Source organism: Physcomitrium patens, chromosome 22 (assembly GCF_059467195.1).
Source record: "Physcomitrium patens ecotype Gransden chromosome 22, ASM5946719v1, whole genome shotgun sequence".
NCBI classification, from domain to species: domain Eukaryota; kingdom Viridiplantae; phylum Streptophyta; class Bryopsida; order Funariales; family Funariaceae; genus Physcomitrium; species Physcomitrium patens.
Genome location: NC_143431.1, coordinates 1,609,325 through 1,677,120, shown reverse-complemented (window position 1 = coordinate 1,677,120; position 67,796 = coordinate 1,609,325). Strand labels below are relative to the sequence as shown.

The 67,796-nt window shown below is 39.1% G+C and overlaps 9 protein-coding genes across 31 annotated transcripts in view; 5 read left to right on the top strand and 4 right to left on the bottom strand.

Annotated features, from left to right (window-relative positions):
* LOC112275315 (putative aspartyl aminopeptidase) overlaps positions 1-1,576 on the top strand; it is a 6,555-nt gene extending 4,979 nt beyond the window's left edge. For 2 of the 5 annotated variants that reach the window (XM_090246194.1, XM_024505572.3), the window contains exons 8-11: positions 89-224; positions 390-574; positions 767-879; positions 1,207-1,576. In XM_090246194.1, coding sequence (XP_090102320.1) covers positions 89-224; positions 390-574; positions 767-879; positions 1,207-1,315 — 543 coding nt within the window. In that variant the 3' untranslated portion in view covers positions 1,316-1,576. Of the gene's footprint in view, positions 1-88; positions 225-374; positions 575-766; positions 880-967; positions 1,073-1,206 lie in introns of all 5 variants that reach the window. The other 3 variants (XM_024505573.3, XM_024505571.3, XM_090246193.1) reach the window with 2 other exon arrangements.
* A 12,055-nt stretch (positions 1,577-13,631) lies between these two features.
* Positions 13,632-20,167, bottom strand: LOC112275037 (uncharacterized). Of its 2 annotated transcripts, XM_024504968.3 has the most exons (15): positions 20,031-20,167; positions 19,639-19,920; positions 18,321-18,994; positions 17,617-17,726; positions 17,353-17,463; positions 16,958-17,015; positions 16,754-16,843; positions 16,519-16,613; positions 16,134-16,187; positions 15,860-16,003; positions 15,517-15,574; positions 15,066-15,180; positions 14,735-14,804; positions 14,440-14,511; positions 13,632-14,196 (listed from the first exon to the last, which is right to left on the bottom strand). In XM_024504968.3, the coding sequence occupies exons 3-15, from the start codon at positions 18,505-18,507 to the stop codon at positions 14,077-14,079; spliced, it is 1,284 nt and encodes a 427-aa protein (XP_024360736.1). In that variant the 5' UTR covers positions 18,508-18,994; positions 19,639-19,920; positions 20,031-20,167; the 3' UTR covers positions 13,632-14,076. The 2 variants fall into 2 exon arrangements, with proteins under 2 accessions (XP_024360736.1, XP_024360737.1); XM_024504969.3 differs by having other exon boundaries at positions 16,754-16,834; positions 18,321-19,920.
* Positions 20,168-20,281: 114 nt separating this feature from the next.
* LOC112275038 (B3 domain-containing protein Os03g0184500) lies at positions 20,282-23,609 on the top strand. Of its 4 annotated transcripts, XM_024504971.3 has the most exons (4): positions 20,372-20,509; positions 20,723-21,294; positions 21,497-21,650; positions 21,849-23,609. In XM_024504971.3, exons 3-4 carry the CDS (start codon positions 21,643-21,645, stop codon positions 22,876-22,878), a joined length of 1,038 nt encoding a protein of 345 aa, XP_024360739.1. In that variant the 5' UTR covers positions 20,372-20,509; positions 20,723-21,294; positions 21,497-21,642; the 3' UTR covers positions 22,879-23,609. The 4 variants fall into 4 exon arrangements, with proteins under 4 accessions (XP_073386158.1, XP_024360739.1, XP_090102153.1 ...); XM_073530057.2 differs by lacking the exon at positions 21,497-21,650 and having other exon boundaries at positions 20,282-20,423; positions 20,723-21,496; XM_090246027.1 differs by lacking the exon at positions 21,497-21,650 and having other exon boundaries at positions 20,723-21,496.
* Positions 23,610-26,161: 2,552 nt separating this feature from the next.
* Positions 26,162-29,936, top strand: LOC112275283 (T-complex protein 1 subunit delta). Its single transcript, XM_024505525.3, has 12 exons — positions 26,162-26,487; positions 26,620-26,704; positions 26,832-26,944; positions 27,105-27,188; positions 27,314-27,442; positions 27,594-27,761; positions 27,937-28,236; positions 28,542-28,613; positions 28,732-28,813; positions 28,955-29,061; positions 29,269-29,355; positions 29,470-29,936. Exons 1-12 carry the CDS (start codon positions 26,281-26,283, stop codon positions 29,623-29,625), a joined length of 1,590 nt encoding a protein of 529 aa, XP_024361293.2. The 5' UTR covers positions 26,162-26,280; the 3' UTR covers positions 29,626-29,936.
* A 2,407-nt stretch (positions 29,937-32,343) lies between these two features.
* Positions 32,344-37,297, bottom strand: LOC112275206 (acetolactate synthase small subunit 2, chloroplastic). The gene is made up of 12 exons (XM_024505349.3): positions 36,977-37,297; positions 36,063-36,276; positions 35,805-35,888; positions 35,504-35,572; positions 35,229-35,312; positions 34,738-34,902; positions 34,419-34,508; positions 33,976-34,080; positions 33,532-33,654; positions 33,064-33,216; positions 32,846-32,911; positions 32,344-32,520 (listed from the first exon to the last, which is right to left on the bottom strand). The coding sequence occupies exons 1-12, from the start codon at positions 37,204-37,206 to the stop codon at positions 32,425-32,427; spliced, it is 1,479 nt and encodes a 492-aa protein (XP_024361117.1). The 5' UTR covers positions 37,207-37,297; the 3' UTR covers positions 32,344-32,424.
* Positions 37,298-38,418: 1,121 nt separating this feature from the next.
* On the bottom strand, positions 38,419-40,832 carry LOC112275205 (protein CHLORORESPIRATORY REDUCTION 6, chloroplastic). Its single transcript, XM_024505347.3, has 4 exons — positions 40,572-40,832; positions 39,721-39,852; positions 39,127-39,359; positions 38,419-38,930 (listed from the first exon to the last, which is right to left on the bottom strand). Exons 1-4 carry the CDS (start codon positions 40,810-40,812, stop codon positions 38,730-38,732), a joined length of 807 nt encoding a protein of 268 aa, XP_024361115.1. The 5' UTR covers positions 40,813-40,832; the 3' UTR covers positions 38,419-38,729.
* A 518-nt stretch (positions 40,833-41,350) lies between these two features.
* Positions 41,351-48,191, bottom strand: LOC112274823 (phragmoplastin DRP1E). 3 transcript variants are annotated; one of them, XM_024504607.3, is made up of 17 exons: positions 48,059-48,191; positions 46,984-47,184; positions 46,164-46,227; positions 45,899-46,003; positions 45,600-45,701; positions 45,333-45,383; positions 45,043-45,104; positions 44,784-44,874; positions 44,499-44,563; positions 43,928-44,122; positions 43,658-43,777; positions 43,417-43,487; positions 43,035-43,260; positions 42,832-42,882; positions 42,327-42,555; positions 41,997-42,136; positions 41,351-41,784 (listed from the first exon to the last, which is right to left on the bottom strand). In XM_024504607.3, the coding sequence occupies exons 2-17, from the start codon at positions 47,113-47,115 to the stop codon at positions 41,656-41,658; spliced, it is 1,833 nt and encodes a 610-aa protein (XP_024360375.1). In that variant the 5' UTR covers positions 47,116-47,184; positions 48,059-48,191; the 3' UTR covers positions 41,351-41,655. The 3 variants fall into 3 exon arrangements, with proteins under 3 accessions (XP_024360375.1, XP_024360376.1, XP_073386129.1); XM_024504608.3 differs by lacking the exon at positions 48,059-48,191 and adding an exon at positions 46,469-46,589 and having other exon boundaries at positions 46,984-47,113; XM_073530028.2 differs by lacking the exons at positions 46,984-47,184; positions 48,059-48,191 and adding an exon at positions 46,374-46,455.
* A 2,906-nt stretch (positions 48,192-51,097) lies between these two features.
* On the top strand, positions 51,098-57,301 carry LOC112275379 (uncharacterized). Of its 13 annotated transcripts, none has more exons than XR_016500039.1 (14): positions 51,155-51,696; positions 52,225-52,389; positions 52,556-52,651; positions 52,868-52,999; positions 53,279-53,347; positions 53,616-53,712; positions 53,960-54,056; positions 54,366-54,585; positions 54,788-54,901; positions 55,246-55,377; positions 55,579-55,659; positions 55,815-55,931; positions 56,096-56,229; positions 57,168-57,301. XR_016500039.1 is itself a non-coding variant. In XM_090246209.1 (14 exons), exons 3-14 carry the CDS (start codon positions 52,330-52,332, stop codon positions 56,173-56,175), a joined length of 1,305 nt encoding a protein of 434 aa, XP_090102335.1. In that variant the 5' UTR covers positions 51,555-51,696; positions 52,134-52,191; positions 52,301-52,329; the 3' UTR covers positions 56,176-56,802. The 13 variants fall into 13 exon arrangements, 5 of the variants coding, with proteins under 5 accessions (XP_024361479.1, XP_024361487.1, XP_024361483.1 ...); XR_016500038.1 differs by having other exon boundaries at positions 56,086-56,229; XR_012216487.2 differs by lacking the exon at positions 57,168-57,301 and adding an exon at positions 56,513-56,802.
* Positions 57,302-62,264: 4,963 nt separating this feature from the next.
* Positions 62,265-67,796, top strand: part of LOC112275016 (protein phosphatase 2C 70) — a 5,751-nt gene continuing 219 nt past the window's right edge. Inside the window, exons 1-12 of the mRNA XM_024504934.3 lie at positions 62,265-62,774; positions 63,582-63,822; positions 64,044-64,216; positions 64,477-64,644; positions 64,862-65,011; positions 65,338-65,405; positions 65,583-65,718; positions 65,889-65,983; positions 66,351-66,466; positions 66,714-66,843; positions 67,173-67,227; positions 67,338-67,796. The exon at positions 67,338-67,796 is cut by the window's right edge and continues 219 nt beyond it. Of these exons, the coding sequence (XP_024360702.1) occupies positions 62,568-62,774; positions 63,582-63,822; positions 64,044-64,216; positions 64,477-64,644; positions 64,862-65,011; positions 65,338-65,405; positions 65,583-65,718; positions 65,889-65,983; positions 66,351-66,466; positions 66,714-66,843; positions 67,173-67,227; positions 67,338-67,505 (1,707 nt within the window). The 5' untranslated portion in view covers positions 62,265-62,567 and the 3' untranslated portion in view covers positions 67,506-67,796. The remainder of the gene's footprint in view (positions 62,775-63,581; positions 63,823-64,043; positions 64,217-64,476; positions 64,645-64,861; positions 65,012-65,337; positions 65,406-65,582; positions 65,719-65,888; positions 65,984-66,350; positions 66,467-66,713; positions 66,844-67,172; positions 67,228-67,337) is intronic.

Here is a 67,796-nt window from a genome sequence, read left to right as displayed (position 1 = left end):
AAGTCTATGCAGAACTCTCAGAAATTCTGCGTATCTTTTCTTCAAGTGTGTAAATGCCTTATTGCTTACTCCCTGTTTACGGATGCAGGTGGGAGGACCTGATTCAGCACAAGCAGCGGGGCCACAGATAATGTTGCAGGCTATGACACGCATTGCTAGGTGGCTTGCTCGGGGTTCAGATAGTGAAGGAGTCGTTGAGCGAGCCATGCGAAGATCTTTGATTGGTAAGTGAACTGTACATACTTAATTTGTGCTGTTGGCTTTGGCTTTTATTATTCGGATTCCCTGGCTATTACACGTTAGGTACAGTAGTATTTAAGTGGTGTAATTATTCCTTCTCGAAACCTTCTACATTTGCACCTTAGACCATTCAGGTGGGTTTTTTGCAGTGTCAGCTGACATGGTAGAGGGCATGTACCCTATACAAGTGTCGTCACCAGGCCAAGAAGAGTCATTTCATCATCCCAAGCTTCGTGATGGCCTAGTTCTCAGGCAGGATGCTAGCAATGCCAATGACATTGTAACATCGTTTTTATTTCGAGAAGTAGCTAAACGAAGTAGTATTCCGGTTCAGGTTTGTTGCTCTTCTCTGCAGGAGCTCTGGTTTTGTTGTAGTGGATTGGTCTGCGTTCATGAATATAATCCATCTTACGTACTTTTGAAGATGAAAGAACCATTTTATATTTTCTTTTCTTTTCAATGGTCAGTGATGCTGAATATTATGTTAGGATTTTGTCTTTTAAACTCATGTTTTAATTTGCTGCAGAATTTTCCTGTGTCACGGGAGACGGGCTGTTGTTCAACAGTTAGTTCAATATTAGCGGCAGGGTATGGACTCCGATTGATCGACTGTGGGGTGCCCCTGCTTTCCATGCACAGGTAACTCCATTAGATGGCTTTGCTACAATTTTGGGTCTATTCAATTATTCATGCAATCACACAACTAAACGAAAGAGACAAATGTCAGGTTATTTCTTAAACCTTTCAGCGGACCTGTCATGGTTGAACTTGAGTCTGCAGAAATCCTCGTCTGGGTCACATCAGTGCAAAACTATTCGACTCTCGATTGATAGTAGGTGCCAAATGACTCCTTGTTAATCTACTTCGCAATATATATATATATATATATATATATATATACTTAATCTAGTTGGGAACTGCAAAAAGTTTTCCCTAGCTGATTCGACGTGCAATCTGTGTGTGCAGCGTGCGAGAAATGTGCAGTACCGATGACATCGAAACAACCTTTCGACATTTCAGGGAATTTTTCCAGCATTTTACCGCCATAGATGAACAACTGAGGGTTGATGTTTAGTTCTTCACAACACAAAACTGTAACATTATAGAACTGTAGCCCTCATGAGGTGCACAACCTCAATTTCAGGGGTTGTCACAAAAAAGTTGCCGACTGTCCCTGAATCACTGTTGCCCAGCTAATTGCAGATTGTTTTGAAGTGATTCTCGACAGTCGTTGATATTTACACTTTAGCACATTCATTGAGCACGGCAGTGACATGTCTTTACATAGAATCCACTAATGCGGCTCAGAGTAATATTAATTCCTTTTGGCTGCGCATATCTGAAATTATCAATTTTTCTTGTTTGTTTTGGGCCAAATTCTAGTTGACATTAAACTTCCTTTCATTGTTTCTTTCTCATGCTGGTGATGCTTGTAGCATATCACAATTGAAGGTAGTCGTTTGTATGTGGTTGTACCCAGTCTACTTTCAGTGAATTCAATTAAAATTGTATTGACTTGTTCATGTACAGCTAATCTGGGTACCCATTTCTTCTTAGGACTATTCTATTATATAGATCCATGTATAGAAATCTTCATAATACTTAACTCTTCAAATCCTAGATAAAATCTTGAATAAGCATTTCCATCACTCTTTATACTACTATCGACAAATTCTCACAAGTCATCCATAAATTTTTGAAAATTTGAATATATATATATATATATATATATATACGTACACATACATACATATATGTTGGAACTGTTAATAAGTTAGAACTTTTATGAGTTGTTTTTTATGTGAAGTAATCAAATCTATTAAAATAATCACTTATATTAATAAGCTTTAGAAACAAAAAAGTTAAGTGATGCAACTATGTTTTATTAGATGCTTAATGGAAAGATTGATGTTTCACTAGCAATAGCTAAAGTTTTATATTTTAAAGATTTAATTACAATTTGTATTATTTTAAAATTTTCTTAGTTATTAGTTTTTAATTGAATTTTAATATTTTTCCAAATGGTTTCTTTATTAATTTGATACTATATTTGATATTACAATTCAAACATGATTAGTCTATCTTAAGAGTCTAAGATCCTTCTAATCCACAGCAACATAAAACCTTATCACAAAAGTAGCGATGCTCCAAAATGCTATCCACTTCATATTCTTGTTGGTCATCAACTACAATTAGTAGTGGTGGTTGGTGTCGATTCAAAAAGCACTTTGGCTCAGTATGAAATTCCTTCAGTTGGAAAACATGGAAGATTGAATGGATCCAAATATGTGAGGGAAGCTCAAGGCGATATGCAACATCAAAAATCACTGCAAAATGCAGAAAGGTCTAAGCCACCAAGGTGTCAATTTATGGATTTGGATTGATGTAGCAAGTGGTAAGTTGGCATTGGAGAGTAATACTTGATCACCCTTCCGGAAGGTCTTGTGTTGCCGATGGCTATCTGCATACTGCTTCGGTCAATTTTGTATTGTAAAGAAGCGGTGCCGTGCCTCTTATAAGGCTGTTGTAAGCCATTGTATAAACTCCTCCATTGTCAGATCATTGGTGTCGATTAGACGATGGAGAGTTGTTGGTATAATCAAATGCTGATTGATATTAAGGAAAATGGTGAATGACCAGTACTTGCTTAAATACTATCATTATAAGCAAACTCCAAAGACATCAAATATTCATCCCAATCATTATGATGAACTACCACAAATGCTCGCAACATATCTTCTAAGGTTTGATTTGTTCATGTGTTTTGGAATAGAAGGCTTTAAACATGGTAAGTTAAGTGCTTAATAGATTGAACAAGGCTTGCCAAAAACTCCTCGCAAAGCATGAATTTCAATCTAAAATGATAACATGAGGTAATCTATTGTAACAAAAGACATTATCAAAGATGATTTGTGCAAGCGTTGGGGTATCAATATTCAAGCACATTGTGGCCAAGTGAAGTTGTTTTGAGAGTCAGTCCACACAGACAGTAGTCACAATATGATGATGAGGCATCTGTGATAAACACATAATAAGATCCATAGTCACTTGTTGCCAACATGCGATAGGTAGTGGAATTGGCTACAATAGTCTAGGAGATACTAGGTTGCATATTTTAGTACATTGACATGACTCGTAAGAGTGTACAAAAGCTCGAACATCACGATCCAAACCTACCCAAAACCATGTCCTTGAGATCCGTTTTAGAATCTTTTTTTGCCGTAGATATCTAGATATTAGGATGTCACGTCCCTCTTGAAGTATGCATATTTGGAGTATAGCATTTTCAAGTATATAAATCCGCTTCTTGAAATAAAGCAAGCTATCATTAAGACTATAATTTTAATACTATATATTGCCCACTTTCACCCGATTCCTAACCATCTTAAAATAAATATCCTAATGCGTAGCTTCCTTCCATTCTACCTCTTTGGTTAGGTTTGAAATGACACTACTAATGGTATCAATTTTTGCCTTATCTCCCAATTTGACCTTCAAGTTTGGTCTTTGTAATAAGTTGTTTGGCACAATATGTTGTTGCCTTTGCTTGTATTTAAGCTAGATATCAAAAAGCTGCAATTGTTTTTCTCAATGATAATGTCATGATTTTATATTTTCTAGATGCAAATTATGTAGTAAGAATCAATGGTTAATCCAAACAACAACTGGCTTCTCCAACAAATAGTCTCAAAATACCTTCATAGCACATATAATTGCTAATTGCTCTTGATGATGTGTAGACTAATTGTGCTTTGTCCTTCTAAGCTTACATGATTTATACGCCATAAATTAAAGGTCCCTACTAAAGACTTATTGAAAGACCACTCTAATCGAAAAGTTGAAAGCATCAATATTAAGTATACAAAGAAGGTTGAAATCATACACTTGCAATATTCAAGTAGTAATGAGTGCATGCTTCAACTTATCAAAGGCACTTTGTTGCTCCAATTTCTATTCAAATGGGACATCCTTTTCCAATAGATTTATCAATGAGGCAATAATGTATACAAATTGTCAAACAAAATAGTGACAATATCTAGCAAGGCCTAAAAATGAATACACTTCAGAAGCATCTTGGAGTTTGGCCAATCTTCCACTGCTTTTATCTTATCTTGTTCCATGTGCATACCTTCGGAGGACACCACATGCCTCAAAAATGTAACTTCCGACTTCCAAAGTTCACATTTTGATTACTTGCAATAGAAGTGACTATCTTATAGCCAATGCAATACTTCTCATAGGTGTTACTTATACTCTTCATAGATTTTACTATATATGAGGATATCATCAATGAAGACAATTACATACTATTCCAAAAGATCTTCAAATAATCTATTCATATAATCCATGAAAGAAGCTGAAGCATTGGTGAGGCCAAAAGGTAAAATAAGCCATTCAAAATGTCCATAGCACATATAAAATATCATCTTTTTTATATCTTCTCTTATAATAGTTATCTGTTAATAGCTACTTTGAAGATCTAATTTACTAAAAATAGTCACATCTTAAAATTGATCAAAAAGGTCATCCATGCATGGAAGTGGATATGCATTCTTAACAGTTTGCTTATTAAGGCCTCAATAGTTGATGCAAAGTCAAAGTCCACAATCCTTCTTATAAGCAAAGAATACACGTGCTCTCTATAGTAATGTGCTTTTTTAAATAAGGCCCTTCTCTACGAATTTGTCTAATATCTTCCATAGTTCTTCAAGTTCATTTAATGCTAGGCAATAAATTTGTCAATTGGTTGGTTTTATTCCAGACAATAGTTTTATTTGAAAGGGGGTATTTTGATCAAGAGGCTTGCTACTAGGTAGGTCCGTTGGAAAGACATCTTCATATTTTCATATGAGTTGTTTTGCTTATTTTATTCTTTTGTCTATCTTTCTCATCACTGATGCAAGATTTAGAACCATCATATACATTGGTTGTTTATGTTGTATTTGCTTCTTTATAATAGTCATTCCTATGAGTAAGTCTTTAGTTGTAGATTATTTTTTTTTCTTCACTCAATATAGAGGTACAAAGAGTCAACTTGCATCCACCAACTTTCAAGGATATTGTCCTTACTATCTAATCAACTTGCTTATTTTTCACTTCTAGCCATAGAATACCAAGAATAATATCATATCTTAGCTTTATTACCTTGAACCTTTCTCTTAAGACATAAGTATCAATCAACCTTAAGGTTTCTTCTTCACATGTCTCACTCAATATGTTCTCTTAGTCATTTGCAAGATATATACTTCTTTCCTTGATTATCGTAATTTTAATCCCAAATTAGTCTGTTATTTCAATTAAGAGTCAATTTTTTATAGAGCCACAATCCACAAGTACTCGACATGGCTATCCTCTTAATAGTCCCATTAGATATACTAGTTGATTCTTTTTATAGTTGTCTAAGGCCATGCCATTTGTCTTTGAGAAACAATAGCTATCCCTAGTATTGGGCTTTGGCACTTTTATTAGGGATCCTCATTTCCATGCTCCATTTCATTATCAACTTCATGAATCTTGAGATTATGAACCTGCCTTGTTTTGTTGGTGCTTGAATTTTGACGTTTTGGAGAACCTCCGATCTAATGGCCTGCCTCCCAAAAATAAAAACATAATTTATTTTGCACCAATATTTATTGTCTTTGTGGTATCAATGATCTTTGTAGGGCATCAATCTCCATTAGTATTGGTTGTTGTGCCATAATATTAAATAACGGCATATGATTATGTACTATAGGTTGTGCCCCACAATTTTTGAAATCTATAACATTGACCTTTTTCGCAATCCTAATTACCTCTTCAAACATTTATAGATTCTTTAATTCCACCTCTTACTAGATCCCAAGTTTCAAACCTTGTTAAAATTGATCTATTATATTTGCCTCTGAAACATTGTTAATTTAAAGACATAGGGACTTGAATCAAAAGACATAATCTTGCACTCAACTTGATTATACAAGATTTGCTAACTGATTGCATGCTATCTTCTTTGCATTGATGGGCCAAAATTAATTCCTAAACTCGGTCTCAAACTCCTCACAATTACAAAATCTACCTTGAGCTTTATAGCTTTGAACCTGATATTGCAACCAAATGGATGCTACATCTCTCAAATAGCTAGCTGCATACATAATTCTTTCAGTGGTATTAGCCTCAGATAGTTGGAGGTATTATTGCATGTTGAAGAGCCATTGACATATATATTCTTGCCTTGAAGTCCTAGAGTATGTACTAGGTTTACTCAATTTCAGCCTAGTAGATGTCGACTTCGTTATCCCAAAGGCTTCTATTTGCCTTTGTAAAGTAGCTATTTGGCCTAAGAGGTGTTGTATTTGAGCTTCTATCTAGAATTACTCTACTATATCTCCCATGTTGTAATTCCCTGCTGGACTTTACTATTATAATGCCTTCTTTCCTTCCGGTTGTCTTTTTAAGAATAGTTTGTGATAGCCTTAAGAAAATACCCAGTGTGACTATAACAAGTGACCTTGAACTAGATGATAAATATTGATTCTCTATTCTAAAACAGTCTAATACTTACTTTGATACCAATGAAATAGGATTGATTTATCTCAAGAATCTAAAATTCTTTTAATCCACAATAATATAAAACCTCATCACAAAGTAGGATAAAATAGACTAGAAAAAAATTGAAAAAAATTAAATAAAATAAGATACAAAAGATAAAATTGAACAAATAGAAATATAATAGAACAGAACTGAATAGGAAGATGTAAAACCAAATTTTACTAAGAGAAGAGGTTTAAAGCCATATATGACCAGATTCCCAAAAGGCCTTGGCCAAACTTATTTATACTTTGTCCAACCATCTTAGAACTTTCTAGAATGTTCTTAATGATGGATCCTATTTAGATAACTACCCTAAATTCTTTTTAGAAGGTTCTATGATAGGCATCACCTAAATAACCACTCTAAGTCTTTTTTAGAATGTTCTATAGTGGGCTCTAACTAAATAACTGCTTTAAGCTCTTTCTAAAATATTCCATGGTGGATCTTATATAGTCCACTAATCTAGCTCTAATTCTAAAAACTTCTACAACTTCTTAAACATGGTTCCAACTATTTATCCCTATGTATCAATAATGCAAATATCTTATCTATATCTTGTTACTATAATGTTTTATATTATCTTAAAATCTTTAGTTAAAGACAAGCAATCTTAATAATCTTTAATATATATATTATACGATATAAAAATACCAAAAAGCACCAAAACCACCATAGACATGTTTTGTACCATAATTATTAAAAAATTGTTACAACTTATTTATAAGTTTGTTAGCAAGGTGAAGATTAGTCCAATTCATGAGTTTACACAACTTAAGAAAACTAACAAAGTATGATTAGCTAAAAATATGTGATAATTTTATTTGAATAATTTTGAATTTTAAATACTTAAAATTTTATAAATATTATAATTTTGATAAAATATGATTATGAATAAAAATAACTTATATAAAATAACTGAATGTAATTTATATATAATTAAATAATTTTATTAATTTTATATTAATCTTATAAATTTAATATAAATTTAATATAAATTAGATTATTATAGAATATGTATTTATTATTTATAGACAGTTATAAAAAAATACACAAAATATTTATTTATAGATAGTTATAAAAAAATACACAAAATATTAAAATCCTATAGGCATTAACAAAATAACCAAATGCAAAACTCTGTATTTGTTAGAATTTATTTTTGTTCCCTATAATTATATTAAAATTTAATTTATATTTTTATTAATTTTAAATATTTAATTATTCTAAAATTGAGGTCTAAATTAATTTAGCTCTTATTTAAACTAATTTATCCAAAAAAATTATGTACTCAGTCATGGTCAAATTAGTATTCTTTCCACTATTGTAGTGATCTGAATTGATGCTTGAACAAGATACTAGAATGAGATATTAAATGACAATTTGAGTGCAATCTTATATTAATTTAAAGTAATGTAATTTACAAAAAACATAAAAATTAAGTTTCTAAATTTTTTATTAATGTAGTAATGAAATTGGTGCTTTCATCACATTCTAAAATAAACACTTGAAATCAACACAAATTCATTTTCAATCTCCTATTTCTCAAATCCATTTATGCATTTTATCCATTTTTTTAACTTCATTTGATAAAATTTGATAATCAGTTTTCGGGAAATCTTTAAAAAAAAAACTTTATAAAATGTCTGAATCATCAAAAAAATCCATTCAAATTTACCAGCCAGCAAAGAACCATTCAACACATTTCCCTGGCATTGTGCAGTTTGAGAAATCACCTGATGCGACTGCCAATCTCTCATCGCTAATTGATCAAAATTTTGCAAAAAATGCCCAAAGATAAAGAAAATAATGTAGGAAAGATGTGTTTAGGTTTGAATTGACGCAATCAAATCAATGTTAACAAGAAAGCAACATTGCAAGAACAGCACAAGACTTTGATATGCCGGTGCACAAGATTCACCTTCAACTCAGATCATGGAGCCCAACTGAAGAAGAAATCTTTGTGAGTAAGCAAGAAGTGGTAAAACTGAGCGGTAGAAGAATTCAGCATTACAATGCAATCTGTTGCAGTGATGTTGATTTATCAAGATCGGCAACAAGGACCCAGCAGTTACTCATAGATCCCATCGCTGCTGTGAATGTTTGCTAGACATCTGATTCAAGCTTCCTAAATGCTCATTTGGTATGTGTCGATGTTGTGTCTCGACGATTTAGCTTGATCTCCGAGCATTGAAGTATTCACATGGAGCCTGCAGACCTACTTTCGGATCCATATTTTGATGTCGTTGTGCCTCATTCGCATCCCCTGATGTGGTGCCTTCGACTCACTTGTTGAAGGATTCTGTGTTTGAAGTCGAGGTTTAAGCAGATACGGTGTCGCCTGTTCTAAACCCATCTCGGCAGTGTTGATAACAAAACCTCTGCTCCATTCAATAGGTCGAGAGACCGGACTGCCCACTGTATTGTCAGATAATCTAGAGATAGGCCTGGTTGTGCAAGGTCATCTCACAGTCTACTAGAAAGCCCACATGATCAGGTCCACTTCGATTAGTTCTGGTCCCTTGAGTGGTACATCATCCAAAGTCGACAAATGTGTAGTTGATGCGGCGGCTGTATCGAGAGTCCAAGTAGAAGTAACCATAGTAGAAGCAGGTATCTGTGGCCAGATCACCAGCAAACCACAGAAGGACTGATGCGACGAGCAAGACAGATACAGTGTATGCCTTGATCATCAGCACCGTCACTGCTCTACAAGAATCGAGCTGGTTCCACACGTTTTCCTGTTGGGGTTTCATTGACTTGGAGGGGGAGTGATCATCACCGCAAGCTAATGCGAACGATCTCCGGCGAGCCAGACAGTGACTGAAAACTGAGCTGGCATGAGTAATTGAAGCTGTAAAGAGAGGTTCAATCCAAAAAGCATCGTTATCAAGGCTGGAGGACTTAAACTGGGCAGAATACATCGGATCTAAACACCCAATGAAACAGACAACTTCAACTCAGAAGCGGCGCTAGCTACATCAGGAATTCCGGAACTCCTAACCCAATACGAAGTCGCCGTCGACTTACATACACACACACACACACACAACAGCAGCTGCTTGTGGGTTGAAGTGTGTTTCAGGCTGGCAAGGCGTCTTCGGAGGTGATCAATCACACGAAGCTACGAGACAAGGTCTTGACGTGGTTTGTTGTAGTTGTAGTTTTAGCGTCAGCTCCTTCCACGGCCACAACAACAGCCGAACGTGTTTTTTTTGTCCTATTGTGAAGCCGGTGTATCAACAACATCGCAAGTTGTCTATCACAATTCGTTCGCAAAACGAGTTCAAATGAAGAGGATATCACTAGAAGATCTTGAGGTTTGCAGCATGAGCTTATCTGCGGCTCCACAAGTTGGTCGACTGCACAAGTTGGGTGGGGAGGGGAATTTCCATCTTCCAAGTGGGGGCTTCGCGTTCAGATCGCATGATGTCATGAGTTGTAGTCCAAGTGACCTGCATCTTGATTCGATGCACCACCTTCAAGTGCATCGTTTCAAACTTAGGGTTCCAACGAGTTCACGCCACCAAGGCGTTGGTGGGCCACCCCAGCAAGCCCCTCGCCAGGTCTTATTCTGTGCTTGTAGAATATTTCAATGTTCTATTCATGGATACTGTACACTGTATCATGCGATTGCATTGTAAAGGTCCAGAGAGGTCTTGAGCCATCGAAGACCCATGATTCTTCTACCTGTTATCGTTATAATAAGATGAATATCCATCAAGTTTGCGAACACCTCTTCTCGCTGAAAGGTATGAGAAACTGGTTTAAAGTTTTCACTTGGGGTTACATTACAATGTGGACTGTGCCTTAAAAACAAACTTGATTGCAATCAACATGAGGGATTGGATTCTAAACCTTGCAGTCAACACGAAGATATGATCTTGAAATGATCTCAGAGGTGACTCCAACTTGAAAGATGGTTCGGAAAAATGGATGGTTGTATTTTTTGCATACTTATCTTGATTATGTTGTGGCCATGTCAACCATGATTTCGGTGGATAAGAAATTAAAAGAATGGTATTTAAAATTTTAAAATACAACTCTTAAACCTTGTCCCATATGCTTTAGTTTAAAGCCCATGGATATTCTTTTGACTTCTCTACCAGTGAATAGAAACGACGCGGATTTGGCACTTAGTTGTCCTGGACTCAGTTTAAAGCGGCCTAAGTTATTATATTTCGTGAGTATTACGGCAGCGGTGAGACAGATTTCGAAGTGGTCTTGAAATATCCAGCTAATTTTTCGGGTTTAAATCAGAATATTTAAACGCATCAAACGCATGGGAGGCATCACTGCCCCAGATCTGCTCCGAACTAGTTGCAGCTCATCTGATTCTTCTTTGAAAGCAATGCCTGCTGGTGTCCAACTTGTAGTGGCTGTCGGCATTCACCAAATCCAACATTTGCACGAATCATGAGCAGAATCGTGGTCCTGACAGGCTACAATGCCATGCACCATTCAACAGTGCTCCATTTGTAGAAGGCCCACTTGAGAGACCCGGCAGGTCTGGATCCTGAAGTCAGTTGCTATGATCCTGAAGTCAAGTCCACTGTTGTTGATGACGTGTGCAGTTTAACGTGCGTCAGCAGTGTAGCAAGTTGCAAGCCCACTGCACAATAACATTTTTTTGCACTGCAGCTCGAAAATAGTGGTACCAAATTTTCCCCGATAGATTGGCCGGGTTTTGTAGGCTTGGCTGCGTACAACTCATCACCAGAACATTTCATGATTGAGCTGTGCATCATTTTCGCTAAGTGCTCCTTTCCATCGCTATTGACCACCAGGAGGTCCCACATCCTCTCTTCCCATACTATAAGTAGGATGGTATAACCCCATAAGGTGTCTGTGTTCGTTGCTGACTGTCTTCGGCACCAGTGGCCCAATGCCTATTAAATTCTTCTTGATGCTTGAACCCTGAAGCGATCCATCTGCATCTTCTCAATACTTACTGATCCTTTTCGGAGACAGAAATGATGCAATAGCTTTAGAGCAATCTTTTGACTTGTCATGGACTGCAATAATTGATATGGATTTTGAGCCGAGGAAAAGGAGACGGTGGAGTTATAGCTTTTAGCACCTTTGAAAGTTAATGTGCCGCAACATCTTTCACCATTTCTGAAGAATAACCAGACATGACTCATCATCCCAGACACAACCCAAATCGAGAAAAGACATGTGAACCACGTCCACAGATATATTGTTCTTGGGTTTCATTATTATTATTATTATTATTATTTATTTTCATTATTAGTTTTTTGTGATTCTTATTCCTACTTATAATGTGCTAACCTTCCCAATCTGATCCAAACCATATGCAGGGAGGTCCGCTCTGTTCACTAGATTTATGAACTCCAGCATGTGGTGTTTCTGTGTGCAGCTTCTCATTACTTAGGGATGGGCTAACCACCCCCATTCAACCATTCTAGCCTGGAGGGTTGTGGAGTTCCAAAACCAGAATACACCACACCTCGGTCTTCCAAACGGAATGTATTTTTGAGGCTGAAAAGCTGAAAATTGTCAGATACAAGAGTATTCCAAAGACTGATGGTGCATCTTGAGCGTCTGCATTCTGTTGCGACAGATTTGTACAGTGCGTCGGTTTTGCAGAACTCGATGTATGAAGAGAAGGGCACATTCAATGAACTCTGCAATAATTGCGCAAAAGATATACAACAGTAGGATGTACAGATTCGAAGTGTTGCCATGGGAGAAAACGACCTCTCAAACAATTGTGGCCTAGACTCTGTTCAATTCACATTCTCGGGGACTTAAGAAATCCGCTCACGGAATGATACAGCTGTGATTCGAGCGCAATGTCCGGTTGCATTTGCTACTAGGAGTTTTCTAAAAATCCAGTGTGACGAAAGCTCTCTCTCCATCTCCATCGTTCTCTGCAGGACGTTGGGTAGTCATGGAAGCTCTACAGAATGTCGGGGCCAAACACAACACTTTCATGATAAGATCATCCCACTAGAGTCACACAACAACACACCCGTGAGTTCGCATTTAAGAACATATCTGATCGGAGACTCGTAACAACCCCGTCAACAGACATCTCCCAGTACCGAAACGTAGACCTGACACAGCTTCGACGTAGAGCTAGATCATGCCGACTACTACAAGGCATCTGCACCGTATCATTCACAGTGTGGGGCATATTGACAGATCCTGGTTACAGTATCGAGCACAGTATCTATTACACGTAGTTTGTAGTAATAGAACATCGCAAGAGCATGTAAAAAAAATGCTTCAAGATCGATGCAGCCTTCTGGTTCAGCTTGGAAGATCCACCGCTGCTGTCGGGATTCATGCACCTCGATGTCGATCTTCGAAGATTTTCCAGCTGACAAAGCTCAGATAACGTCGATGTCGCCGAACGTTGGCAATTGCCAACGATAAGCTCATCGTCGTCGACCGCCGACGATATGCACAGCGCCGTTCTGATGCCTCCGTAAGATTTGAACTCACTGTGACAGGGTTCTACGATATTATGGACAGATAAAATGAGGATGGGTGCAAATATGATGGGGCGACTGTGGATGCAACATGTGATGGAAAGAGTATATGATTAAGACAATTGTGAAGGTTCTATATATTCGCCATTGTTATGGAAATTTCATGTGCAGCATTCAACTTCAGTACAAGTGGTTTCGAGGTAGGCACCAAGTAATTTTGACTAAGACTCCGAAGGCATAGCAGCCTTAACTTGATATTACCCAACGCTCTTTATCCTGTTTTGAACATTATCAATCCCAAATGCACAAAGAATGCAAATTTTTTGTCACCTACCTTCACCGAAACCATTCGTGGGTGAGCAAGGAACCTTGGAACTCAAGCAACTTCAAGTGATGAGGCACACACCAAGGCGGCAAGCATCCCATGAATCTAAAATATGTGAACGGTTTTTGTAGTGATACATGTGGTTACTGATTGTCACCAAGCACTTGGTTTTTTATGAAAAAGTGTCTATTAGATTCATGTGCTACAGTGAGGAGTGAAAGGCTGCTCTTTGGTATTGTTACATGACCCACTTTCTTACTCACTGGATGGACTCTTTCAAACACTCAAACTGCCGAACTACGTCCTGATTAATAACTGCTTTTCAGGTTCAATTTCTGTGTCGATAGCTCTTCCAAAGCTTAAGCACCACTGACTTGTCCGTAAGGCACAACTGTGACTAGAAGCAGGAACGTTGAACTTGCCAAAACTTGGGAAGAATGTACATGAGCAAAGGGGTCACAGTGTAGGACAGAACGGGGACGCGGCATATCAAGGAGGAATATTCTCTGCTTGGAGTGTGGAGCACACAGCATCCTGTACTAGAGGTGGTTGACCATTCAACAGCAGTTGTTGGGGAAGATCTACCCGAATTACATTATATCGGTACACCTGATAAAACCAAACACCCCATACCAACTTTTTCAGCATTCTCAATCGCTGAAAATGAACGAACATCAAAACAGTATAAGTCATACATTTACCAGTTAACAACAGATGCACGCTTGCACACAATCAAGGGACTTCAATTTTTCGGTCAGCAAAACCAAAGAGTACTCTTATCATTAGCCTCTAGTCTTTGAACTTATTTTTGAGCAAACCAAGGGAGGGATTTCAGTGCAGAAGAGGACCCACTTTGTCTTTCCATGTGACGTTGACTTCATGAAAAAATGGCTCCAGCAGGGTAATTGTAATACCCTCTTTGATCTGAGCAGGAAGAAGAGGAAACACGAGGCAAACATCACTTATGTTCAGCAACAGATTGGAAAGCTTCGTGAATTTGTCACTATCGACAGTGCCATATTTTACACTCCGAATCCTTTAAACGTGAAGCCATTAAACCGAATAACTCTTGGTAAACATGCAGGTACATGGGACGATAGTACAAGGTATGGGAGAATGTAAGAACAAGACAATAGAAGACATTTACCGCTCCATCACGCAATGCATACACCGAGAGGGCGAAACAGTTTGTCTCTCTATCAGCCAACAAATAAAACCTGCACGAGAATGAGCACCATTAATAGTGATGCCTCGGGCGATTTAAGAGAGCTTGAGAAGCATCAAAGCTTTGAACATCAAGAGGACTAAAAATAATTCCACGTCAATTTAGGCAAAATACAAACACATACAAGCTTAAACAGATGAAATCAAAACTAAGCCAAGTGAGCCATGTCGAAAAGTTGATTCAAGAGCACTGCAAAAGGTCATGAGCACTCCACTTTTCGTACTACACAAAAACATCACTGTAACCAACTTACAGCGGCACTGAGTTGTCGTGCGAGATTGCTTGGAGCATTTTAGCTTGCAGGGCCATGCCTTTGTTAAAACCTTCTTTTAACTGCTCTAATGAGACTTGTCTGTAAGCCCCAAGTGCTGGCAAGTCAAACAGATAAGAAATTCACAGTATCAAGTACTGTGCTTGAGAAAAGAGAGCAAGGACCTACCAACAACTTTCGAAATAAAACCTGCGCTGCCTACCGGAAAATCTTATCTATGCGTATGCATGGAAACAGTAAGAATAGAGAGAAGAAGAAGAGGAAGAAGAAAAAATATCTTCGGATGAGCGCCAACTGAAAATTGAAATAATATTGAACACGCTCTATTTCAAAATATTATGTGCTTTCTATGATGTGTAGCCTGAACAGAGGAAAAGAAATGACTCATCTGGAGATAGACAGATACAAAAGTGTACAGGGAGAACAATCTCACAAGCATTAGCAGAAAGCGACGACAAGATGATAGATAACCGCTTCGCTTTCAATCGGCCCTGGTCATAAGCACAAGGAACCTGAAGTTAGCTAGTATGCCAAAAGCTCTTCTGAGAAGTGCAATCATAAGATGTTAGCAAGATTCCGGTTTCCTACTGAAATTTTAAGCACGACAATCCAGCACAAATTACCAACGTCGATTTATCTATAAAGAAAGCTGACGGGTCAGATAGAACCAATCAGACAGGCTCCAAATAGTTCGGAATACAATTAGATTGCACACAGTAGTATCCTCAGGTACGCATCCAAAAACAACTGAAAATTAAGCTGTGGACCACAAATACCTTGTTTATTATCAGGTCCTCAAGTTTACTTAGCAGGTTGACTAACTTATTAAGTTCACGATCGGCATGAAGGCCCGGATCTCTAATACTAGCTGCCTCAAAGCCCCGCAATGCTCTTTCATAATCCTCCAGATATTGATGAACCTATCTCATGTGGCATTGCAACTCCAACAATATCAAATAATTTAACTAGAGAAAATCATAAGAGTAAGTAGACTAACTTTAGGACCTTAAACATGCCACCCGGAAAATTCAAAACAAGCAACAAGCTTACAGTTGCGCTGTTGAAGTGGAGATCGGGATTTGCACTAGCCATTTCGTCCTTTTCCTGCATAGAAATAATCACAGAAACGAAAATTGGTCCCAGTTGTTGTCAATTCAAGAAACTGGGCAGACTGCAAGTTAACCATGTATCGTTTACGTAGCTAATCACAGAGAAAACTATGTGCTTGCACGTTGAATACCATGAGGTGATCTTAAGCACGACGGAGAATATTTCTTGAAGTAAACTGTCTAAAGTTCCGAAATTTTAGAAAAGCAATTTGAAGAAAGAATAACAGGGTTCGAAACTAAATGAAAAAACAAGAATCACCCCACAGTCCCTCAACTCACATGATAAATATTGCATTGAAACTCAAAAACATTCTGTAAACACTTACAGCATTTTGATAGGCTTTTAGTGATTGATGCAGCTTGTTCCGGTCCCAAGCGCCCGATACAAAGAAGCTTGTCAAATACGCGTTTCCTAAGGTATCTGCAAAACTGCGCATGTCAGTCCAATACTGTATATTTTGTAACGATGTGAAACTTTATGCCTCGACATGAGTGAGATCTGCACAAGTCGCGTGCAAACGTAATCCAAATAATCAGAAAGTGGCTTGGAAGAAATCGTACACCAAGACTGGCCATCTTTGATATCAAGACTGACGGCCTGCTTCGCATGAAGAATGCTCTCTTCGACTGTCTCAGCTTCGTCTGCACTCCCTGCATCATTGGCGCCTTGGTCAATGGCTGACATTCCCATGCTTCTGATTCCAGGATATTCAAACATCTCCTAATCATCACAAGGCAACAAGAAGAAGATGGCAAACAGTCTACCTTTTCCAATTCGTCTCTCCAGCATTGAAAGCTGTTGGAGCGCCTTTTTATTTGGTCCCTACACCAATTGGAGGGGGGAAAGAGTTTCTTTAAACCGTTCTACTTATCTCCCTTGCAATCAACAACCTTGATAACAAAAATGCGAGACCTCAACTCGTTTCGAATCAGGACCTCGTCCAAGATAAAGAAAAACACCAGATTAAGTTCGGTCAGATACAAAAACTGCAAATCAAATGAAGTAAAGTGTGAGTAAAAGTGTTGTAAATAGTCAGCAGCGGTCCGTACAACCTCTGCCGACAATGTCCAAGTGCCATGGATTACGGCACTAGCATACGCAAGCATCGCAAGCATCTGTGACAAACTTATGCATTGAGAAGAATTTCTGTGAAAGACACCTTGCTGAGAGCTATATTGAAGCAGTTTTTGGCCTGTGTGAGGTCACCCTTCTTCCAGAAACAATTTCCCAAGCAACACCAAGCATCCACCATAGACGGGTCCAGCTTGACCTGATAACACCAATCTCAGATTTCAATGCACAGCTTTGTCCAGTCTTAACTAGGGGCCTCGTTATTGTATGAAATGTTTAAAAAAAAAAACTTCACGATTGCGTATTCCGAAGTATTAAATTTTCTTGAAAAGGAATGAGCAGAATAAGATACCGATTTCGAAAGATGTTCTTCAGCCTCTTTACAGTAGTCTGGTCCCACATCAAGGACTTTCCCTCTCAAATACTCCCACTGGGCGCGCCGTTGGGGATGCTTCCTGCAATCTACACGCACAAGTTTCCCGATTTTACACACCTCCTGACAGTTCCTACTCTTCAGAAACAGGTTGAAAATCCCACGGAAACACCAGTAGGCTCGTGTGCTTCACACTTTCTAAGAAAAATGGCAAGGCATGCGGTTTCAAAAGTTCCGGTGGTGCAAAGCTGATGCAAATAGAAGTAATCGCAGAGCCACGCTATACTTTAACTAGTTCAACCCTGCATTGTCAATCCAAAGAGACGGCCTATCCTTATTTCTGTAAAAGTCTGAGCTACGACAACACAAGTCTGCTGTAGCGACAATACAATCGATGGGATAGTATTCATGAACCCTAAAAACATCAGTACCCTAATGCCACCAAGAATGAGAGCAGCATTTGACCAGCGATCCGTATCAGGATTAGGGCTGCAAATATTGTGCCTCAAAAAACAAAACACGAAGAAAATTTAGCAAAACAGGTGTCATATCGAAAAAGAAACGCCCTCACAGTGAAGAACAGACAACTCATATTTCCGATGAAAGCGTGCACAAGAGTTACCCCAGAGCTAAGAGAGATACACCACATGGAAACAACACAAGCACAGATACACAATACAAACCTGATGAGATATCGTGGAGAACAACCAGCAAGTCTCGCATGAGATTATCCAGACGACCCTTTTTAATAGTGGGATCGAGTGGGAAGAACGTGTCGCGCACCAAGTACAAGCTGTCAATGCTCTGCAGCACCGTGTCCATGGGATCCTTGCATTCCACAGCCTCGGCAATCTTGTTGTCAACTCCCATTGGAACACCCGCACCACACCCTCCCTCCCCCCCCCCCCTCCCCCTCTTGTTCCTCCTCCTCTCACTCCCCCTTCCCCTCCCCCATAACCACCTAAACCAAAACCAAAACAAAAACAAAAAAACCGCAACCGAACCACGCAAAACGACGAAAAACGTAAGCAAACGAACACACTCCAACAATCGCAATACCAAAGGACAGAAAAAGCCTTGAAGACGAGCCACGAAGTCGAGAAAAAAGGGGCTCAAAACCCCGGCTCAGTTGGAGTCTCACTTCACTGCAAGGGCAGAGCAGCGAGAGACTGTTCTCATATCCTTCTCCTCCACAGCACACTTCTCTGTCGCACTTGGGACTTAAGTTCCCTGCTTGGTTGGCCGTGAGCTTCCCCGCAGTAGTATTCTACATCCCTTCCTTTTCCAGCTCGACGCTATTCCTACGGATTCGGGCCCGCGACCTCTCTCCGATGACTGTACCACTATTACTGTTCCCCTATTCAAGCAGATGTTGAGAGTGTTCAGATTAGCTTTGTGTTTGAGCATTTGAGTATAATTAAGCGAGTTGGAAAAGCGTAGAGAACGTAAAAAAAATTTAGTAGATGATCATTTTGAACAACTTGAGGTAGGAGTTTTGGGGCATGTGAAATTGAACAGTGAGGTCAAGGTTGTATGTGAGGAGAAACGAATTATTCGGAATCAGCCCAAGAATGAAATGGTATTCAACAACGTTCTGGTCAAACAAGGGAAAATAACAACTTAGAAGTGTAATACTCATAATAATCATAATCATAAAATGATAGATGTAAAAGATTTTTTTTTGTATACACAAGAAGAAGTTTCATGTCAATATGCAAGCTTCAAACAGCCAGCAACTTTAAATGAGACGCACAAGACTTAACCATGTTGTAACAAAATGTTTTCGAAGTAATGTAAGTTTTAATTGAGAACGACTGCCGAGCAATTAATGTAGGATAATGTGTTGGTATCTAAACAAAGATTACCAAATATTGATTACTGTATCTATATACATATATGTGTGTGTGTCTTACGTCTAATGTGTAAAGATAAAAGGTAGCATACAAAGAAGCACACTACAAATTTTGAATAGTAGATACTGTATTATCGAAAAGGAAACACCTTTGTTTCAATCAGTTTGTGTTGCTGTTGCATTCGAAAAAGCCAGATCAGGCACAAGATTGTGCTTCATCGTTGTCGAAGGCATTCCTACGCAGCCTTGTTCCAACGGTGCTGTATTCCTTTGCCTTGGAAGGAAGGTAAAGCTCAGTAAGGTGATGAGTTGTTCTCAGATTTCGCTGAAATGCACACAAGTGTTGGAATCGACGTCCTCTTTGATTGATCACTCTGCTACAGCAGCTGTAAACCATCTACAAGCCACTGAGTGTTTGGAGTTGATTGGGTCTGTTCAGAACAAACCAAGTAAGTTAGCTGTTTGAGTTGCATCTACAAGTGGTGGAGAAAATTTTGAGGGAAACAGAGTCTGTGTTGGATACGGCAACTCAGCATTGGACCTTCATATCTCGGTGATGAATGCCGGACTTCCATGTTGGAAAGTATCCTTCAAGAAGCAGAAGCTTTCGAATCAAAACACAAAAAATTGGATGCAGCGGCTGAGTTGTAGACAAGATTTATGTCGAGCCCGTCTCCAGTTCTCAGATCCGAAGCGATACAGAAGATAGTTATGTTCACTCTAATCCTGAGAAAGCTGCCGATTACGAGAAACAGTTGCCACCCTTGACAGGTGTGCCTGGTTTGGATGTGAAATCCTTGGAGAATGTGCAGAAATTGGTCACCTAATGTGATGAGAGGGCGTGCAGTTGAGGAGGCTGGGGAGAAGAAACTGGACAGCGTTGCGAGAATCAAACATAAGAAGAAGCGCAAGAGGAATCCTTTGCATACAAAAGGTTTAGGTTATGCAAACCCAGGACCTCCGCTGTGTCCTGAAAGATGACACCAAAGCTGAAGTTTAGCATTCTTCTTTCTTGAATTTGTAACTATCTTTCTTCATCATCATCTTCTTCTTACGTTTGTTCTTGTTTTGTTTTTGTTTGTGGGTGTGTTTTTTTTTGGTATCTCACAGCTATATTTGGTGACTTTTCCTTATCTGCGTTCTTCGAGGCTTATCTATCTTTTCTGTCTTCGTTTTGGAACCTCGCGTCCACCAGAGTTTGAATTGACCTTGTGTTTAATAACTTGCTTGCAGTGGGCATGGGTTGTAAATGTAAAGTTTAGACAGCGTAATCGAGATCAGTGGTGATTCTTCAAGTATCAGTCAATTGAGAAAATTGCGATGGACGCTACGAGGCGTCAGAACCTCTCAGTGTTATGGATGCAAAAGAGTAAAGAATTCTGGAAATCACTCAGCACAGTGAATTCTCAAGCCAAGTGCATGCCGGAGAACGGAGAACGACACACGGGCTTCAGTTTGTTAAACATATGCTTTTCATTGAACTTTGAGAATGCCTAGCATGAAGCGTTGGAGTGAACCAAGAACATGTAGACAAGATCTTCCATCAAATGCTTCACCATAACAGTTTACTTGAATGACGATGTATGTCCTATTCAAAATCGGCTGCAATCAAACAGTGCACCAAAATTCGGTCTAGAAACAGGAGATCACGCATCCAGCAGTTATTCGATTTCAATTCCACCAGCGGAGTAAAAGCGATGGCAACGGGGAGCTGTAAAACGGCATCATCGCCCGTGGCCTCTCAGGTTTTGAGACTGTCGTACTGCAGAGAACATGCGCTAGCACAACCTGCACTGCCGGAACAGGTCGGCATCGCGCACCTCAAAAAGTACCGAGTCTAAGCAAAATGACAGCTCCTCCCTCCCTGCAGGGCTAACCCTGGAGATCTTTGTCGTGAGACACCATCTCGTGAATGTGGACCATCTTTGACTCGATCTCTTCGACGGGGGGGCGAAGTATTGTTGTGTGTACGAGCAATGAAGTGATGTGTGTTTTATTTTTCAACAGGTGGGTTCATCGCCGTTTTATCATCCATATGCCTCCTCATCCTTGTCTCTTTCATCCGTCGAGTGGAATCAGAGCAAGCTGTACTGCAAGTCGAGGACGACGATGCTCAAGAGAAGCGAGAGTGATTCTCTTGAACCTTGGCGCCAATGTACAGGTCACCTTTGCCCGCCCTTAGTTAGTGCTGCTTCTGCTGTTGGAGCTGATAGATTGTTGAGTTGTGGTAGAACTCTTCGCAGAGAGAGTGAGGGAGTGAGAGTGAGAGAGAGAGGTTCGTTGTTTGGTAACATTAGGTTGAGTGTTCGGGGAGGGGAAGAGGAGTATATTTAATTTTATTAATTTTATTTTGGTGTAGGTTTATTTGCCGTGGAGGGGGGTGGAGCGTGTGTTTGGTAGGCGGAGACGAAATGGCGGCGATGTCGTACGAGGAGGCTCGGAAGCAACGGATGGATGAGAACAAGAGGAGGATGGAGGAGCTTGGCTTAGTGGATTTATCGAAGAACTTGAAGCAGTTGAAACCGAAGATTCCTGCAAAGAAGCCAGAGAAGCGGAAGATTGATTCGCAGGAAGCGCGACGATCGTCGCGAGTCGCGTCGAAGCCTGTGGTGAGTTATAAAGAGCAATTGGACAGGGTGCGTGGGATCCGTGAGACGAGAGTGAAGAAGAGCTCGTCGCGGCGAAAGCTGACAGAGTCTGCTCGCATGGCTACCATCGAGGCTGCGAACGAGGTTATCAAGGGCATCGAGTATCCTGCATTTGTAAAGCCCATGCAGCATTCTAATACTTCCAATAGCTTCTGGTTAGGAATCCCAGCCGACTTTTGCAAGGAGCGTATGCCACTGGCTGATGAGAAGTTCATTCTAGAGGACGAGAACGGAAAGGAGTGGGAGTGTTTGTATCTTGCTCACAAAGAAGGCATAACTGGTGGATGGCGTAAATTCCTGCTTGACAACGAATTGGAGGACGGGGATTGCTGCATTTTCGAGCTTAAGAGCCCGCTTCGATTTAAGGTCCATGTTTTAAAGTGGGATGAGGAAGATAATGATTTGGAAGAATTAGTTGGGAAGAAGTCAAGCAAGGCAGTGACCAAGAAGAAATCAGGAAAGCGCAAAGCTCGGAGGTTTGAAATTGAGGACGGAGAAGAAGATGAGGACGAAGAAGACGAAGAGGACGACGACGATGACGAAGAATTTGATAGTGATATTTGTGATGATGATAGTGATAGTCATGAGGATGATGAGGATAGTGAAGATGATTACTCCCCAAGGCTAACTGAGAAAGAGGTTGACACACTTGTAGCAGCTCCATCGCGAGTGTCCCGAGTGCCGAAGCGCAAGACTGCTGAAGAGGATGACGACGACAGCGAGGGTCATACAACGACTTGATATGAAATCCAATAAGCAGAGAATGAAGAAACTTGATGACATGAGTGATCTTGAAAGTGGAGAAGACGGAGAGAAAGAACACACGGATACATGAAATACCTGCTGTCGGTTCAAGAGGGATTTAGCAGGTTCACAAGGTCTATCTTCCGGTAAAGTGATGAGAAACTTCTTATCACGGTCTTTGCTACCTTCGCCAGCAATATGACGTATGAAGTGTTGGATAGGGTAGTCCAGGCAATACTGGAAGCTGAAAGAGCCATGAAGATAGAACGGCTATGGTATCCTCGAAGTCTTTCTCTGACGTATACCCTCGTATCCATCAGCTAGAAATCTTTCAAGAACACTCCCCTGAGACCTAGTCTTTACAATTTCTGGAGAACCAAGGGTTGGGAATGTGATAAGTTACGGTTCTGACCCATGTACAAAGGAACCCAACGGAGCGGACCATGTGGGAGGACATGGCTGTATATCTCTTAATAGTTTAGACCTTCTATCGTTTAACTTAAAATGAGAGCAGACGTTCTTGTGGACGAGTGGGACAGCTATCCTGGCTGTGATAATATGTTTCGGTGGTATAGGGCTTTGCCTTCATTGAATTTGAGAAGTTCATATAGACTTAATGGCACCACCAAGTGGTGCTAGGTGTATTTTCAGTTTTGTTTTCTCGTAATTATAAAGTTCGTACAACCTTTGAACTCGTTTAAGGGTTTTTGGTAGTATTGAACCCAGAATGTTTGCAGGCTCTTCAGTGCGACTTTGATGAAAACCATCTGTTAGGAGATTTGGTCGAGTGTTCAATTAGGTAGAATGCAACCCGCCACGTCTCTCCTACAATGTAAGCTTTTATCTTCGGTTTTGGGAGTGTTTTGGTAAGGGATCTTGTTTTAGGTATGAAGGAAAATATTTCGTTCTCTTTGTTCAGCGTTTTTATGGTTCCTGTTGTAAGCTCCTTGAGTTCGTTCGCAACTCACTCAAATGATACAGATGCAGTGTTCAACGAAAGATTTGGCTGCCTTACGATCAGTGGAGCTTTCGGCGCAGAAAAGCACAGATGATGAAGTACTGCTGGTCGTTCATTGAAGACTCTGGGAGATGCCATGATGCTGCAGTAATCTACAGATTGGATCGATATGATAATATGCCTCTTTGGGTGTCAATTGGTGATGAAAATGAGGTATGGTTGAATTTGTGGTGCGCTGTCAATAGCAAAGCATTACAAACGTTTTCCATGATCTCAATGGCTAAAACCCCTGCCGCATTATTTGTACTCATGATCTTTAGCACTTACCAAATTCAGTTGATTTAGCCTTTGTTTCAACAGCAAAATATTCTGGATACACATGCAAAACATGTCTCTTTGACGCAGGAACGATTGCTCGGTAACCTGGTTTAACGGAACTTCAATAACTTCTAATTCCGCACATAACTCCTGAAAAGGAACCAACCTCAAGTCATTTTGAGAAGTCTTTATCTACTCGGTATTCCTATTACGAATTTGTGTTTTTACACTATGATATTAAAGTCGTCACATTATTACTATCTATTGAAACATGCAAACTTAAAAAATATTTGAACAATTGCCATAGCACCTCTCACATTGGGTGTCTCCTGATCAGGTATGAAATTGTACACACTTCCGTTTATGAGTTTTTCTTTATTTTCTATCTATTCAAAACTCTGTGAGTAACTTACAATGAAAGATTTCAACTCTCGATAGGACACAAGTCATTTTAATACGGAGATGATGTACAAAAACCAAATGATGTAAAATAATTGTCAATGCAGCATTTTACATGAATGTACATTTAAGAGACAACAGATAAATGTTTAAGCCTTAATTATTATTTTTTTCAACGTAGGAAATATTTTAGATTGTTATGAACTATGAATTTTTGGGGAAAACATTATTGAAAATTTTATTTTTAATTATAAAGATTTAAAGTAACTCACTTGTATTAAAACTTGGAATATGTCTTATATTTTGAAACAATCATTTGTGCAACTTCATTGATTCTTTAACCCATTTTGATTTTCGCTCTCACTATCAAACATTTTATGTTATGTTTAGTTTTTTTTTACTTGTAACGTTTGTGATGTGTACATACGAAAATCTTATTTATTTGTTGAACATTATTACAGTATAAACAGCTGATGTTGTTCTATTGATTTAATGTACTCCTAGGTACTTATGGCTTTTATGCATTTTAGTGTCTTTTTTAGTGTCTTTTTTAATTAAATTTAGTTCAATTCCTTCATCATTAATAATACTGATTTTTTAAAATTTTAATGATTTGAATTCATATATTCTTGTTCTTTACAATTTATTAACAATTAACATTTCAGATTCAACATAAACTACTAATTATTAATTATTAATTAATTTAAAATCACTATCAAAAACCACTATAATAGTTTGTAAATATACAATGTAAACATACATGTAACAAGTTCTAACAAAAATAAACTCTTGTGGTGATAAAAAGCCTCTTTTATTGGTTAATAAATTATATGTGCTAAGAGAGAAGTATTAATGGAATTGAATTTGGTTATTGATGCATATAATTTGCCTGCACAGAAAGGAAGCTTTATTCAAGGTTTTTCCAAAGCAAGAAAATATATATATATATATATATATATATATTTATAATTTATAAGAGTTTCAAATGTGTAGCATATTGTTAATGTGGTTATTTAAATTCCACTTTTATATTTTAAATACTTCCGGATGTCACAAGCAATCACACATTTTTGCAAAATCGTTTTATTACGAAATTTACTTATTTATCCAAATTTTCAATTTTGATTAGATGGGTGGATGATTGACTATGTAGTTTCTTTACACAAGAAAATCAGATTGGCTCACAAATTATATTTTAATGATAAAATTATGTGCTTAAACAAATGAAATCATGTGGAGAAAATTACGTTCAAATAAAATTCCTCTGTTACTTGGGAATAATTAATACTTTCCTATATTTATTAAATCTCCCCCCAAAAAAACCCATCTATAAAACTATTATTAGTACGAATACAGGGGATCAAGTGGGGAGTCAATAAATGAACGAACGAATGAAAGTGAGCGACGACGAATGAGGATGTACGAGAAACAGACGAATGTACACAAAAGATGAGAGACGGACGAATGAAACTCAGAAAAACGAGCGATTAAAGAACTGTGGATGAATGAAAGTGCGGGCTTCGAGCGCATGGCATCGCGTGGGTTAGGGTTTTGAAGCTCGTCAAGTTTCTTCTTTTTCGTCTTCTTCGTCTTCTTCACAAACATAGTGCTTTGCGAACACTCGGGTCAGTACTTTTCCGGAGCTCAACCACTGTGTTGAGGGTTAAACCGATTCCAGAGTTGGTTGTTGTTGTGAAGGGGAGCGCGCAAGGCCGTCCGTCACAATGCCGGGCCCTAAAGCGAGGAGCAACACGGAGATGTACGTGGATACGAAGCGGAAAGACGACATCCGCCAGGCCAACATCGTGGCAGCCAAGGCCGTCGCCGATGCGGTGCGCACCAGTTTAGGGCCCCGAGGGATGGACAAAATGTTGTCTACCTCCTCCGGGGACGTGATCATCACCAACGATGGCGCCACCATTCTTGACAAGGTGCGTGGCGGTTGGGATGCTGCTGCGTGGGGTTTAGGTCAGGGGTTTTAATGTTTGTTGAGTAATCAAGACAATTTCGGAGAACATCGCTTGTATTTTTATTTTTTCTGTCTGGCTCGGGGTGTTGTGTAGATGGAAGTTATTCAGCCTGCGGCCAAGATGCTGGTGGAGCTATCGAAATCGCAGGATATTGTTGCTGGGGACGGGACAACCACAGGTACTCGTGCATCGTTCTACTTGCCGATCAATCGTCTACGCCAGACGGAGGCTGTTCGATTGAATTGACTTTGTGTTCTGAGTGGTCTTCATTTTGGCTGATTCGTTGTTTTGTTTCTACTCCGCAGTTGTTGTGTTAGCTGGAGCGTTGTTGAAGGAGTGTTTAGGCCTTTTGGGTAAAGGCGTTCATCCTACCACGATCTCTGAGGCTCTTCACAAGGCGTCGGAGAAAGCCGTCGAGGTGATATGGATTACTTTGCTTCTCTCTCGAGCGATTTTGTTGTTTCCTTGTCTCACTCAGCTGTGGCATTCTTTATCAATCAAGATTGCATAACTTTGTCAAGATTGCAGAGTTGAGTGGTTTGGCAACAAACAAACTTAAACACCGTCTCGTACTTCAGGTCGTCAAATCTATGGCCATACCAGTGGAGCTCACTGATCAGGATCAACTTGTTAAAATCGCTAGCACTTCCCTAAACAGCAAGGTAATACGTCTGAATTGCCTACTACATTTTTGTATCATATATTTGAAGAAGCGTCTGTGGTATTGACTCGGGGATTGTAGTGGGATGAGTCGTTTTTCCGTGGACTTACAAGGTTTTTTACGCAGGTTGTGAGCCAATATTCTTCCCTGCTCGCCCCTTTGGCAGTCGATGCAGTGCTTAATGTCCGCGATCTTGATCGACCGGATAGCGTCGACCTTCGAGACATCAAAGTTTTGAGGAAGCTCGGTGGAACGGTGAGTTCAATTAGAAAATATGGGAATGTTAATCACTTGGTTAATACTAAAGTTTGCAGTTGGTTGGTTTTTAAAACCCTTTTCTTGTCAAGGTGTACGTGTGGTACGTACTTTTTGGTAGTTGATTTTCTCACGTTGAGATGTTGAATAGGTTGACGACACGGAATTGGTGAAAGGTCTCGTATTTGACCACAAAGCAAGTCATACAGCCGGTGGGCCAACACGCGTGGAGAACGCGAAGATTGGTTTGATCCAGTTTCAGATTTCGCCCCCTAAGACTGATATCGAACAGAGTGTTATCGTTTCTGATTACACCCAAGTTAGTCTCCTTGTTGCTGCTCGTCCATGTTGTCAGTAGGCATCTTGCTTTCAGCTAAATATTTGTTCAATGTAATATGATCAAAACACCCGGAACAGATTTGCGACGTTGATTTGACCATTGTAATCCCGAAGTATAATTTCAACTCTGACGTCTGGTTTGCCCATTTGCTCAGATGGACAGGATTTTAAAGGAGGAAAGGAATTACATCTTAGGAATGATTAAGAAAATTCGGGCAACAGGGTGCAATGTTTTATTGGTACAGAAGAGTATATTGCGGGACGCAGTCACAGATTTGTCATTACATTATCTTGCCAAGGCAAAGATTCTTGTGATCAAAGATGTGGAACGAGAGGACATTGAGTTTATTAGCAAGACACTGAACTGTCTCCCAATCGCAAATATTGAACATTTCCGTGCTGAAAAGCTTGGACACGCTAACTTGGTCGAGGAGGTGACTGTGGGAAACGGCCGGGTAACATCAAAAATTCTTCCCTAGTCTTGGTTTGTGTCGTATCGCACGCGTTTGATTGTCATGAAAATTGTCATTTTAGCAACGCGTGAACTTTTGCTGTGGACTTGTTCAGCTTGTATTATCGTGCGGGTGCTCACTCTTCTCCTTGGTCCCTTTCTTTGGCTTCTTCGTGTTGCCTCTGCATGGAAATGATCTACCACTTCGCAGAGTCGTACTCATTTGAGATTAATCTGTGAAGAGTGGCGTTATTGATGCAAGTAGTATTTGTGAGTGTAGATGCTGACCAACGTGATTGTATTTTACAGGTTGTAAAAGTGACTGGTATTAAAAACATGGGACGTACGGTCTCAATTATTGTTCGTGGTTCGAATGCTTTGGTACGTGAATCTTATTGTGAGCTCTTTCATGCTTAGAAATTACATTCCTGCACTTTTGAAAAATCTAGGACGTCTGGGGAGTGGTATGAGTGTTTAATGTAAAATGTGTTCACATCAGGTGCTTGATGAGGCAGCTCGGAGCTTGCACGATGCACTCTGTGTTATCAGGTGCCTCGTAAATCAGCGGTATCTTATTGCAGGTCGGTATATTTTTTTCATCATTAACATTGTGCTTCTTATTCTACTGCTTGTGATCGATTGTAAGCAAACGAATTGCACTTTGGTCACACACTACAGTGGCTTGCACTTCAAGTTCTCGTAGTCAATGCTGTCGTGTGCAGGTGGTGGTGCACCTGAGATCGAAGTTTCTAGGCAGTTGGGTATATGGTCTAGATCATTGCATGGCATGGAAAGTTACTGCGTGCGAGCGTTTGCCAACGCTATGGAGGTAATTCTCTTTTCGTGGATTCGCCTGTCTATTTTCTCTTTTTACAGGATTTGGGTTTACGATGTTCTCTGCGGTTTGACGGTAAAATCTCATGTTTTCTCCTTTTAGTTACTTCTGAATGTCTTCAGAAATCTTTACTGAGGTCGTTTTTCTGATAATTTGTTTTCATGACCCTCATTTATATGTGTTCACTTTATGGAGTTGTAGGTGATTCCCTTCACACTTGCGGAAAATGCTGGCCTGAACCCAATAACTATTGTCACAGAGCTACGTAACCGACATGCAAATGGCGAGGTATATTTGCTTAAAAAGCATACACCTTCCCTACAGTATCAGATGCTTTTCCTAGTGTGCTGATTTTTTTATTTCTTGAGGACAAATGCTGAACTGTTTTCATGATGACTGCAGGCTAATACAGGCATTAACGTGCGCAAGGGTCAAATTACTAATATCTTGGAAGAGAATGTGGTACAGCCACTACTTGTGAGCACCAGTGCACTGTCGTTAGCGACGGAATGTGTACGCATGATTCTGAAGATTGACGATATTGTGTCCACTCGGTAATTGTGTAAAGTCATCCTCGTCCATGGAGTGTTGTTGGTACTGTCTACCCAGAGAAGGAATGAATCCGGTGATAACCTCAGTCTGTACTACTCATGGTTGGGTTCCATGATCAATTTTGAATGTCCTTTTAAGGTTGAGTATGTGCTACAAGAGGATGTCTAGGGCTCAGGCAGCGAGAGCTAATCTCGGCCCATCATGTTATAGCCGGATATTTTTCTTCATAAATTGCAGCGTTATGAATCTGCTGAAGGTGTAGGCACAATTGTTGGATTGTCAAGACAGCCTATTAAGTGGTTTTTCTCAATCGATAAGATTTTCTCTGTGAAATATAACTGAATGTATTCCGAGGGCGTGTTGTGAGCATTTGTCTAGATGTAATGGATTTTAGTATCTAAATGGTGTGGAGAAAGTAAGAAATATTATGATTAGTAGCTTAAACATCTGGTTTGAATGATGTTTTGAAGAAGCAGATAGTAACTAAATTACAAACATTAAACAATAAAGTTTGTTATTGTAGATAAATGTGTTGTCATTCTTCAATAACTTTAAAAACATATATATTAATATATATATTTATAAAAACTAAACTAAGATTAAAAGAAATGTTTCTTATACATCCATTAACAGCAGAGGGAAGATTACAATTACCTCTAATTTAGTCAATAATCTACATAAGCGTTTTTGGTGTTGTGACCTTAAGTCTTTATACAATATGAAGGTATTCTTTCTGTTCATATCTTTTTGAACATTAGCAAATGATGTGATTCTTATACATATAGTTCATTAAGTGTTGATATTTCATTTGGTTAATAGTTTTGTGTCTACATATCAAATTTATTTTCTTAAATATTCTATCTATAACCTAAATTTATCCATTCATGTCAAGTCATGTCTTTAACAATAAATTGTGATGATTTGTTTTTCGACAATTTAGAAATTCACAATTTTTTTTTTTTTTTTTTTTTTTTTTGGCTTTTCTTTTAAAGATTAAATCTTAGTCAATAAAATCTTTTAGTTATGAAACACTCTAATAATAAAATAGCTAAATATATTACTAGGTCTTAAATGATTAATTGACTTATTAAAAGTTCATGTTTATTGGTGATGCTAAAATAATTTAAGACATTTGGTGCATTGCATAAACAAAGAAAAGAAAAGGAAAGATATATAAAAACCAATTTAAGGTTTTGCAAATGCACTTAATTTTTTTAGAATTTTATGATTAATATTTGTCAAAGACACAAATTTTGACATGACTTTGACAAAACAATACATGCTTCTATCACTAAAAGAAAGAAACAAAATAAAGAAGAAATAGTTTGTAAGACAAACAAGAGTGACTATAGCCAATTGCAAAGAAATTTGAGAATCTTGAACTAAGAGTGGAATACAAGAAAGATATTAAGACTAAAGATGACCTTAGTCTTGCCTTTCTCTACTACTGCTACTAAGGTCTTATAAAATCTTCCTAAGGAAAAAGAAACTTGGGCTCCAAGCATGTATTTTTAGATTGCTTCAATGTCACTTTATAAAAGTAGGATACTTATAGGACAAGTTTCAAGAACCACAACATATATATATATATATATATATATACGAGTCTAAATATTTGATCCATGTCAAGAAAGAAAGTGTCTGCAAAGTTTCTTCAAGAAGATATTATTTGTCTAATATGTTTCTACTTACTTCTACTAACTTCTATTTATTTCTATTTACTTGAATAATATAGTCATTTGTCTAAAAAATATTCCACATAAGAAAAAATAATCAATATTAAAAATCTTATTTATAATTTTTATTACAAAGTATATAAAAATAAAAAATCTAGGTCTTTATTACATACTCTCTCATTGTACTACTTTTGCAAAAAACTTTTAGATGAATTTTAATCACCCAATCAATTATTATTTACAAAAGAAAATCTAAAGCAATTTTTTTTGCCTTTTTTAAGCAATAGGCAAGTAGGCAAGAAATATAGAATTATATTATTTTTTTTATTAACAAATGTAGGCTTCAAGTATTGTACATATTTTTTATTGTGTAGAATGCTTAGGATAGTACCTACCATCTCAAAGTTTATAAATTTAATTCCAAATGGGGTCTAGTGACTTTTTAGCCATATATTTCTATTACATCATCTTCATTGTTTTAAAAAGGCATTCCATCAATATTTTCATTCTTAAAGTATGGACTACAAAATAAGATGAACATACTTAAAAATTTCAAACTAACCCTAACTCATTGTTTGAATAAAACATTATTCTTAATAATCCATTTGCTTTTATTTCCTATACCTTGCAATAAAATACTTAGGTACTAAATCTCAAATACTATCTAATTTGTTTCATAGATTGAAAAAACATAAAACTTTCCATTCCATCCTGAAAACTATGTGCGAATGATAAACAAATGACACAAAATAACACTTTCCAAAAGGTTTGATACTTGTTGATTTCGTTAAGATTATAATCACACTTTATAACATCCTACAAACTGCATCCTCATGAACTTATTGAAGAAGAAATGTTCGACACAAATCACAGTGCCTAGCATTCATTCACTGATTTTCCCAATTGCAATCATCTCTCCTTTGAGAGAAAAGGTTTAAATGAGACTCACACGGGTTTGAGATCATACTTACCATGTAAAACATATAAAACATACTTACCCTTTGAGAGAAAAGGTTTAAATGAGACTCATGTTGATCTGCACATCATAAAAGTTTAAAATTGTGTTTTTAATGCATGAGGAGCTCTTACACTGACCACGGTTATTACAAACTGAAGTCTATTCATCACCTCAGAAAGAAGTGGAGGCTGCAGGCTGGAACTGCCTCAAGTATTTTGTATCTACCCCTCCTCCACGTACGAGGGCTACTCGCCCTGTCCTTGCCACCTAGAACCATGAATAAAATGTCAGTTATTGCAGCAAACCCCTCCCTCAAACTGTAAACAACACATACGAGAGCTTCATGGTAGATTTGTTAAATATTGCCCGAAAAGCTGGAGTTTTGCTACTATGTTGAAAACACTCCAGCTTTTCGGGCAATATTTAAGAATCGTCTGAAACAAGACTAATGAATTTCGACTTAAACATCTGACAGAACATCACACGACAGGAAAGAAAAGAAAAAGCCATTTGCTAATATAGTAAATTAGTAGGCAGCAGGACTTGGAAATTAAAAGGACATTACAATACGGTGTTAGTTGTGCTTTCTCACCTCAAGGATGCCGAAAGGCTCCAATAACCGCTGTAACGCTGCCATCTTCTCAAGATCTCCTGTTAACTGAAATTTACAGCACCAAAGACGAGTGACACTATTAATGGTTGAACAACGCACGGTTGAAGAAAATAATTCATACGAAAAAAACGTTCAGTTTTTATTGGGTAAAATTAGGATAAGCAACGTTTTTGAGATGATGTTCCCAAGAAAACAACCTCAAGGGTTATGGTGCGGTTGGAGAGGTCGACAGGCTTGGCGCGAAAAATAGCAGCGACATCCAGGACCTCACGACGGACATCAGATGTAGCAGCAACCTTGATAAGCATTAGCTCTCTTTCTGAAAATGGCTGGTGCGTAATATCTTGTACCTGTTTGCACAAAGTAATAGTAGTCATGAAATAAAAAGATATAGCGGCTTACATAGTAGATACTGATCTTTGAACAGTTTATGTATGTACTTGTGAAATATCAGGATGTGTAATATGACGGGCACGAAGAGATCATCGGGTGGACATGATCACTCAGGATATATTTCAAATGTCGGGCTCACATCATTATAAATTATCTTACTATGAGCAATACTAAAAAGCCAAGCTACGATATCTAGTTCACAAAACAAACGAAAGTATTATCAGCTTGCATTCACTATATAATTAAGAATAACAAGATCAGGGTTTACTGACCGCAAGAACATCGATAAGTTTAGACAGTTGGCTGAGCAGTTTTTTTATAGATTCGTCGGTACCCGGGACCACCGTCAAAATCCGTGAGGTTCCAGGAGTCTCAGCTGGTCCAACTGCTAGGCTCTGTACAGAGAAAGGAAATTTCCAGGTGACAAGCCATCCTGGTGCAAATTACAAGCTTATCTCAAGGGGACTCATACTCCTAACTCTTTGCAACGGTTCCGCAAGCATGACTCACTACGCATTGTGAGTTCGCAATATTCCATATCTGGTTTTTATTTCTAAATTCATAGATTTGTATCCAGAAGTAAAACAAAATGATTGTGAGATGTATGGGAGGGGCCTGTGACCAGAAACTAAGGAACTAATACCCGTTAAGCCACAAGTACTCGAAGCTACAATTGCCTCTGACTGTAGAAAGAGAGGTAGTATCCACAAGCCTACCTGAATATTGTATCCTCGCCGCGCAAAAACTCCTGTTACTCTGTTCAGTACCCCCGGTGCATCGTTCACCAATATTCCAAGCGTGTGGGAGATAAAGCCGCTAGGCTGCCAATTACACGCACAAAACAGTCTGTCAATCCATCCCAATGAATATTGATTTCAGTGCAACATGCAAATTCATAAAATGTTCAACGAAGTCAATATATCTGACATGCATGAGTTGATCTCGAATCCACCACAGAGGGATTTGACGAAAATCAGAGTCGAATGCCATGTTCAATAAGCCAATATAGAAAATTTCATTCGTTCACTTCCTGAGCCGTGCGCGTTGTAGCCAAGTAGCCAGAACGTATACATTGTAATCTAACCACTTTGACATTTCCACAACCCAGTTGATACCAAGCATCATTTAAAAAATGGACTTGAGATGCACGTGGACTTACATCATCCTCTTCTACACCTCCCCAATGGGCATCCAATATTTGATGGTACCATACTCCATCATTATCTGGCTCCACTGCGTAAACATCACCCTAAAACAGCATTCGACTTTCGTGAGTTAGTGACCAGCATTACAGGACGTTCTGATACAGGATTAACACTAGACGAAATAGTACTAGTAGAAGTATGAAGAACCATGAAAGTAGATGGCACCTAACAGACAAAGATTAAATGTACGAATGTAAATTGGGGAAAATTCGGACTTCGTAATTGGTGCTAACAACTCAGTTAATATTGTGCAAAGTACTGCAAAATCCTCACGTCTGGAGCTGGATCATAGTTCTTAGGAGTAGGGAACAGGTCACTAATCGCGGCAGCCTGAGACGGTGAAACTTCATCTTCGTCATCTGATGAGTCCATCTTCGACACATCTTGGAGAGGACTGGTGTGAGTTCTTCCATAAGGCTTCTCTCGTCGCAATGCTATCTGCAAATGAACCGAGTTAGACACAAGCCTCTGATTAAGAATACGAATCTAAGAGAAAGTATAACATGAGTCAACAAAATCCATTGCAAAAGTTGACACTACGACATTGGCAAATAGAATCCAGTTTTCAGAAGTGAGTCCATTGAAACTTTTTTCTAAGTTGTGTGTTTTTGCTTTTGATAATGAAAGATATTTTATTAAAAATAAAAATCCTACAGTTGGTTACTAATCACAACCCGACGAAGTTCTAGCCTGTTTGATGAGATTTAAAACCTTCCTATTGGCAATTTAGCGCGTAACAAGTTAAGTGGTACAGAAAATATCACCTTGCCCGTGCGCGCCAACTCTTTGATTCCGAATTTTCCCATGGTGGCTTGCATAGCAGCTATCTTACCCGGATCACCTGTCACCTGCAAACCAACAAATGAAAAGATTTTAGTGTAGCAAAACAGGTAAGCGATATTAACTTGACCCAAGCTAGAACAATATTCAACCACTGTACAACCACCAGTTCTTAGGTCGACATAAACGCTGGGACATTCAGCAAGACTCTTCCAAGTGAAAAGTAGAGCTTGAGACAATGCACTGAAAGAACAGCTACCTCAATGGTAAGAGATTCCTCCGCCACATCCACAATTCGAGCTCGGAAAATCTCAACTAATCCAAGAACCTGTGGAGTGTACATAGTCAAACATGTTAAAAAGGAGAAGCGGACCACTGCAACTAATCACGCCGTCCGCTTACCTACCTCACTTCGAGATTCATGCTACAAAGCATGCAAGGCAGAGAGGAAGAGTGAGTTCCACATAAACTTGAATACCACCACATTAGTTGGATAAATCCTCAAACTATGAATGTTCTCCTAATGGAATGTAAAGGCTACAGAGGAAGGTCATACATACCTCAGCTCGTTGTGTAGGACCAACATTCACTTTCAAAAGCATTAACTCTCGCTCCACTCGTGGCTCCTTCGACAAATCAGCTACCTGCAAACGCAAAACCATATATCAATGAATAATCGAGGATCCCAGAAATATCAATACAGGATGGAAATGGCAATCGGTATAGTACATGAGAGGGATATGCGTGAGTAGCATCAGAGATTGATTGATATACTGATAGTTTCTGCTAAGTTCTACAGGGGAGGAGACAGTTCATACCTGTTTGACACTGACAAGCTTGGAAAGCTGTTTCATCACTTGTTGCAAGACACGATCAGTTCCAGAAACAACAATTGTAAACAGAGCTTTGTCTTTATTCAGGCCCACAGCCAAAGATTCAATGTTGTAACCACGTCGTGCAATAACTCCAGCAATTCTGTTGATCATTCCGCTCTCGTCCCCGACGAACACGGATATAGTGTATCTGCGTACCCTGTTGCAGCAAAACTATGAGAATCTTGGAGGATGTCTCGCCTAAAAAAGATTAAGCATCCCACAAACCCCGCATTGTGAGCCGTGGTTCCGTTGCACAACTACACTCAATAATTTATTTTTTTCAAAAATCAGTAGTAATTGGAGTGGACTAGGACCGAACTCGATGGACTTTTCCAGCACTCACATAGTAATTAACTACTAAGAATTCATATGTACGCCAAAATTCTAGCAAAACCTTCTGGAGTAGGTCCAATACTCTCTGCTAAAAGAGTGTACTGTGAGAGTTGCTATAAAAATCCTACAACAATTTCTCAAGAAATTAGTCGTCTCATTCCGCCAGACTAACTTATGAAAGTGCATTTTGGACTAAACTACGAATTAGACACTCTCGGTACCCGAAACTACGATCCTGCTTTCACTTGAATAATCAAACCCATACTAATCCTCTCAGAACCGCATAATGCTAGCCATCTACAAACCCCGCGAAAAAAATAAAATATCTCATCATTTAAAGTGTTCGTTCAATTTCCTTTTAGAGTCCGAAAACCCTAGGCGCTGCATTCTCTACTTACTCTAACAGCGAACTCACCTTGGGCCTCGCTCTTAAGGCAGAGGAGAAAAACAAAAAAATAAACAAAATCGAGCACACTACTAAGAAAGCTAAAACGCAGCAGAAGCGGCAGGGACAAGCACCCCACCATGGCGAGGAACTGATAGGTGCAGTGTCAGGAACTTTAGCAGGCGCCGCGGCCTCCTCAATCGCACACCTAACTTGATGAACTCCGCATCGTCTCCCCAACTCGGCATTCCTCGGAATTCGTTGCACTCTATGGCTGGCAGCCTTGGGTGCGCAGAATGTGCACGCCTCGGGTTTAAACGAGGACGTCCTCGTAGGCACGACCACCGCTGAGGAGAAAGCGACAGCCATAGCTACTACAAAACACCTTCAAATATGAGCAAAAACGCAACAACTCTAGGGCGAGGGAAGTGTTAAGAGTCCGCCTTCTTCTTCTTCCTCCTCTCCTTCCCCTCGGTGCCGTCACCCGCTCCTATCCCCTTTAAACCCTTAGCCCTGCTACAGCCTACGCTTAGTGAAGAACTGCGTTGCCTATCCCCTTTAAACCCTTAGCCCTGCTACAGCCTACGCTTAGTGAAGAACTGCGTTGCCTATCCCCTTTAAACCCTTAGCCCTGCTACAGCCTACGCTTAGTGAAGAACTGCGTTGCCTATCCCCTTTAAACCCTCAGCCCTGCTACAGCCTACGCTTAGTGAAGAACTGCGTTGCCTATCCCCTTTAAACCCTCAGCCCTGCTACAGCCTACGCTTAGTGAAGAACTGCGTTGCCTATCCCCTTTAAACCCTCAGCCCTGCTACAGCCTACGCTTAGTGAAGAACTGCGTTGCCTATCCCCTTTAAACCCTCAGCCCTGCTACAGCCTACGCTTAGTGAAGAACTGCGTTGCCTATCCCCTTTAAACCCTCAGCCCTGCTACAGCCTACGCTTAGTGAAGAACTGCGTTGCCTATCCCCTTTAAACCCTTAGTCCTGCTGCAGCCTACGCTCAGTGAAGATCTGCGTTGCCGTTGTAGATTCTGGACATAAACCCTCATTCACCGCACAGTGAACTACATCTACGACTCGACAAAAGAGCATGGAGTGCGGGTGGAGGGTTCTGAGTGCCATATACCCGGAAAAATCGACTTTCACCTGAATTTATATACCTTTGAGGCTAAATCTAGCGGAACATGGAGTTTTTTTAGTGTGGGTACTTAAGAGTAATTTAATCAAGTTGATCGCCTCACCCACAGTAGAGTTACGTCCATGGTAAATTATCAATCTCGTAATATGGTTTCTAGAATCCATGAGCCCTTTGATTTCTCATGCATGGTCGCTTTTCTTAAACCCCCCATTGCGACATCACGAGGGGCGTGCCACTTTGTTCTGTGTGTATTTGATGCCTAAGCCCGTGCTTCCATGTGCACTCTTCAGTCTGGTAATAGATACCCACATTTCGTCTGGTAAGAGTTATAGTCCGATGGGTAAAATCCGAGAGATATTACGTGCAGCGCGGCAAGTTCACAAAAAGAAATCTCACTTGCACCAGGCCACAGTACCCAGAAATATACCTACTGAGCACTTCATTTTCACCAAATGCAGTAATAGTCAATTGACTTCCGCGCACAATTCTAGAGTTGAACACATTTCAATAATTGAAGAGGATATGCATCGACCATTTCAGGAGAATACCCTCTCCATGCTACATGAAGAGTCCTAAGCCACACTAGAAAAAGCCTTAGGTGCCGTGAATGTACAAGAGGATCACAGTTGCCGTAGAGGTTTTCTTACGCTTTGAAAAAATCCACCTACAGGAGAGTATTGCCAAGGAAGAGCAATAATAAATGTAGCACTTTCAATTACATTTTTCTATCGATCAACCCCCTCAGGTGGCCACTTATGGATGCGGATACTTCTCAATGAGGTCGTAGAGCTGGTTGCTGATACTAAAGCCAAGCATGCGCAACATGTTATTTAGCTTCACATCAGGTTTTGTTACATTACGAGCCTTTAGGAACTCATGAATCAAAAACAGTTTGTTCATGGCCCATAATTCTAGTGCCTCGGGGTTGTACACGAGCCCAAGTCGTTTGCTCATCTGCAAGACGACACAAAAATTTATCTTATCAGCTGAGACGATGCAAAAAAATGACTGCAATTGAAGCCTCTGCAACTGTACAAGAAATCAGAGGCCCTTCACGCACTGCCATCTACGCCAACATAGCTTGTTTGAGATAACCTTCCCAGCAAGAAAAGAACATAGATGTGTGGCGCTTTGAGACAGGTGAACAGACCTGATGAGGGACAAGCATTGCCGCGTAGCGAGACAGCTCCCCTGCCCGCCAATCCACCACAATTGGGAGCCAGGGGTACGCAGCATCCAAACGCACAAACCACAGCCTGATATCAGGCAGCTCAGAAAGCTCTCGGGGATCCAGGGGGTCATCAACCTCGTATTGCAGCACAAAACCCACTGTTCGCTCAAAGACCTCTTGTAGATCCACTCCCGGGTCAGTTGCGTTGTCACCTGCCAACCAAAACGTTTCCTGCAATGAGAGATCACACCACATACGTTCATCACTTCGTATGTACTACGTGTCCTCTAAGCTTTTGCAATAGAAGTGATAAAAGCGGACCATAGCTACAAAAAATAATAATAATAAGATTCTGCAGACCTGCTGAGCACAATCTGCTATACTCAATACTCGTCTCTATGAAGGATTCAGACCTAGTATCCATGATGAGACTTAAATTACAAATACCTTCTGAAAGATATTGCACAGCACTACTACCCCATAGAGCCCGAAAGAAACCATTCCATCAGCGCTTCTGTATCTTTCAGAATCAGAAAATTGAAGCTAATCGTTAGAAGATGAGCTGATAATGACCTATTTGGTGCACGTATTTCCTGAAGACCGCATGGGCAGGGGAGAGATCAAGCTCTCGGATCTGCTCCTTTGTCACCACGATGTCTATCCTTCCAGGCGTCGGAGGCGGTGCAGGAACAACGCCCTCACCAACTGTGGATTGCAAAGTACACAAAAAAAGAACTCAAGGATTAAAATATGATAAAGTATTGTGTGAGATTCTTTGCGTTCATGTATGCACCTCTGATCGGGACAAATGATTGGACATAGCAGTAATTACAAAGCTTACAGCACAATGATCTTCCAGAAGCATAGCAATCTGAATCACATGAACTTATCCGACCAAGACGAATCTAGAACATTGACGCGAATGAATCCTGAACGTTAATTAACTCTATTGATTCACTAGCTGTTACATACGATTGCATATATATCAAAATGCTCATTCAACCAAAAAGTACTAAGTAATTGCGTCACGAGAGTGAATTCACTGTATTACTTCATGTTTATATGTCTGAAAAAATTGATATCTAGAGCTGCATAATTTGCAGTTAAATTGAATATCAGAAGAAATAATAAATTCCGACTCACATTTGGCCAAGTTGCCAAGCTGAAGATAAAAAATAAATTTATAAAATAATAATTATTATTATTATTAATTAAAAACCAAGAAATGCCAGACCACTGAAATTAATTGCAGCACTCCAACTTGAACTTCTATAACATCAAAATCGTACACACAATATCTGACAACTCAAACACGCAAACCGGGGAAACAATGGATACACAGAAGACAGCAACACTCGCAGAAACTTCAAATGGAAAAATTCAAAACCCCGTAAGGACAACGTCAATCACAACCAAAGAAATACCTTCTTCATCTTCGTATTCTTCCACTGAGAAGTCCGCAGAGCCCTGCGCTGAACTTGCCGGGCGCCATTCCCGTCGTCCAGTGGCGCATTTGCAAGGGTGAGAAATCAATCCCAAGAGAAGCGGATTGCTAGAGAATGGGCGCGTCCGGTGATTGTGGAGAGAGGAAGAGAGTGACGGCGGAGAGGGCAGAAAGCGGGAGGGCAGAGTGAAAGGAGGAGAGAGCAGGGACGTCGTCGCCATAGCTGCGGGTCTCGGCTGCAATGACTTACCATGCCTTCAAACTTCCAGACTCGGTGATCCAAATGAACTGGAGAGATAGAGCTCGACGAAGAATGAAGAAAAAGTGGACGTAGTTCTTCTTCGTTCGTTCAACGAGATATCATCCATATATAATTCATCCAAATTTCGGATGTATTTTGATGGATGAAGAAATCTCGAAATGGTTTTCCTTCATTACGTATTTCTGTCTTTTGCGATTATATGATTATACGGATATCTGAGTAAGGATGGTTGTAGAGGCTGGATTATTGGATTGTAAAAACGTAATCATACAGCATCTAGAAAAAAAAACAGTCTGCTAATCATTTTCTGTTACAAAGCATGAGCTTTTATTCATGTAAACGATAAAGAGTAAAAACGGTTACATTTGCTTAACGTAGTACTGACGAAGTAAAATCTGACGTATCTCATGCTGCAAGTTTACATTTCATTCTTGACAAAACACTGAAGCCTAGCTCTTGCACCCAGGGAAACAAAGACATGAATTTGCAAGGATCCGTTAGTTTTCTTTGGGACTTGCACAACTTCGTGCAATTTGATATGATAATTCAGCCTTCAAAGGCTGCCAATGGAACAAAGGCTGCTTAAAGAATAGTACCAAGAGCCGAATGAGTTCTAAGTATTGTACTCTCAGGAAAAATAACACTACCCACCTACCAGTTTTCAAAATGTTTGGCCCAATAAGCAGGACAGAACTACTTCTAAATGCCGACTAAGGAGGCTATATACCTAGTAAGAACGATGCGACACAGTTTGGGCATAATTAACGGCATTAAAACTCGGCTGTCTAAGTTTGGTTTGTTTTTACTTCGCCCATGCCACAGCACCAATCTCATCCCGGGCATGCTTGTAGAGCTCAAGCCTCTTTGATAGCTGGACTCTGCGTTCCATCAAAGTAGGGTCCTCATCCAACATTTTTGAAAGTTGTTTGCCCTGCTCAGGAACCCCACAACCCAAAATGAGATTTTTGTTTTGATTGAATCCAAGGATCCAAATATTTGCAGAATACAAAACATATACCGAGTAAAGTTGTTTCCAAAGTCCGAGAATACATTATAAACAATTTACTGTTACTACAAAAGGTCACGCAACGCAAGTCTTCTTCAAAACACGTGGTGAGAAAAATCAAAGGCAAACATGTTCACCTCTCGCTTGCCAATTTGAGTGTAAAAATGGTCTAGCAAAGAGCGCTTTGCCTCTCGAACTTGGCAATGCACGGCTACTTTAGGTAGGGAGTTTCTCAAAGTATCACCGACCATGCCAATGTATGATGACACGTTTGAACCTACAGAATATGTGCACAGCATCCACATAATATCAGTTAACAGTGGAACAAAGGACCCCGAAACTTGAAGGTGGATTCAATCATGAACTCTTCTTTTGCATGAATTCATCGGTTTGACAGAGTTCAACATATCAGCTCTACACAATAAAGGACTGAGATTCTAGCATGTATCCTGAGCCAAGGGTCTCACCAATTCGTCGAAAATGACCATCATTATAACGGTCTGCTGTTGACGCAGATGGGTTTCCACCTTTCTCTATCTCTTGAGGAAGTTTCCTAAAAAATTCAACCGTCAAATAGCTAGCCTCCATATCGACTAACCTCAAAGCAGTCTTTTTGCCATCATCTCTCATCCTCTCTAGAGCCTCAATAGCTGCTTGAGCAAGCTCTGCTTGAAGACTTGGGAACCGTTTTAACTCCTGCCAAAGAAGAACGCGATACAAAAACAAGTCGGATATTGAGAAAATATGTATAATCAATATCAATGACCCAACAGTAAAACATCATCAATACATGTCATGATACACATCTTTTCATGGAATAATCGAGAATAGAACACCAATCCACTATGTATGCAATCAAGAGTGTGCGTGACCAGTTGGGACAGAACAGAAAGATAAACACATATAGCATATAACTCTGGCACATCCAATTGGAAAGACAAGTAACGAAAGCGAAATTTGGTTGCATCTTACCGTGCATTCGCCAACCGACCTTCGTACAAGTTCCCTCAAAATAAAATGCGTCTGCACGTTCAGAAGAACATTAGAGGATGATAGCAATAAAATTACAAACCATACAGTACATTGGGACCGAATTCAAAATAACGTACAAAGGTGGTAACAGTTGATAAACATGTTCAGTCGATGATACATTAGAAACAGACGCAATCACGCACCGCATCAACGACTGCTTCAGCAGGACCTCGAAAGTAAGTGAGGGAACTCTCGATCAAGCGTCTATAACCTTGCTCAGGTGCAATAAGATGTGGCTGATATCCATCGGCTTCAGACACAAGCCTTCGTACATTCTGCATAGACAGATGCTTGTCGAAAGGAAGTTTTCTCATGGCCGCTGGCAACTGATTATCAAAGATCAAGTAAATCTTCTCTCCACCGGGACGTCTGAAATGGAGCAGAGGTGTATCAGCTTCAATTAGATAAATAATTGAAACGTAGACCATATTAAGAGGGTAACTAGACGGGAGGGGGGGGGGGGGGGAGAAGCATCCGCAGCCTTGCAATAAATCAGGAAGATTACTTGATGATCAAAATACTTACGATCCATCCAGGTGCTCCTTGAAGATGCGATCAAAGGCTCTGCAAAGCTCCAGAATGGTATAGAGTTGGGCCTGAAAAGCGAAAACACTTACTTGAGACCAGCCATGGGAAATGAAAGTGCGAGCTCATTAATTAATTCTTGGATGATTTTCGAACGTTTGCAAAACTTCACAGAACCTCCCCAAACTTCTGCAATAACAATAAAAAATAAAAGAAAAATAGAACTCCAAAGAACACTTACCCCGGCATCATTCGACAGAGGCCTACCAATCTGATTCAACTCAGTCTCGATTTCATCAATCATCTTATTGATCATGGCGAGTATACTAGGAATACGTGACTTGATTACAGCTTCCAAATGCTGCACCCAAAAACATCGTCAACAGTAACTACATGGATCATGCTCAAGAGTAAGGCATAAAGCTGGGACATTTGAAATCTACTAACGAACGTTCAACACCGAGTTTTGAAGATAATCATTATCATTTGGTCAAGAAAAGAGGACGCATACCTTGGAAAGTACCCTGCCTAAGTATTCTGAACCCATTTTGCTCTGGAGATGGCTATAGTCAGGATTTGTTTGGAAATACTCCCGTTCTCTGCGCCTTGCAGCAATCATATCCACATTCTTGTTGATGTCCTGCTGAGAACGGTTAACGACTCCAACCCATGGATGCACCAATCTGTAAGACCGTCCTTCTAAAACCTGCACACCACAGCTGGAGAGTGAGCTCAAGCCCAATACTCTGATACATAAGCTACTGTAGTATCATCTAAGCATGCACTTCACTCTCATTTCATCTCTCACAAACACTCGAGGTTCAGGAACAAGTTGGCAAGCCCCAAGAGTTCAATACCCAAATTGTTACTCCCGACCCATTCTTACTTCTATTTTAAATCAGACCTAAATGGTAGTCTAAATGAGTTGATTCTAATGTTGACGACTTCACGCATACAGTAGAATAGAGTAACAAAGTTCAAAAATGGTAATTTTGAACAAGAAAAGCTCTCCATGCACGATGATCTTCACGTGCACACTACAAAACAATGACGTAAGAAAATTCCCCAAAAGGTACACTTACATCAAGAGCATTTGTACCCTTGTCCATAAGGTCCAACTTGGTGAGAACACCAAAAGTTCTTTCACCTGCAAGACAGAACAGACTGCAGTTAGAACCTTCATCTTCAACATCGTACGAGAAAACATTGGTGAGCATTGCACACTGGTATACAACAGTGTACGAGGTACCAAAAACTGTTGTTCTTCTAGCATTACCCAAAACAACTGTGGAGCGCTAAAACCATAAATTAGAAAAAAAATTAACACCTTGTGTTTTCAGCCATGCAAACATCGAACAGCTTAATACCTTGTGGATCCACCTCTCTCGCTATTTTAATAGCATCCGAAGTTGCGATATCCTGATTAGCTGGTGATACAGCGAGAATGATACAGTTCGGCTGCGCAAAGAGAATAAGCATAAAAATTTAACGGACGACCAAAATTGAAGAAGAGGAAATATTTAGAGACTTGAAAGAACACTCCATATGTCATACAAAAGAGTAAATATCAGACATGAATGGTCACGTTCAGCTAATCAGAAACGTCATTATCTACAGCGCCGTTACCTTCTCAATGTAAGATCGAACCATGTTCTCAATATCGCCAACGATGCTGTCAGATTGACCATCTGGACATCCACAAATTCATTAGAAGATGATTACAGGTCCAGATAAATGTACGCCCAGGTAAAAATGAACTGTCAGGATTGAGCTTGTTCGAGAGGAGCCACAATGGCAAAAATAAAATGTACATGACTCCAACGTGCATTACATAATCTCCAGAAGAAAGCAGGTAAATAAGATATCGGATGATCAAGGAATAAATGAACAAATTGAAGATTGAAAGAATGGTTTACCAATGGCGATTTTGGTCAGACCAGGAAGATCAATAAGAGTAAGATTCACCACTGCAAGAAAACTGAAGTGAGCACTTTTTCAAACAGAAATATGTCAAACTTAGGATATAACATAAGATGCAACAATATCAAGTTGCAAAATAATTACGTCTTTAGTGTTGGAAGAAAGCCGTGCCACAGAAATTCCACAGCTGCTGAAGACAGAAGAAAAAGTGCTAGAGGAATATTACATTTGAAACGTCTTTACACAAGAACACGCACACTCACCATTGGGAGAATAAACACTCAAATGAATTGGTACAGGAGAGATCTGCTTCGAGCGCCCTGTGATCCGGTCAGTTTCGTCTGAAATCTCTTTCCTGACAGCAGCTGCAAAGTACAGAAAATTGTTGGTATTTGAACTCCCACAGAAAGAATGAGAATGTGCACAATCCGTCGCATCAATGCAACAATTACAGAATAAATTTTGTAAATATCATTCAGATGTGTGACAACGAGTGAGATCTTCAGAGGGTCAGGGAAAGAACTCAACAACAAAAAAAGGTTATAAGAGGTACTACTCGTACCCAAATCAGTAAACCGTCTCTTGGGCATATGAAGAAACTCTGCATACTCGAATCTGTCATCCGTTTTATGCAACTGCAGTACAAGCGGCCGCCGAGTCACAATACCTGGATAATAGCCATTCAGTTTGATGAACACATATCTCCCCATAGATTAAAGCCTCACGAACAAGTTTCACTACACCAATTAGAAGAGACGCATCCGATCAAATTTCATTGCTGTAGGAAAAGAAGGTACATAAAAGAAAAGGTTAGAAGTATGCGTCACCGGAACCACGGGGAAGAAAATCACGGCCAACAATACTCTCAAGAACTGAAGACTTCCCAGAACTCTGTAAAACACATTGCTCGAGTTAGTGTGTAAAATGATTATGATTGAAAGCCTGCACCTTGTTGGATTCAACATGCTTTTCAGTGGAGATTTGATACATGCAAAGACACATCGGCATACTCAAGGTATAAAACCCTAGAGTCTCACATTTCAAGCCAAATGCATCGAGAATTGGAAAACATATATGGCGTGGCGCCAAAAAGTAGCCCCTTTCTGTACGTGAGCAGCAGAAAAGGATATACATGGAGAATGTTAACTTGGCTGAAAGCTTCTTGACAAGACTTGAAGGAGCCATGCATTTCTTCATGCGTATTAGACTAGGGAGTGAGCCATAAATCGAATAACAAATGCTGGTGTCACGCTCTGCAGCAACTTGAAATCACAGCCATATGAATAACCTGAATTTAATGCTAAGATAACGCCGAGTCGCTTTATCTACGATACAGCTCGTTTATATGAAAGAGAACCACACTCCACAGACACATTGTGCGCAGATGCCATTCCTTGAACTTGTAACAAGCTTTTGATTGGGAACAGAACCGAACACTGTAGATAATGATCGGATACAGAATTTTTAAGAACATATATTTGCATCAAGTAATCCGTCAAGACCCTTGAGAAAGTTTACGAGAGAACTCTAAACACATTAGATAAAAAGTTTATAAAAGTCGAACAATGCGCCTGAGATCCCCGGTAGTGTAATCATGCTGGAAGAGGGTACAATGCGCATGCTGTAGGGAAGTAGAGCTGCACATACCTGGCCTCCAACAACTGCGACTGAGGGCAAAGACTCCCAAAGACTTGCGACAGCACCCTCGCCACCGTAGTCACCAAGAGCCGTGCAAGCTCGTTGAATCCGATTGACTAAGCCTATCAAATTGTTATCCATCTTGAGGATATTTTATAGTGTGCCAAGTAAGGCGTTCGGTTCGAAGCCTAAAGTTTAACCCCTGTACAACTGAAACCAAGAGTACAGTATGCTATTCAGCATCACACACAACTTCTGGCTATAAAAAGCAGTGACTGAAAGTAGTTGGACACAGTGCGATAGAGATGGGGAAAATACCGATCAACGTAAGGAACAACAACAACAACAAGAGCATGCAGATTAAGTCGGCTGCTTTGTAGGACCCACATCTGGCCACCAGCCAATGAGTCACAAACCTTGTGAATAGTCTCAAGTAGGTACCAAAATTAAACACTACATTCCCTTAAAACATGCAGCGGAGCAACTCCTTCGATGACCCGATCGTCTACCATAATTCGCTGCGCATATTTCTCAAATAAAAGAGTCGTCTCGACGTAACTAATAGCAGCAGAGACAGCCTCTTCGAAAGGAGATATTTTCATCGCAACACAAATTAACGCACAAAAATAAAAATAAAAATGAAAAAACGTGAATCTAGAATACAGCGCCATTCGAAGCTACTCACAACGAGTCACGATATCTCTATTCAAATGCGACTCAGGCGATAACGAGCGCATCGCAGAACGAAGCTTCTGTATTCCTATACACCAGCTTCCGTAATAGTCCACATTCTAGAACCACAACCTTATGACTTGCCACCGTCCACGGCAACGAGACCAAGTCATCCCAAGCGATTTTCCACGCAAACTCGCACCCCGCTTCACGAGTTCCAAATTTCCGATTGTCTCTCCATCCTCCAAATCACAACACAAGCAATTCCACTTGTCTTTTGGCAGCACTAACAACACAAACAACGCAGCAATCGAGACTCCAACCTCTGTATTCGTAGACCTCATGAACACGTCTACTACACGTTTTTCCGGACCAAATGCGATGAAGTATAGCTTCACGAGTTGAGAAAAACCTGAGGTACAGCTCCAGGGCAGCTCCGCTACACATACAACATCCACGATGACTGCAAAGGCCAGAATCAGACGCCCTCGCAACACAGCAAGCAACGCAACGCAGCAGAGAGCCAGTGCGGAAGGAAGATGTTCTGGGAGCTTGAAGAAGAAACAGCAACAAAGCAACGAACGAACGAGCGAAAGTGGATGAATGAATAAATCACGCAGTCAGAATTGCTCTCTCTCTCGTTCATCCTTAAAAGGCTGTTGCTATCCCGTTAAAGATGAACAACGTTCGTCTTGTGTGTGGAGATGAATGTGTTGGATGGATTTTCTTGGATGAAAATGGTGCTTCGTTGGTTGAAGCGCCAGATTCAATGTTGAATGATTGCGCCACGATGAATAGATGAAAACTTTGGCTCGAAGAGCTGGCTGCTGCAGTGTGGACGAAGTCATGACTGGACGTGAAATGGGCTTTTACCAGTTAGTCGTATATCAGAATCATTATAATTATTATTAGCATTAGTATTATTCTGATAGTTATCAGGACCATTGCTGGCTGGGTCTAGCTTCAATGTCATGTCTCTAAGTCTTTTTCTATTCTGTATTTTGAATTGGGACCTCGAAACTTGTGGTACTCCAGCCTTCAATTCCCATTTGGGTCTGGGTGGTTCTATTCTGTAGAATCCCCTCTACAACAAGCAAACTAGCAAGTGAACAAAGTGGTAAGCTGTAGATTATATATTAGATTAAAATTTAACTAACTCACAAATGCACTTCAATACCAAAAGCCTTTTTTTTGTTATATATATATATATTTTTTACAACTAAATATGTTGATTGTGTTATTGGATTGGATTTGTGAATGCATTATTGAGTAAAAATAATAATTAGCTTTATGATTGAGCCCTTTGTGGTATCAATGTAATAAAATATATATCCAGTAATACCTTGTATTTGAAAAAGAAAAAAAGAAAAAAAGAAAAAAAGAAAAAAAGTAAAGGTCAAAGTAAAAATGAAAATAAATAACATCATTAGTAAAATGAGCAATTAATTTATTGCAATGAAATATATAAATTTTGTGTTTAATAATTTTATTTGAAAAAAACAGTAGTAATAAGTTTTTTTAATAAAAATCTTACTTTATAATCTAGATTTTAGGGTTTTAGGATTCATGTAGAGAATGTTATGCAAGACTTCCATAAAAGTATGTAAGCCAAGAAAAGCATATAAAATAATAATAATAATAATAAATCAAAATTGTTAATTTAATTTTTTAATACAATTATTTTTATGGATTCCTATGTTTGATATAATAGTTATAATATTTTGTGCATCAAGGGATATATATATATATATATATATATATAAAGAGAATGAGAGAATTGCTACATTCCCAATTGATATTGCTACACCTCACATGACCTCCATCCAACTTAAATTGACTAAAAAGTGTGCATCTATTCCTATGGTGCATTTGGCAGTCCAATGTTTAATCCCAATATTGATCCAAAAATAGAATAAATTGACAAATAAGTTTTTTTATGCTTTTGGCAACTATTTTTTAATTAATTAATTAATTTGAATTAAACAAATTTTGAGGCAAATATCTTATTTTTTAAAAAACATCTTGCAATCTCTTTTTTATAAAATATTTATTATCTCTCTCTCAACTACCAACCTTTCTTAAAGCAAAGAAAGGGATAAATATACAAATGAAAGAGACATATTATTAGCTAGTTGTTTATAGGGAGGTCATGTGGGGTGTAGCAATATCAATTAGGAATATAGCATTAATAGTTCTCTCTACATGTATGCATTTATATATACACACACATATACATACATGCACATACACATATACCAATGTAGGTACAATTGAATTGTATGGTTAGTTTTCAGGAATGACAAATATGTAAAAATCAAATGTTGAGTTTAACATGTTTGGAAACAAATAAAAACTAAATGTAAAAATAAAATTAAAATGGAGATTTCATAAATTATATTTGAATTAACATGAATTAGAAACAGTTGGTTTTTATCTTTCAGTATTCTTGTTAGTTTTTTAAAAAAACCAGTTCTCAACATGTATAATATAAAAGAACATGATCTTTAACAAAGCAAGTTAAGTAATTGTTAATTTTTGTTTCATATCCCATCTCTTGAATACTACATTGTGCCAAAATAATTATTGATGAACTTTGTGAAGTTTGTTATTAATATCTATTTTAGATTGATCTAAAAATATATTAAAATATTAGATAAACAAAAATACACAAGTTTATTCAAGACAAGAATTTCAAAAACAAAAAATAAAATTGCAACATTCTTTTATGATTATATTTTATTGTATATATATATATATATATATATATAGGAGAATGATAAAGCAACCCAAATTTTTGTTAAAGTGACCCATTCCATCTTAACCATCTTTGCAACCCCCATCCTTGTTTTCAATTGTTTCTCGTTCTCAACTATTGCTAAAGACGGGGGTGGAGAATAAGGAATGTTAGGAATAGAAGTAACAATTGGAAACAAAGGAATTGCTCTGAACATGGATGGGGTTAAAAGGGTATAATGATGGTATAAACATGTGGATTGATTTAGTAAAAACTTTGGGTCACTTTATCATTTTTGAATGTATATATATATATATATATATATATATATAGTTTTAGAAGTTTATTAGTAAAATATTGTATAATAATGCATAAATATATTATAGCCATGTAAGAAGATTTGCCTCATAGAAAACTACATTGAAACTTCAAATTTTTTGATGTCATATGAAACTAACTTCAAAACACACCACATTAGTTATAGCATGAAGTTTGGTTAGAACGAACGACACCAAATTTGGCTCCATTTTTAGCGGGCCCTCTAAATTTGGCGCCCCTCTAATGACCCCCATCGACGACATCGTCATGAGAAGGTACAATACTTTTAATACATAATTACGATAGGAATATACGAATACACGATACGAGATACGTACAAAACGACGCGACGTCTGATCGAGAAGGACGCTGGCTATGGCGGTTGGAGACATTCATCATTCCGCCGACGGATCATTCAAACCACGAAGTTCGCACGCGAAGGAAGAGGATTCTTCAACCAACTCGGTGGAATTCACTTTACTTACTCCACTTGTGCCGAAAGTGGTTTGTCAGAGAGAGTCCTTGCGGGGAGAAGCAGTTCCAGTTCAAGTGAATTCTGGACATGGCCATATCCCCACGACGGACGATGAAGCTTTGTGGGTACACGAAGGATTTCAAGCGTTTTCTCGGGTGATTTTAAGCACATATTGCAGATTTCGTTTTACGTTGTGGGGCTGTTGAGGGAATTCGAAAGGCAGGTGGAGTTGGGAATATGGGGAGAGAAACCTAAACATGGAGCAGTTTTATGGAGAGAAGCCATCACCGGGAGTGGAGCTCGTTGTGTTTGCTTGTCACGATCGCTGGAGATTGTTCCTGAGAAGAGTTGTAGACAGTTTGGTGGGAGCGTAGGAGGTTGGTCTGTGTAAAGGTTAGAGCTCTTGTTGTGAAGTTGGAAAAGGATGGTGCGCCCCTTTTTGGAATTTCTCGTGTCTCGATTTGTGCACGTGCACCAGCATGAAGTCCCTGCTTTGCTCCATGCTTTCTCGGCATTCTTCTTTGTAAGTGCAGTACTTCAATTTCTCTTCGTAGTGGACTCATGTCTGCGATGATGTCAAGGCTCCGGATTCAATGTGTGAGCTGGATGGAGTTGAGGGTTTATCGTAAATTTTTATGGCATTTGGTGGTCACGGTGTCTTTTTTAGGGGATTCTGCCATGCTCATGAATGCGGGCATCAGTGCAAATGCTGCCCTTGTGTCTCTTCGGATTTGGTTTCACGTTGGTTTTTCATGTCTTGGATTTTAGCCTTGAACTTTGAACCGCTCATACTAATCCACTTCGTTTTTACGCCCTCAAATTTTAGTCGCTCGTCTAGCTTGATGGATCTCTCCCATTGAGGCTGTGATCTTTAAATATTCCTGTAATGATGTAATAGTAGACTTAAGCGACTAGAACCTGTTTTATAACCCTCATTTATGCACGTATTTGTGGAGCTAGTTTCAATGGGCAGGCAGAATGAGCTTCGTGCGTGTGGGATGACTGAAATTCAATTGCGGTAACTTTCTAATAGCCTAAGTTGATGAACCAGTTGCTGGGTGCATACTTTGTGGTCCTACCGCTACGAGATGAGGCAGCTTTGTCACTGGGTACTGGTGTTTTGCCAGCCCTCTTTCTGGGATCTTTGGTGCTCACCATGCTAGCGGCTCCAGCCTCGTCCTATTTACTCTCACTCCCAGGTCTGCCCAAGAGCAAGGTGAACCCCTTTCCTGATGCAACCTTCTCGCATTCATCCAAATGCAAGGATTCCCTAGGTTTTGATAGTTGGAGGCAAGTAAGTTGAGTTGCCTGGCATGGGATTCTCGCAGAGAACATCGCTCTTGATTCCATTGAAGATTAATCGAGACTTGTCTTGGTTGCAGGCTCTTGTTATTTTGTACAGGTTTTTTGGCGGTTCACTCCTCGTGTTCTTTCTTCTTTATGTTCCCGTTCCTGCCTCGCAACTATCAACAATTACGGTCTTCCTCTTCTCTTTTGTGCATTCCTTCTTTTTGTGTTTGTTTGTTTGTTTGTTCTTGGAGACTGTCATGAGGAAACCACCATTGTATTTGGAAGAGTGTAATGTAATTTTAATAAGCTACATTTGATTGAAATGCAGCGAAGCCAAGTCATAGTGGAAAGTTTATAATATCTTCCACAATTTGCTTACAAAGCAATCTGTGATGGGCGTGTAGGATGCGAGCCTGCCTGATCCCTTGAAACCTGGAGATGGCGCAGCTATTACAGATGCCGACTCGGTGTCTCCCACAAGTTGGCATAACCTTTCTTGGTATTTCATCGGAGTTCGTGGTGGTTTCTTCCTTTGGGTAGGTACACAACTTCTTCCTGAAGGTAGTTATTGTCCTTTGGCAAGTATTTCTTCGTCTACATTGCTTTGGAAAAATAAAAAGCTTTTTACAAAAAGTTTTGCTATTATTGCTTTTCATTAGGGTTTTTGCAAAATTTTCCGTCTGTTGCTTGTTGAAGTTTTTTTGATTTGGTGTAATTATCATCTCCGACTTCTTCCTCAACATGTTCACTCAGAGATATCTTCGCACCCTCGAGGACGTTCCTGTGACTACATTTTATCATACCCGCTTGTGCAGATTGCACTATTAAATCTATTCACCATTTCAGCGATGTGGGCACGTGTCACTGACGTTATGACAAGTGAGGTTAGAAATTTGCTGGACTCGTACCTGTATTCTTGTTAATGATTTTCGACCGAATGGATCTGTATCATTCTGGGCAAACTGAAGAAGATTATTAAATTGGACATTATTCGGTTTCTCTCTGTTTGGATTTCGAGCACCATTAGCTAGAGAATGCTAGGATCAGGTCAGGGGTTTGGCATCTATGTCTTATCCAGGCATAAGTGTTTGTAAGTGTTTAAGCTTTCTCGTTTTGGTAATATCCCTTGAAAACCTATTTTGTGATTGGTAGATGGGGACTAGGCTTTTTGGCTTCATTGGTGCTGGGGCAACATTAGGCCAGCTTGTTGGATCGTTGCTGGCTGTTGGTTTGGCTCGCCTTGGACCAGGTTGAATTTCCGACTTCAGGTTTGAATTGTGTCCTTGTAGCCATCTATGACTTTGACAGCTGACATCTCCAAGTTTCGCCTATGTTTAATATGAATTAAGAGTTCAGTGCAAATTGTGGGTTTGAAGCAAGTGTAAGAGTGGTGTAGAACTTGGTGTTTCCCAATCTCTTGTTACTCTAGCTAGCTCTCGCAACATTAGGATGAACGTAGTTGCATTTGGTCTTATCTGCCGTTGTTCTTTGAGCAGTGCTGCTTCTGTTAGCTGCATTTTTGATGGAGCTGGCCGCAAGATGTTCATTAGGTGTCGGTGAAGATGGTCTACATCGCATGTCTGCAATAGCAAGGTTGACAGCTACTCTAAATGTCCTTGATGGTGGTTTCTGAGTGTCTTTATGACATGAGCTAACTAAGAAGGATGCTTTTACCTCAATCGTTCTGGTTCGTGGATTTTCGCCTCTGTAGAATATGTCCTGCTCTTGCGCCTTGCCTTGCAATATCTGAGGAGTGTCCTGTGATTGAGAGTACGCTGGATCTTTGTGCATCAAACATGGAAGCAGGTGTGCACATCGCTGCTATGTCGTATGTGAGGTACCAACGTATAATTTAAGGTCTCGGATTACCAGCTAACTTTTTGTGAGTTATGTTTTGTACAGCAACCCAAGTGAAGGTGAAGGTGAGCCGTTGGTAATACTTACCGAACATACAAACAAGGCTGGATCTTCGGAAGATTCTGCTACATTGTTGCATACCACTGCAAATAAATTAGCTTCTTTGTTGGAGGGTGTACGGCTTATTTTCTCCTCGACATACCTTCTCCAAATCTGTGCGTTTTTGTGGTTGACAGCGGTCGTGTCATCATTTTTTTATTTTGAGGTTAACAATTCTCGCTGAGTTCTTTTGTCAAGTTTGTATTTTTTTACTTACTTGTAAGCAAATAATCAAAATTTTCGAAATCAAATTAAACTGAATTGTTGAGTGTGTTCGGTAGAGATTTCGCTTTTACTTATTGTCACTTTAGATTATACTTTGACGAGTTTGACCTGTCCGACCTAAATCACAAAAATTATCTACGCAGAGATCAGCAGTTGTTGCAGATACTACTCGAGACCCGATAGGAAGGAGAATTCTACTTGCTGAAATTAACAGTTTGACAGCTATATTTATTCTGACCGGCCAACTTACGGTCACAGTAAGTTGTTTCTACATATGTACTCGATATCTTGAATGTAGACTCATAATTTTAGTTATTTTTCATCAAATTGGATTTTAGGAGTTTGCTGTATGGCTTTGTGAAGACTCTGTTAAGCTTGAAAAGGGTCATAGTTTGGATGTGTACGACTCGCATGATTGAGAGGTCACCATTTTAGATACTGACAGCTGTAGCATCTGAAGCTAAAGTACTCCATCTGCATCAACGTTCTTACAGGCTGATTTATACATATAGAATTTATATTTTTGATTTGTCTGCACAGTTATAGGATGCGAGGTGTGTAATACTCAGAGTTTTGGAAATGCTGTTAATGCTGCTTTTAGGGTCGACTTCTATCCAAGCTTGGGGTCACAGCAGCTCTTTGTGCACTTCCTGTGGTGGCACTTCTCAACTTAATAGCAATCTCTGCGTCACCAACTTCAATCGTGATAGCAATTTCTGAGGCTGTTCGGAAGGTCGGCGAGTGAGACATTGTTTGTTTTTATCTTGGCAAGTCATTCTTGTCAAGAACGAGGCGATCGGTTACAGCTGCTTGCATTGAATTGTTTCTGGCTGGATGAAGGAATCAAGCTGTCATGTTTGAATAGCTTGAAACTCTCAAGGATTAGGATCTTTTAGCTTGAGTTCAATGGTCGTTTGAAACGCTTGATGTGCAGGTTACGAACTATGTAATAACACGGCCAGCGAGGGAAATCCTCTTTACGGTGACTACTCGTGAAGACAAGTACAAAGCTAAGGTTAATTCCTAATTAACGAGGTTTAACTAGAATTGATCCTTGTGTTTTGTTTGTTTAAACCACTGTTTTGGCCTCCATATCTGCATCATTTCTTTTTATAAAGGTTCAAATGTAATGTTCTTGGTCACGAGACTATCTTACGTTTCTACTTGCAGGTGATCATTGACACCTTTGTGCAAAGACTAGGAGATGCGGCTGCAGCCGGGGTGTACAAAATGACCGAGGCCTTGCTGCTTCACGCACCTTCTGCTATTGCAACTTGTGCTTTTCCGGTAAAAATGACATCCGACACATTACAAGAAGAGCTGATTATGTGTGCTATATCTCACGAATCTATAGCATGCAGTATATTCCGACTTGCTCTACCCAACTTCTCCGTATCTCTGTACACAATATCGCCTTCATCTTCGTTTTTATTTGCTACAGCTATGCGTAGGTTGGCTGTGGGTTGGAGTGGCTCTTGGACGCCGACAAGCATTGCTTTCTAGGATGTTAGAATCTTCCTCTTCCAGCTGAACAGGGGGATTCGCAATTGGTCTTCCATTCCATGACCCTTACGCTCCTAAAATGGTAAGGAATTGCATTCTTCTTGCATGCCCCGAGTATTACTGGAGCAGCTACCTTGTTTGATTGCACTAGGTGGAAAGGCTGCCAAAATATCTAAATTTTGGTTGTGACGACGAGAAAGCTCGCTTTGATTTTACTGAAGAGGCATGTCTCCAGAGCTACTAGTCGTCTTGTTGAATAAGAACTTGTCCTTCACTTAAAAGCATTTTACACTGGTGCTGGTTGCCAAATATATTGTTAGTTCTGGATTTGCCCTCACAAATGAATCTGCTGCGCACAAGGATAGGGGGCGTTCGAACAGCTGATTGGAGCTTTGGGCTGGTCATTGTGGTAATTTTTGTCGTGGTTTTGAGATATTGTGTAAAATGGTTTGGCAATTGCCAATTACTCTATTGGCTGAAGATTTGGAATCATTTATTCAAGTCTCGGCACTAGTCATTTGTGACTCGCTCAAGATCCTCTAATTTTTCAGGCATTATTCTTCTTAATTATTGTAGGATAGCAAAAGTACAGATCACAAATGCCTGTAAGATTTCTACTTGGTAATCTATGGTCTCCAGTTGCCTCTTTGCATTCTTTTTGGCCTTCACCTTGGTTAACGACGGAGCCTTGACAACCACAACCAATGTGAAGCCTTTGTGAAACCAGCCTGGCGCTCAAATGCATCGTGATTGCACGCACAGAGATAACTTTTACTTGGAAATTAGATCTCCTTTCACAAGGGCAGCACAACAGGTGACTTGCCATTGCTGGTGTTTTAACATCACCACCCAGTTATCCTCCACACACGTTTCATGTGTCAGAATAGCAAATGATCTGAAAGTGCAGGTATTCTCTGAAGTAAAATGTTCTTCTTTTTTCTAATCGTATTTCCACCTGGAGGTAGAAACAGTGACCGCTCCTGTGGGTCTGATGCTGGTCGTTTTACTGACTTTGAGCAGAGACTTGGTGAAGGAGAGACGACTTCTGCAAGAGGTATATGAGGGAGGAGAGGCTGAATTGGCCCATCTACCTTCGCGTCGACAGAGTCTGAAATTACAAAATCAGGTAGCGCGCCAGGATAACAAGGGACCTGGCTGTGGGTTAAATTCAGCAGCATCAGCAAACGTGTGTTGACAGATCCGTGGCTGAATCCTCGGAACAAGGGATCCCTACATGAGGAAACCTTGCATCTCAAGTCTGGTCCCAAAGCATCCCATTTGCCTTGCAACTATGTATATGGTGCTTAAAATAAAACAAACATAAAAATACAATAAAGAAGATAAGAAGAAGACAGGACAAGAATATATATATATATATATATATATATATATGTGTGTGTGTGTGTGTATGTATGTATAGAATAGAAAATGATGTATTATTATAATCCAAAAGAGTTGATGCCTGCTTGTCCGTATTAATTTCTCATTAGTTATTGTTGGTGTTCCTACGTATTATACACTTGTGTATTGACTTCAATCCTTCAAAAACGAAGGCATTATTTAAAGAAAAATCTGAAAAAATAATAATGGAATTCGTTTATCACTGTGATGTGGCTTTGATTCATGCAACAAAAATCTTCTTCTTCTTCTTCTTCTTCTTCTGCTTTATGCATAGACCTTCTCCTTATTCATGTCCAGGCTTATTATTTAAATAGACCTGTCGAATGTTAAAAAATAAAAGCTTTATTCTTTAGGTTTTATAATGAACTTTAATTGCAACACCAACTAAATTAGTAAGTGTCTCAAATGATATACGCCGCTACTTTGATTAGAAATATTCAACGAAACTTTCTGTAGCATTGGGTAGCGCTAAAAGATATCATGCCATGATTTACATGAAATATAATTAAAAGCAGTGTGCTGAACATGTTATCAATGTATCAATTATGTGCCACACTTGCAATATATACACACACACACCAAAGTTGTTATTAGAATGCAAATAATTACAAGCCTTCTGCAACACCAGTACTTCATTGTCTACTTTATAATATAGAGTATTTTTGTACATGACCTTTGAAAAGACTACTCCAAGTTTCATACAATTTGTCTGCAGAAAACATATTTGATCTTAAGAATTTAATGCCATTAATAAGTTTCTAGCTGTATTCATATTTCAAAACTGTCACTGTAAAAACATGTTGTAGAATGTGTAAATATTTTCATCAATATTACATTATATAACCTTGTCTTTTATTTTACTTTTTTTTCACTCATCAGAATTCCATAATATTGATTTTAAAATAGAATTATTCACTTCAAAACAAAAAAATATAAAATCATAATTATCAATATATATACATATATATATATACATATATATATATATATATATTAGATTTTAAACAAGATCAAGCACTGTTATGTACAAGTAATTGAGAGGGTTAAGTTCAATAAAAGTTATCAGTGAACATCACAACAGGAAGAATACAACAAAATCAATATTATTTCTGTGTGGGTGTTTTTGTGATTATTGTATCATTTAGTTTTAATAGCTGTATTAAAGAACTACTGTGTCTTTATTTATTTATTTATTTCTCTATTAGATACATGTTACAAAATCACTGTACTGTATGTATAAACTCAATCTAAACAGGATTTATTTTTTCTTATTGTATTATAATCATAAAACAATATAAGACCAGCAACAACAATATCCTTAATATGCCATTACACCATCACATCCATTTTATGTCACTATATATTCATCCTTGCTTGGTTCATTTACCAGTTTCTTGCAAACATATTTATTCAGGCATTTTATATATAACCTTGATTTCTAGATTCTTCTAGAACTATAATATTATATATATATATATATATATATAGAGAGAGAGAGAGAGAGAGAGAGAGAGAGAGAGAGAGAGAAAATTTTATGTAAATAAAAGCATGGTTAAATGTCAACCATCAAGATCAATAATTTGAGTTTTTAAGTGACTTGGTAGAATTTCTAAGGTGTCTTTCTTTGTTATGAAACAGTTCAATGTATATTCTACTGGTGAATGATCTTTGTCTGTGTGTATCAATTTCTGTGTTAAAATTTAAAATGTATTTCCAATAGTTTTCTAATATTTATTAAAATCATTTCAGAAATTCTCATTAAACACAATGTAGTAGATGGTTTGTTTCATTATATATTAAATGTTTGTAGAGGTTTTGAATTATTTTCATTTAGATTAATAGCATATTATATATATATATATATATATATATATTAATTAGTATTTATATAAAAAAATATGATTTAAAAAAACTTAGATTCCAAAATAAAATATGATTAGTAGTAAATCTAAGAAATCATAAAACAATTATAAGACTTTAAGATTACAAATTAATTCATTATAACAACCACAAATAATAACCAATAAAATTTTGCATGTATGTATGTATGTATGAATATATATATATATATATATATATATATATAATCATTAAATTGGATTTATTTATAGATAATTTATACACCAACTTTGATTCATCAATGTACTTCACCTATAAATTTTAATATTCAATTACTCATTAACCAATATTTGATTTTATAAAATTATTTTATTTAAAAAAATGAATGATATAGATGATTTATTATAACTTAAATCAAATGATTTTATAAATTATTATAATACCATAAATTAAAAATATATGTATTATGTTTTGAGATTTTATATTTATATAACTCATTGTATTACATCTATATTAAAGTGATAAAATGTATGATTTTAGAATCTCTAAAAAGTAAAAATATATAAAATAAAATAAAAAACATGTAAAATATCTAAACTGATATCTAAAATTGAATGAATTAAATAAATTAAATAATATTTATACTTTTATAATAGAAAAAATAGAAAAATATCATATATATATTCTTGAAATATGTTGAAATATCAAGAATATCCATGTATTCTTAATAATAGCAAATATATCCCTTACTTTTGTGATAATTACAAATTTGCCCTTGCACTTCATAAGCTATGAATATTAACTTAATTTAGGTGCATCTAGGGTCCAAAACGCATGCCATGCAAAGGTTTGGCACAATAGTTTTGTGTGTAGTCAAGTTTGGGCACCACATAGACTAGACATTGATGCTTTGGTGCTATTGTCACAAACTATGGCATGAGTTGGCTTAGTTTATGACCAAGAGTAGAGTATAGAGAGGTGATCAACTATGGTAGATTGCCTTTGGTTTGGAATTTAAATACAATAGAGTATTATATAGAGGGCTATGCCACTAGGTCAATTGGAGAATAATGAAAGATGTCTACTACACATGTATGTACACACATATACATACATGTATATTAACATCAATTGTTCCACGCAAATTATTATCACAACCTTGGATTGCAATGATAAACAAAAACTTCATTCATATACTTCAAAGTGAAGACACATTATATACAATGTAGTTGACAAATATACTTCTAAGCAATAATGCTTTAGTCTTTAGAAGTACTATCTATTGTAAACCCGGAATCTCAATTTTGATACATGTTGTAATTTTGAACATGTTGTATTTGATGCTAGATCATATTATATTTGTGCCACAATTTTATCAAAGATGATGTAAGTTCCTCACTTATCTTTTATCTTGGATTTATTGTACAAAGTATAAACATATCATCCTTTTTGATGCTTGTCATCATTTCTTGTTAAATATTAGTGGTAGGAGAGAGAAGACTTTTATTTTTTTTATTATTATTTAATCTAAATTTGTACCTATTGAGATTGTTGAAAAATGTGGATAAAACTAAAAACCTAAAATAATTAATAGATGCTTAGGGTTTTCATGGTTATAAGATTATATGCACAATTTTGGAAGGTCTTCAATTACTAAGCTTGTCTTTACAATTTCCAAACCTTGCACCATGAATATAGCTTCTCCTATGTCAACCACAACCTCTTGGTCAATTATCTTCTTCTTTTGCTTTGGATTATGCCATAAGGTGTATTGTAGGTGATTCCTCCTATGAAAATGCAATCTTTTTACACTTCTAAATTCATCATTGCATATCTCATATTTGTAACAAATAACATTTGTCTAGTCTCCATCTCCATATTTGTCATTATTCAATTCCTTTGAGCTAGATGACTGGCATAATTCATCTCCATCTTCTTCTTTTTTGCCTACTTTCCTTGTCTTAATTAATCTTAGAATCCGGCAGAGCTTCAAAATGGAGGTCTAATTTGATTGATGAGCTTTGGAAGCCAATGGAACCTAATTGCATCTTTTCTCCAATAATTGTTTGTAAATAGAAGTATGGAACATTACACAATTTGAGTGCAATAATTGATATTAATATATATGTATATGTATATAGATGATGTCTTCTGTTAAACTGAAGCAGATCTGATTGCATAGCCCTTCATAGAATACTCTTTTGCATTTGAATCTCAAATTGAAGGCAATCTGCCATAGTTGGTCACCTCTCTATGCTTTGCCTTTGGCCTCAAAGTAAGCCAACTTATTCCACAAGTTTGCAATGGCACGTCTGAGTGGTGGCATTTAGTCAATGGGTCTTTTTAATATTTCAACATATTTTAGGAGTATATATGATATTTTTTCAAAGTTAAAATTAAATAAAATATTTTTCTTTTAATTCAAAAAAAATCATGACAAAATAAATTAAAGAAAGAATAAATATAAAATAAAATTATAAGAATAATATTTTTTAATATAAATTAATTTTAGGAAATAATAATTAAAATTAATCTAAAAAATCTATACCATCAAAACACACAAGTATTAAAATTTATTACTCATATAAAAACATATTTACATTAATAAATATTAGAAAATGATAAAGCGACCAATTTTTTTTCTAAATCAGCCCACATGTTTAAACAGCCCATCATTGTACTCTTTCAACCCCGCGTAAAGAGTTTTCACGACTCTGCCCGACTGGGCAGGGTCCACATCCCGGGTACATCGGGGGAACGGGCCGGGCCGGGTGGGCGGGAGCGGAGGAGGGCGGGGCGAGGAGGAGGATGATGAGGGCCCTCCTCGAGAAGGAATGGGAGGTGAGGCCCGTTGTTGCTCCTCTGTCCTGTTCCTGCGCACGGATCCCGTCACAAATCCACGCCGACGGCTTCGCGGCGTCCAGGTCCCTCCGCACGCGTCTTCCACACCCAACAACGGCACCATATGATGCACAGACGACCGAGAACGCCGGGTAATGTTGCAATAGCAGAATAGCAGCAGCAAGAGAGAGAGACAGAGTTGATGTTGCGCCTTGCCTGGCCTGGCGAGGAGGAGCTTGCCCAAGACGACGACATTTACGTCAATAGAGGAGGGGGAGGGGGAGGAGGAGGCTGGGATGCCCAATTGCGACGGTGGGGGTGGAGGATGGCAGAAGAAGAATGTGGGGCCTTGGGGTGAGGACGACCAGAAGGGCGGGGGTGGATGTAGGCGGGGACGGCAAAATGGAGGTGACCAAGGTGCTCTTCTGCGGCGGATTAGCGGTGGTGGTCGCGTACGGGATTTACTCTTGCACCTGCAGGTTGCGGCATCGACAGCTCCGCAGCTACCACGAGCCCGCGTGTGACAACCACTCCCCCACTGTGCAGGTGCGCGCCCGTTTCGTTGTTGTACCCTGACCCCTTGTTCTATGTAGTTACGTTCATGTCAATTGACCATCGAATGTTGGCACAAGCACGATGATGGGTTTTTCAGGGGCAGACCTAACCCGGGTCATGAGGTGGAGGGTGCGCTTGGATGGCGCCTCTGTAAAGGGTCGCAATGCACGCGGGGTTGTGTTGTCAATTTGTTGAGAGCTCCATGCTTGTGATTCATGTTCGGGGTTGTTTGCCTCGAATGCGTTTGATAGCTGCCAGGGTCGTGGATGCGGTGCGTTTCAGTCTAGTGCTAAGTATAGGTTGGCTTTTCGGAACATTGCGTTCGCATTGCCGATGTATTGTATTCGGAGATTCTCTGTTTGTTCAGTAAGATGGATGTTTCGTACGATCAGCAATGGATATGTATGGTCATTGGATCGCATGGCGCCCCTGTCAATTTTTCGCACCCGATTATGACAAGAATCAGGTGGAGTCGTGGGGCGTAGATATTTCGGAATGTGTAGGTCTGCAAACTGGGCCAGTCGGTTAGATTACTAATTTAGGTTACCATTTTGTGAAGTGGCGATTCCTCTGTGTTTGTGAGATCAATTTCATAATCGGAAGCTTCAGAGTTTCTGCGGAATTCATTTACAGACTTCGGTCTGGCACTGTGGAAATTGTACACAGTGGCTTAGAAGAGTGAGTATGCGCGTGGGTTTGATAAGTGCATGTTGTACATGCTATGCACTCTCGTTGCTGCTGTGTGTCGGATGAGGAATGGAGGTTCCTGATATTGTGGGGTTTGGGGATTGGTTGCAGAGACCCAAGGATTTGCTGCAGCCTCTTTTAGAAGGTAGCGACGCTGCTGTGGGTCTGGGGCACACTTGGAGAGGTTCTAGAGGATCGAATCCAGTCCCTGATTTAGAGAGAGGCTTAGAGACTGCTGTGACTGTCGAGAGTGATTATTTGAATGATCCAGAACGTAGTGTTCGGAAGGAGGTGCCAACTGCAGGCGAGGTTCCTAAAGCTCGAGCTGCTTCTTCAAATTTAGGTCTCCCATGTGAGTTTCTAGTTACCAAATGTTACCTTTTATCATACTTCACAAGCTATGAAGCTGATGGTTTATTTGAAATAATCTTATTCTTCAAGATACAGGTCTCTTTTTGGTGTTGCTTCCGATTCTGGATGTAATATATCTTTGGTTGAACTTGGGAGCCTCCTGAATCCTTGTCTATAATCCTCAATTGACGAGTTTTGTACATTGTTTGCGAGATTCTGCAGATTATAAAATTCAGTTGGAGGTTGTAGCTGGACCTGTAGCTGGCCTTCGTGCAGAGAAACAGGTTGTCGGTTCAAACGCTGTGTTGACTATTGGTCGCATGCCACAGAATGACTTGGTGCTCAACGATCCCGAGGTTTCTGGGAAGCATATCGTCATTAGCTGGAATGCAAAGGTGAGATATGATAGCCGATGCATTATTTCCTTGTCCTTACTCGATCTGCACACTTAGTTGCGGCTACTCGGCCTCATCAGTCATTGTTGTTCTTGGAAAACGCACTCAAATTGGATAACTTTATCTTGCTATCAATAAGATAGGAAGAGATCTTAAGCCATGGTTTAGACGTGTTCTGCTTGATATTAGCCATACTTTCTGCCAGTTAGATTCAGTACTACATGTGGATGTTCAATTGGCGATGTATATGTGGATGGCAGTTGTCGAAATGGGAGCTAGTAGACATGGGCAGTTTGAATGGGACCCTTGTCAACAGCAGGCCAGCAAGTGTTTCTCATAAAGCCAACTCAATTGTACGGCAACGTGGGCGTCCAACACCCCTTTCTAACGGGGATACCATTACTCTTGGTTCATCATCAAATGTACTTGTAAGTATACTTGAAAAGTTTGGTTGGGAGACGATCTTATCAATATTTTGCCTATTCTCTATTAAGAATAAGTTAGCTTGACCCTTTAGGAAGGGTTTGATCATATGTAGAGGACTTACATTGGAGCAGGAGAACCATCATTGCATTGGTAAATGATAGTCTTCCTCTTACTTGAGCTGAGTGATTGCTAATTTGTGGCTGCGGGAGGGGATTATAGGTGCGAATTTCGGCATCTCACCTGTCCATAGCCTCGGCACCCTTTGAGGTTGGAGTGGCGTCAGATCCCATGTCTCATCGCCGTGGTGGGAGGCCATTGCCTATGGAAGATGTGTGCCTTTGTGAATGGCCCTTGAGAGATACACACGAGGTTTTGTTCTTCTTCTGCTTTCTGGTTCTTTTTAAGTAGCCCTTTGCAAAGAGGAAGAGCTGTTATTTCTGCATTCTTTTTCGAGCTACATTTTGCTGCTTTCCTTGCTATGTAAGTGTTTCTTAGTTGCCACTTGTTCACCGATCTTGTGTCATAGTTCGTGTTACCTCAGCTAAGTTGCAGTTTTAGATTTTAAAATAATCATTATAACGTCAAGGGTGCAGAGTGTTCCTGTTTGGCTTAAAATATAAGTACGTCTGATTTCTGTTTCAAGTCTTTTGGGGTTTATTTTCCTAGGTATACTTTTTTTAATTTTATGGTTCCAGATTCCTTTTGGGATTTTCTGCGTGTTTGATGGACATGGTGGGTCTGCTGCTGCTGAAACTGCGAGCAGGTACAAATGTGATATCATCTCTCTGCGAATGCGAATCTAGCAAGATGTCTAGGCGTGCGTGGTTGTCTGCAGGAAGAGCTATATTCATATTACTTCACTGGCTTTCGCATCTACGCATTCATTTTTGGGAAAAAAGAATGGATGATCACCTTTCTGTTCGTGGTGGGTCTTTTTCAGATTAATGCCACAAAAGATGGCCGAACTTCTTGCAGTAGAGGAAACCCGAAAGGGAGTGCTCACTAACAATGAAGCCTCGAGTGTGCTTCGAACTGCCTTTCGGAATGTTGAAGAAGCACTGGATTTTCCTTATGAGGTAGTTTGTTTTCTTTTTGACGATCTCGGAGATCAACTTATTTTGTTTGCTAGTTTTAAACTTTTAAGTGACCTGCTTGACCTTGATGTCAATCTTGGTGTTTATCTATTCTGTGTCAAATTTTATTTAGAAGACTAAGATCTTGATAAAGACTGTTGTCTAATGTGTAGGGCTGTACGGCAACGGTACTCCTCATGTGGCCAGATGCCACCTCTGGGTTTGTAGCTCAGTGCGCCAATGTTGGTGACTCTCATTGCATTGTTAGGTGAGAAATATTGGTCACTGAATTACTGTAGTGGTCCTTGATATGCCCCACACATCTCTTTTGCTCTGTCCAGTGCACAACATAGCCGTACAGAAACTCTGATTGTACTAGATTACAAGTCGCTGTCGATTTTCTGACTTTGAAGTTTTTTATTTTCCACATTTATCGTCACTTGGGAGTTGCGAGGAGCATGTACTTTAGTTTTTGCTCTTCAAAATGGAAAACGAAGACTCCAAATAGAAAATTTAGGCCAGGTTTTGTGTTACATGTAAGCTTGTTGATTTTCACGCGTATGCTGTTTTTCATGAAATATCGAAAGTAGTTAATGGATTTCTTATCAACGCGAGATTTACTTGGTGTATTGCAGCAATGGTGATCAGCAGCTTCTTATGACAGAAGACCATAGGGTGACTTGTAAAGAAGAAAGGTTACGATTATTAGAGAGTGGCAAGCAGTTGAAAGAAGGCGAGAATCGTCTGGCTGGTGAGTCTAATTTTACCATGACAAATGCTAGTCTTTGGTAAAAGAGCATCTATGGGTGTCGGTCATTCATGTCTTTCTCCTATAGAATTTAGAATGCGCTGTATAGCAGGGTGGAGGTTGTCCATTCCGATCTGCATGCTTGCAACTGATTCTGTGTTGTTTGGGATCAAAAATATTGGTTAGTAATGTGGTTTTTGCATGAAAGCAAATAATTTCCTTCTTAAGACTCGAATTAATCGCAATGCAGGGATGAATATTGCCCGTGCACTTGGAGATAAGTTTTTAAAAGAAGAAGAAAGTGCTTTCTCTGCAGAGCCTTTCATCAGTAATGTTTTCAGGCTTAGTGGAGATGGCTTGGGTCTGGTAGTGATGGCGAGGTATGTCCATACTTTCTTCATCTTGTGCTCTGGCCAACTGAATGTCGCATCGGTGTTCGTTGACTATTCTCACTGCTCTTCTGTACGGCACTAATCACACAAGTTACCGTGAATCACAACCAAATCGAGATCCGCGAATTCGTAATCGTTGTAGTAACTTCTATGCACAGCCACCTAACAATTTCACAGCTGCAATTGATTCCTTTTTTTAAAATTTGTTCTTTTTTCTCAGTAAGTATATTCAAGAATTTGTCAATAATACTACTAAATGTAGTACTGTCTATGTTCCACTATTCATTTTGTACCAATTTGTACGTTGTTGGTCGCAGTGATGGACTGTGGGACGTTTTGAGTCCGCGGCGAGCCCTGCAATTGGCTGCTGAGGTGAAGTTGCTCACATTGATTTGTTATTATTCCTCTTGCTGGATTCTCGTGTTGATCTAGTGCTTTCTCCTGTAGATTAAGTGCTTAAGGTCCTGGTTTGTACTTCTCAGACTCGTGATCGAATTGCCGAGGGTGGTGTTAAGAGTTCTCACTCTAGTGCACAAGGAATTGCAAAGTTGCTTGTGGACCAAGCTCGGGAGAAGCGAACAAAGGACAACACCAGTGTCATCATACTTGACTTTGCCTCCAAGAGCAAATCCTCCTTTCATACCCTTTGATACGTGGATGCACAGAATAAGTACTTGTGTTGGAGGTGTTCACATTCAACGTAGGGGAGTTCCTAAGGACATCATTGGAAATAGAAACTTGATGACGCCTGGAACTCCCTACACCTTGTTCGCGGGTTATTTTGAATAGAATCGCTGGAAATCTGGTCAATCACCTGAGTGAAAGTTCCGGAGTCAGCAGTTCGTGTTATCACCCTCTTGTGTCGTACCCACTAGACAAAAATGGATGTGGCTCCACTCCACCTCGGGTCTGATAAGGATCTCTGTAGGTGCAGCAGAATT

Bases quoted from the DNA above. Each gene is read 5' to 3' on its own strand.
- LOC112275038 (XM_073530057.2), top strand. From the start codon at position 21,402: ATGTGGACCATCTTTGACTCGATCTCTTCGACGGGGGGGCGAAGTATT. The intron at 21,497-21,848 runs GTGGGTTCATCG...ATTTTGGTGTAG, and splicing joins TGTGTTTTATTTTTCAACAG to GTTTATTTGCCGTGGAGGGG.
- LOC112275283 (XM_024505525.3), top strand. From the start codon at position 26,281: ATGCCGGGCCCTAAAGCGAGGAGCAACACGGAGATGTACGTGGATACG. The intron at 26,488-26,619 runs GTGCGTGGCGGT...GGTGTTGTGTAG, and splicing joins GCGCCACCATTCTTGACAAG to ATGGAAGTTATTCAGCCTGC. The intron at 26,705-26,831 runs GTACTCGTGCAT...TCTACTCCGCAG, and splicing joins TGGGGACGGGACAACCACAG to TTGTTGTGTTAGCTGGAGCG.
- LOC112275205 (XM_024505347.3), bottom strand. From the start codon at position 40,812: ATGGCGACGACGTCCCTGCTCTCTCCTCCTTTCACTCTGCCCTCCCGC. The intron at 39,360-39,720 runs GTCATTATCAGC...TTTGGTTGGCAG, and splicing joins GAAATACGTGCACCAAATAG to GTGACAACGCAACTGACCCG. The intron at 38,931-39,126 runs GTCTGTTCACCT...GTCGTCTTGCAG, and splicing joins CAATGCTTGTCCCTCATCAG to ATGAGCAAACGACTTGGGCT.
- LOC112275206 (XM_024505349.3), bottom strand. From the start codon at position 37,206: ATGGCTGTCGCTTTCTCCTCAGCGGTGGTCGTGCCTACGAGGACGTCC. The intron at 35,573-35,804 runs GTATGTATGACC...TACACTCCACAG, and splicing joins GTCCTACACAACGAGCTGAG to GTTCTTGGATTAGTTGAGAT. The intron at 32,912-33,063 runs GTTGTTTTCTTG...TGTAAATTTCAG, and splicing joins ACCGCACCATAACCCTTGAG to TTAACAGGAGATCTTGAGAA.
- LOC112274823 (XM_024504607.3), bottom strand. From the start codon at position 47,115: ATGGATAACAATTTGATAGGCTTAGTCAATCGGATTCAACGAGCTTGC. The intron at 44,875-45,042 runs GTAACGGCGCTG...CTCTTTGCGCAG, and splicing joins TTCGATCTTACATTGAGAAG to CCGAACTGTATCATTCTCGC. The intron at 42,137-42,326 runs GTGAGACCCTTG...CATATTCTGTAG, and splicing joins TGGTCATTTTCGACGAATTG to GTTCAAACGTGTCATCATAC.
- LOC112275037 (XM_024504968.3), bottom strand. From the start codon at position 18,507: ATGGGAGTTGACAACAAGATTGCCGAGGCTGTGGAATGCAAGGATCCC. The intron at 17,464-17,616 runs GTATCTTATTCT...TGGTGTTATCAG, and splicing joins AAGAACATCTTTCGAAATCG to GTCAAGCTGGACCCGTCTAT. The intron at 17,016-17,352 runs GTGTCTTTCACA...CAATTGGTGTAG, and splicing joins TCAATATAGCTCTCAGCAAG to GGACCAAATAAAAAGGCGCT.
- LOC112275379 (XM_024505711.3), top strand. From the start codon at position 51,598: ATGGTGCGCCCCTTTTTGGAATTTCTCGTGTCTCGATTTGTGCACGTG. The intron at 53,000-53,278 runs GTAGGTACACAA...CCGCTTGTGCAG, and splicing joins GTGGTGGTTTCTTCCTTTGG to ATTGCACTATTAAATCTATT. The intron at 54,057-54,365 runs GTTGACAGCTAC...TGTTTTGTACAG, and splicing joins CGCATGTCTGCAATAGCAAG to CAACCCAAGTGAAGGTGAAG.